At 40.7% G+C, this 71,934-nt stretch overlaps 3 protein-coding genes across 3 annotated transcripts; 2 read left to right on the forward strand and 1 right to left on the reverse strand.

The window, feature by feature from the left end:
• Nucleotides 1–365: 365 nt before the first annotated feature.
• On the forward strand, nt 366–21,122 carry TMC3 (transmembrane channel like 3; the record flags this gene model as incomplete). The annotated part of the gene is made up of 22 exons (XM_082291112.1): nt 366–475; nt 1,777–1,920; nt 3,196–3,271; nt 5,884–5,965; nt 6,378–6,484; nt 7,376–7,474; nt 7,567–7,709; nt 9,176–9,323; nt 10,600–10,643; nt 10,787–10,934; nt 11,702–11,811; nt 11,934–12,012; nt 12,518–12,745; nt 14,307–14,435; nt 15,114–15,181; nt 15,415–15,543; nt 16,367–16,477; nt 16,860–16,985; nt 18,344–18,422; nt 18,616–18,658; nt 19,255–19,552; nt 20,282–21,122. The coding sequence occupies 22 exons, from the start codon at nt 366–368 to the stop codon at nt 21,120–21,122; spliced, it is 3,342 nt and encodes a 1,113-aa protein (XP_082147238.1).
• A 1,423-nt stretch (nt 21,123–22,545) lies between these two features.
• Nucleotides 22,546–26,753, forward strand: STARD5 (StAR related lipid transfer domain containing 5; the record flags this gene model as incomplete). The annotated part of the gene is made up of 6 exons (XM_082290383.1): nt 22,546–22,635; nt 22,714–22,763; nt 22,864–22,996; nt 24,361–24,478; nt 25,496–25,589; nt 26,105–26,753. 6 exons carry the CDS (start codon nt 22,546–22,548, stop codon nt 26,250–26,252), a joined length of 633 nt encoding a protein of 210 aa, XP_082146509.1. The 3' UTR covers nt 26,253–26,753.
• A 2,768-nt stretch (nt 26,754–29,521) lies between these two features.
• On the reverse strand, nt 29,522–58,258 carry IL16 (interleukin 16; the record flags this gene model as incomplete). The annotated part of the gene is made up of 21 exons (XM_082290881.1): nt 29,522–29,844; nt 30,093–30,218; nt 31,082–31,334; nt 32,018–32,119; nt 32,325–32,508; nt 33,012–34,098; nt 35,348–35,486; nt 36,884–37,359; nt 38,064–38,151; nt 38,887–39,019; nt 40,181–40,298; nt 41,341–41,554; nt 41,648–41,721; nt 41,918–42,032; nt 42,430–42,540; nt 43,744–43,886; nt 44,356–44,449; nt 45,810–45,918; nt 46,585–46,721; nt 54,418–54,820; nt 58,209–58,258. 21 exons carry the CDS (start codon nt 58,256–58,258, stop codon nt 29,651–29,653), a joined length of 4,350 nt encoding a protein of 1,449 aa, XP_082147007.1. The 3' UTR covers nt 29,522–29,650.
• Nucleotides 58,259–71,934: the final 13,676 nt, after the last annotated feature.

Consider the following 71,934-nt stretch of genomic DNA (forward strand, 5'->3'; position numbering starts at 1 on the left):
GTTGGAAACACCACCCAGAGCGGGCCAGCGTGGTGCACTGGGATGGTGCTCGGAGGGGTGTCCCTCATGCACAACTAGGGGAATTTGGCTGTGAATTAAGGGTTGCAGCTGGGCCACCTCTGAGCTCTGCTTTCCCCCTTGATCTGGGCTTCGAGGGGCCGTGGTGGGGCTGCCGTGTGCTGCGGCTTTAAGGCACTGCCAGGCAGCAGCAGTTTCTCCAGGCTGGAGCACCAGGCAATGATCCTCTGCTCCACGGGGCTCGCAGCACTCGCTGCTCTCTGCTTAATAACATTTGGCTGCTGCTGAGACGGCTGACCAGAGAGCTCCAAGCTGCCTCCCAGCACGGCAGAGTCCCACCTGCCACCATGGCAGCAGCGCCCGGCTCCCCGGCGCTCAGAGCTGCCAAGGCGTGCAAGAAGCAGCGCACGGTGAAGCGTCAAACTGGCATCTACACCTACCAGGAGCCACCCCACAGGTAAGGGAGCTCCTTTCTCCTCAAGGGCGAGTCTGCTTTGTCTAGCACAGCAGTGGGATCTTGTCTTTTCACTTTCCTTCAGACAGAGTGCGTGTCAGAGACTGGAAAAGGTAGTGTGTTTCGAGTAACGGTGTGGTAGCATGGAAATGAGCGTGAGAAAAATCCTTCTCTGTATTTTAAGATACATTTCAAACCTCTTTAGGTTTTTTTGTTCTGCCAAAGTCACGTTTCATACGGAAACATAACATTGTACGTAAAGCAAAGTAACTCCAATGAGCTCAGTGTACAGCATGGTAAGAATTCTCTTATTCTTTTCCTGTGTAATTATAAATTTCCCTTGAATGTCCCCTGTGACTGAAGGGACAGGACTGCAGACCAGTGGATTAGTGGTCTGATGAAGTATGTCTCTCAAATACTATTCCACGGCATGGTTTAGGTTATGGTTTATTTCTAAGTGATTTAAAGGCTGCTTTTTCAGCTAAATAGCAGGGAACTTTCCCAACAAGCACATAGCAATACAACTGAGAAACTTCCTGGCTGGTGGCTGCTGCAGTACTTTAGATCCCTTGATGTCATTCAGGAAGAAACAGTCACCACAGGTTTTTAGACCTAAGCCTCTGCAAAAATGACTATTGCTGCTGTTTCATAGACCAACAGGGAATTGAAAGAGCTGTAGCTTAGCAAATGTGGTGACAGCATCAGAAAAGATGATTTAATAATCATCCACAGAAATCTGCATAAAGGCACATGAATCTTTTAACAGGGACAGGTAATTCTTGGTATGTGAGGTCCCACACCCCTGTCCCTGTCAGCAGGGAATAGGTTTAAATGGTGACCACGACTGAATCCCCTGCTCCCCCTGTTGTCACAAGGAAATATTTTATCGTTATTAAAATCAAAATAATAGATATGATTAATAAATGAATGTTACGTGCTCTTGCTGGAAATGTTTAGACAGCATTTTGTTCCAGAAAAATACACAGAGTCTTGCTAGCATGATGTACAAGCTGAATGGCTGGAAATGCTTGGAGAGGAAAGACTGAGATTCGTGGTCGGGAGTGGGGATAATTTATGACTGACCAGCAAGTGGTGGGGAGGGAAAGAGGCATGTCCTGGAGATGGGGAAATCACCCAAATTATTAATCAACTTTAAAACAATAAGGTCATGTGAGTTCCCTAGATCCCTGTCGTTACAATGCTCTAATAGGTTGGATCCTGTGCAAATCAACACTTTGCTGGGAATCCTCACGGGAATAACCTGTCCTCTTTTTCCTCTCGTGGGGCATGTGCTGGGCTGCCAGCAACTCAGATGATGATGTTGGTGAAGAGAAGGCTGAGAGCCATGACCCAGAGCAGATCTTTCAGAACATCCAGTACCAGAAGGAGATTATGTCCAATATCCGCTGCCGGCCGTGGCCGATGAGGCAGAAGCTGAGGGCGCTCAGGTAAAGGTGCCTGCACAGAGGTTTTCAGGCTCACTGACTGTGACAGTGCTTCCAGCCTCGGCAGTTTTTCAGTGCAAGCTGGAAGGGTTTGTGCACAGGAATGGTTAAGAGCTGCTAGGAAATCTGCCATGAGGATGCTCTGGGAAGATCTGAGAGCTGGCTGAAGGCAGCAGCCTCTGGGTGGACAGTCTGTAAGTGAAGTTGTTTCTGGTGCATGCCTGTGGCTCCCTTTAGAGAGTCCCAGCACAAAAGAGAGCAAGAAATCATGCTTTGGCTATTAACTATTAAAAGAGTGTTTCAGCTATTCAGTGGTCTAAGGAAAGGCTGTTGGTAATGCTCCATAATTTCTTTTTAAGTTAAACTGTTTCACTGTGTCCCAAAAAGGAGAACCAGTCTGCCTTTTTAAGGTAATTGCATGGTATACAAACAGAAGCTGGTCATATCTTAAGGCAACATATTGTAAATGCAGTAAATACTGGACAATTGTAGCTTTAAAAGTAGGGTCAGTGTAGTAATAAAATGTTCCACAGCTTAGGATTTCAATTATTATAATTCCAAATTGACAACGAAAGAGCAGGTGATTAATCTTTGGGCCACCTGTCTAAACTGTGTCAGGTTTTCACCTCATGACCTGTTTGAGACTTGGGGTTTTTTTCCCTTTTCATCTGGCATTTTCTCTCAAAACCCTGGATGGTTCTCAGATGTCAATAAAGCCATGAGAAATCCCTACCAGCAGCAGAGCCCTCGTGTAATGTGGGAAGCAAAGAGAGATTTTTCTCTCTTAGGCAGAGTCTGTGACTTGCTGCTTTCCTGTTGATCAGATCTTGGTGGTCCCCATCACCTTCTGCTGAGGTCAAAGACTGTGTATGACCAGATGAACATACACCTCTTTCCATCTCCCAAGAGAGCTACCCCAGGAAAGGTGTCAGTATCCACAGCAGATTACCAGGCTGTAAAGGGGATCTTGTCATTTTGCTCATTTGGGTTCTACTATTTTAAAAGAAAGACTTTGAAACAAAAGGACAGAGAAATAAATTAGAGGAACAGAAAGCTACCCCTGCAGTCAAACTCTTGAATGCTGAGTTGTCTCCGACAAAATTCTGAGTAAAGTACCAGCAAAAAGATCAATAGTCAGAGAAAAAAGCATTGCCTGAATTAAGGGCTGATGGTGAGACAGCCCATGGCTGTATTTCAGAGAATTTGGTAGTTGCTGCTTGTGCAGAATAAGAGGCCACAGGATCAATGTAGAGACTGAACCTCCACCCCCTTGTGCAGGCAGGCGAAGGAGATCGTGCTGAAGTACGAAGGGAGGCTCACGAGAACAAGAGGTTACCAGGCTGCTGGGGCAGAGGTACGGCTGCTTTGTCTTAAATATCTTAAATTTCTTGTTCCTACAAATAGCCACTTGCAGTTCTGATTCAGAGAAGTGTGTGTTTGCTATGCAGTCCTGATCCTCCAGCTCAGGAACTCCGTAGAGAGAGGAAAAAGCAGCTCAAAGCTTCTTTTATTTTTCCTTCTTCTTTTTTTATCATTGTAATTTTATTAATTACATTTTTGCAGATGCATTTCATGTGCTGAGGGATGAATATCCTTCTGTTAATGCAGTATAAGCTTTCTTTTCAGACAGCCTACAAATATTGATGCCTGCTAGAGGGGGTGATGTAAATGGGATAACAACAACACGATGCAATATTCTCTGAAGAGCTTTTTCAACAAACTGGGGCCACAGTTCAATAGCTTAGTATGAAAAATCTGTCTGGTTTTTAGTTTGGAAGACAATCCCACAATAGCTTATGGGAAATACATTATTAAAGAAGGGGTTTCGATTGCATAATACCAGAGAATTTGAATCAAATCTTAGCAAATCTATTTACACCACTGAAAATAGACTCTGGGCTGAGTTTCTGGAAATTTATAATATGCAGGAAATTGTACTTAATAAGCAACCAAGAGAAGAGTTCTTTAGTCATCTAAGCAGTCGAGATTTTTTTGTCATCATAACAAGCAGCCTTTTAATTACTAATTTATCTGAATTAAAATGACAGGGCTGTACCAATAGATAGAACACCATGCATTTTATTCACATGAACAAGAGAATAGGTATCTGCTGCTCTGTGATGTTGGCCCCCAGAAGCAACGTACACTTTCCAATGCAGAAAGAGTAAGTTTTCCTTGTTCTGCTTTTGCATGGGTGGCAAATGAAGTGGAAGTAAAAAATGCTGTTAAAATAAACTACTTTATTTTAAAATAAAATTTTAAAATAATTAAAATAAACAACTTTTTTTTTTAATATGAGTGGAACTAGGACTTTAGCTAGAAAGAGAAGTGCTAAATCAGAATGTCAGTAAATCAGAGATTGGGCTCGGTACTTGTTCATACCATTCTTCTTATACAAAACCAGAAGCTTTCATCTTAGAGTTCACAGTAAATAAAAGTTTGTGTCTAATCTAATTGCCTCTATTGTATTTGCTTGAAGACATTCAGCACAGGGATGTAATTCAGCAGTTAATTAGTACTGCTCATTACATGTAGGGGATTTGTATTCTTTTATCCTAGCACAGATTAGTGAGTATAGCCTTTACATTAGGGCTAAATTCAGCAACAGAATGAGCTGCCTTTTTTTGGTGTGGGGCTTTTTTTGTCTGTGTTTTTTTTAACTAGAAGATTTTTTTTTCCACATATTTTCTTAGAAAATAGCATGGTGACCAAGGAGACAAAAATTGTAGCACAGCAAAACAAGCACTCCATCATCAAAATTAAGAACTCAGGAGCTGAACATGTGCTAAGAACAAAATGCAGCTGCTGAGTGTACATGTATTTACATAAGTTTTTTTAATTTGCAAAATATATACTGTTCATGATTGGACAATCCACTCATGCTATTATTTATGAAAATTGAAGTTAAAAGACACTTTCACTATCTTGACCCTGAAAGCAATTTTCTTTTTTCAATTCAGTTATTTTACACTTGCTTTGTAGTTGTTTGTTGGGTTTTTTTCCCTTTTAAAGCCAGATGCCCATATTGTGGATTCAAAGAGTATAAATTATCTATTCAGCTACGCAGTAAGGAGGAAAAGAGATGATAGCTATCAAATTATAATTTTAGCAAATATTACTTCACTGTGGATGCATTGGTATTTTTTATAAATCTGTAGTGCAGCTGGCACAAGCTGCTTGAGTCGTTTCTCATCTCTGTGAACTCTGTTTTCAACTGAAAGTTGAAGTCCCAGCAATTCCCATGCAGTTCCCAGCATCTACAATTTCTTTGTTTAATTAAAATCCTTCCCATTCATGCAATTAAATACCCATATCACGATAAATATTAATTAACTTTGGCCAAAGAGATTGATTATATTTTCAGTAATTAAAATGTTTTTTACTCCTCTTTAATTTTAGGAGGTCAGATTACATGATATAATATTGACACTGCTATTAAAAATGCCTAAAATATAGGAGGGATTTTAATATCTAGCTATACTAAAAATACTTTATAATGCCCGGAATACAACTTTTTTTTTCCTGTTGATACTTCAAAGTTGTGGCTCTAACTCAACAACTCAAAAACTGCACTCACTTTTGCACAGGTGGATTTTATTTCTTCTCCCACATGTTCATGCACACCTCAGTGTGTGCAGGAAGATCCTCTGACCATGCCAAAAACGGAGGCTGAATAAAGACTCTACAAAATACAACCACAGGATTTCTGCAGGTGTCGGCTGCAATACACAGAGTTGAGAATATAGCAGTTGAATTTGCTGCTGTTGAATACAAAAGATTCTTTTTCCTCTAAGAGAATTTCCCCTGAGGCATTATGTTCCTAATAAGACCTTAGTCACCAATGTTTGTAACAATTTTTGTGATAAAAGATAAGACATGAGCAAATTACTCAGCACTTCATTTTTAATTTTTTTTTTTTTCATGTGCAGAAGTGTCATGTTTCTCATTTCTCTGCTTTTTTCTCAGCTTTGGAGGAAGTTTATTCGACTTGCATATAATTTTGTGGTAATCTTTATTCCTTGGGAAATGAGAATAAAGAAAATCGAGAGTAAGTATAAAGATTTAATGGTATTGGATAGTAGAACACTCGCTAAAATGCCGAGTCTTATGCTGTATTTTTTTAATGTACTGCATTAAATAATATTTGGGAGGGAGTTAAATGCAAATTTTCAGCAGGGAATTCTTTATTTAAAACTTAGCTTTTTCTTCCTTTCCAGGTACCTTAGAAATGCAACAGTTCTCATTGATGCTCTTAGTTGGGGGTGGGGAGGGGGGAAATTTTGAAAAAGTAAAATTTGTCCCACTGGAATTCTGAAAATAAAACAATTCCTTCGTTTGCTGAATGCCCGGCCTAAGAGAGGTTTCTCTTTTGGCCTGTTATTCAAATAACACTTCACAGATAAATGACACGAGCTTTTATACACTGTGCAGGTCAGGTAACTGGTTCTTTGTGGTTTAAGGTCATTTTGGGTCTGGAGTTGCCTCTTACTTCATCTTCCTGAGATGGCTGTTTGGAATCAATATTGTCCTTACCATAATGACGGGAGCATTTGTGGTCCTACCAGAGGTAAGAACTCATTGTTAATACTCGCAGAGAAACGCTTACTGTTGCACTTTCCTTTCTGAATGGAACCAACACCACACTTAAGATCATGCATCAGTTTGAAATGTACAACGTAAAATGAATTATTTAAAACAAATTCCCCTATTAAGAGGTTTTTCTCTGCCGAAGGGTAGCAGATTTTTGCTATTAGTTTTAGAGATGGTATTTTGTCAACATGGTACTAATGCTTTTAGAGAATATGTTTTTATCTGATTACTAGAATAGAGAACCCATTCTTAAAAGATGTAGTGGGCGTTGAGTACATTCAAGTCCTGTTAGTGTCATTTACAGGGAGAAAAAAAGAACATCCCTCTCCAGACTCTGGATTATTGCCCATTAGAAAGCATTTCCTAGAAGTTCTGAATAGCCACAATTTTGTTTAGTTCTTGCATGCAAGTAAGGCAATTTTTAAACTTTGTTAAATTATTCATAAACATTATTTTGCCTCACCTACCCTGTGCTTTAATAATGTTATCAGAAAACATGGGAATACCTGATTTTATTCTCACTGCGCGAAGTAAAAAAGTAAATACCGCTCGAACAAATAAAAGGTAAACTGGAAAAAAAAAAAGGTATTCACTTTCATTTTTTAATTTCTAATGAAAAGCAAATTTAATCCTGAAATATCATTTTGAGATCAAACACTGCCCCATTTAATTTAAAAATGCTCACATTAAAAGCATGGCTTTTTAAGCTGGCGCACTGCTGACACAGTACTTGCTACCCTGAGAGTACCACCCCTGTGGGCTGCTCTTGATGGGTTCCACTCTGCAGCCCTGGCTCAGATGGGCTCATGCAGCTCCTGAAACCTTCTCTCTCTTGCCCATCTTCTGAGACCTCCTCTCTCTCCTGCAGCTCCTGGCCGGAGCACCGTTCGGCAGCACAGTCAGCAAGACCATTCCCAAGGAGCACATCGCATCCGCTCAAGACCTGGACACCATCTGGTCACTAGGGGCAAGACTCAAACCACTCCTTATTATTTTGTTGTCACTGTTCCCTTGTAATTGTTGGTTACTGCTCTTACTGTCAGGTTCTGGTCTTTGCAGGGCTACCTCCAGTACTCTGTTCTGTTTTATGGCTATTATGGTCGTGACAGGAAGATTGGGAAAGCTGGATACCGGCTGCCTCTTGCCTACTTCCTTGTTGGAATGGCTGTGTTTGCTTACAGCTTCATCATTCTTCTAAAAAAGTAAGACCTCCCATTTACTGCTGTTCATAAACTTGTGTGTTCAGGCAGTCAGCAACGGTATTTACTCCACCTCCTCCTCTCTGTCCATTCTGTTTCGTTCTATTAACATGCTCAACTCTACTAGTATCAGAAAGGTAGACTGAGTTCAACTCTAGATTGCCCTTTATCTTGTTATCATTGTCACTCTCTGTTCCATTTCCCAGCCTATAAAAGGAGGCCAGCACAGATGATGATCTGTGTGCTTTGTGTTCGTGCAGTTTAAGGCCTAACACCCGTGGAAGTCCTTTCTCTTCTCCTCTTTTGTGTTATAAATATTGCTATGACAGAAATTTATATTTGAAGTGTAGTGCTTTCAGCATTATTATTATTCCCCTCTATTGAAATACAAATATAAAAATTCCATCCTAGGTGTGATATCATTTGCATTGCTTTAGGGGGTATGTGGCATCCCATTGGAATGTAAGCTTAACTTCTTCGCTGTGAAAGGGCCAGGAGTAGGAGTTACTTAGAGAGAGCAAGACTGCCAGTGCTGACCATAAATCCAGGGATGTACAATGCTTGGAGAAGGGGCAAGGTCACTCTATCCTCTCCTGATTTGCTTTCTCTTCCCTTCTGGATACCTATTTATCTGGCACAGTCCAGGGACATTTTCAGTGCTGTCTGTAATAGCTCTCAGTTTTGAGGTCAAACCTTTCCTTTTCATTTATTTTTATTCTACCTGCTAGTTTGTGCCAAGGGTCTCTGGTATATGTGACACTGATCTATGCATCTGCAGTTTCTGGATATGATTAGCTCTTCTCCTGACTTAGCTCAGTGACTCTTTGCTCAGCTGTGTACAGCTCCCCTTTAGCATTGTCCTTTTAGGGGCCCTTTCTTTCATAAGCTATTAATCTTCATTTCATTTCCTATGCTTTGCAATATTCTGCCACCTTGCCTACCTGACATGAGTAGGAGGGGTTTTCTTTCTTTTTCCCAAGGTCTGTAAAATGGCACTAGGTTTCTATTTGGCTATAACATATATTTTGAGGGTGAAAACAATACAGCAAACAAACAGATTTTGTGCACAATCAGTAGTTATGTGCCAAACTAGATTTAATTCCTGTAACAGTGATCTCAGTGACGGAATCTTCCAGCTGGATCCTACCTAGAAGTTGTAAAACTGAAATAGGTGTAAGTCCACAGTTCTAGTGAGATTTATTTGCTTTATTTGTCAGTTATAAAGACTGTAAATATTGAAATGCTCTTCCACAGTGAGTCATTTCTCACTAGATGTAAAGTGAAGTTCATGAGCTGCACGTCACCCTGTTTTATGCTCTTCAGAAGGCTGCCAAGAGTGATACTAACTTCTGCAAACCTTTGGTAGCTCCAAATGTGTAAACATCTGAAAACCATAAACCAAACCAGTGACTTCTCTCATTACCATCTTCACACACTAGAGCAGTTAAATATCTGTTACTTTTCCACAGAATGGCAAAGAACTCAAGAATGAGTTTAGCAAGTGCCTCTGATGAAAATTACACTTTCTGCTGGAGACTGTTCTGTGCTTGGGACTATTTGATAGGGAACCCTGAGGCTGCAGAGAGCAAAGCTGCTGCCATAGTCAACAGCATCAGGGTGAGCAACTGACCTTCAAATTATTTCAAGTTGATTTACTTGTTAATCTGTAAGCCATGTAAGTCTTTCCTCTCATCCTCTTGGGTTTTGGTATTTATTTACAGATCTATTTGCCTAGGGCAGGGCTGGTATCACATCTGTGTGGTATTGCAGGCACATCATATTTGCTGACGTTCTGTCCTGGCAAGGCCATTGTGTCCTTCCTTGGGAGAGTTTTATTTAATGCCCCTGTATGTGTGACAAGAAGTTAGATAACTAGAAACAAATTTGCTTGTGATGAAATTTCACTGAGTGTTGGAATCAAATGTGTGTTAACAATTGATTTGGCAGGAAAATAAACAAATTCATAGAATGTATAATTGTTTTTATGCAAAGGAAGTATTTTATGCCTCAGGGAATCCATGTGGAGAAGCAGAACAGCTCATATTTGACAAGATGCTTTTTTACATGACAATAAGTTTTATATCTCTCTCTCTGGTTTCTAACTTCCTGCACACAATTTATCGTTCTTTCTTCTTTATTTTATCAGCTATTAATCAGGCTCCCCAGGGAAGTGGTCATGGCACCAAGCCTGTCAGAGTTCAAGGAGCATCTGGATGATGCTTTTAGTCAAATTGTTTAGTTCTAAGTATTCCTCTGAGCAGCAGGGATTTGGACTCAATGGTCTTTATGGGTCCTTTCCAACTTGAGAGATTCTGTAATTCTTTGGTTTATTTAATCTCTCTGTAACAAATGAGGGGCATCGTACAGGTCTCTCAATGTAAGAGAAACTGCTAAAAATACAGAAGTTGTGCATTTAGAATTTAAGAGCATATGTGGTTTCATCAAAAGTAATTTATTTCTCAAATTTGGTGTATTGTCATTGAACAAAAATTACTTCAAATTGTGCCAAGGGTAAATTAATAAGCTATGATATTTAGTTATTTCAATGACTGACGATAACTTCTGACAGCACTGTATTATATAAATGGCACCCAGATTTTAAAGGAGCATCCTGCCAAAACATCTGGAAGTGTAACCCTCTGGTTATACCTCCTGGAACATGCATGACTGAAAGTGCATGAGTATCTGCTTACTGTGTATTTGTTCCTCAGAAATCTCCATCACTTTTTAATATCACATATCAGTGTTACAAATCAATGAGGGCAGTGGTATTTATCTGCTTGCACCTCCAGGATGCGATGGTTTTTTGTTAGTGTATTTTAATTTCTGTGAAAGATACGAGCATTATTTTTGCTGAACATTATTAAAATGGTAATGCTGTGTTTCTTTCAAGGAAGCTATATTGGAAGAGCAGGAAAAGAAGAAAAGCAAGAACTTGTATGTATATAAGATACGAGATACTTTTCAAAGCACTGCTTTGATGCAGATATCAGTGCTAATCTGCTTGTCCTGTACTTCTAAACCATGTTAGAAATGACCCCCAACCTGCTGTATTGGTTGCATCTTTCTTTTTTTCCTAGGGCAGTGACCATAAGCTTAAGAATTATTGCAAACATCCTCGTGCTTCTCTCCCTTGCTGGAAGTATTTACATCATCTACTTTGTCGTGGATCGATCCCAAAGGTTAGAGCGCACCAAAAAGGAATTGACTCTTTGGGAAAAAAATGAGGTACACTGTCTTTATGCCACCTCTGTTTTAGAAGGAGGATTGCTGTCTGGGGGCTTTCTGTAGCAATATTGTGCACAGAGGTGTAAATAGCAAGAGATGAGCCAGGAGAAATGAGGAGTGAGTGGGCAGACCTGGATCTGCCTTGGCACGCTTGCTCCCTCAGCTCTGCAGCCAGGTGTTAGTGCAGCTGAGCTGGGCAGAGGGGGTTGCAGATGCTCATTTCACACAGAGTGCAGTTCTAGCAGGTCCCTATTTTGTGAGGACAAAGCTTAATCTCTCCCATCACTTACAAATCTACTTTTACACCCAGGAGTGAGCTGAGCAAACACTGGCCAACAGACTAGAAAGGAACTGACCTTGATAACAGTGATTGATTCAGTATCAGGGGATACGGAATGTTCTGCGAATATTTTCATTCAGAGGAATGAGTGAGAGTAGGAAGTGGATAGGTATGGAGAAGCCACTCACCCATTTCAGAGGAACATGCTAGCTTAGTATTTTCTCCATGTGAAGTTTTCATTTCAATTAATAAAGTAGAACTTTGAAGCTACAATATCTGGAGTAAAGACTCACGAGTGATATTCCAGATCTATAATTCTGGATCATAACTACTGTTATTACTAATGTCAATAATAACTTTTTAAAGCATCTCCTCCAAGGAAAACAATCACCAAAGCACGTGCCTCAGCAGTATTTCAATCAGCACCCAAGATTCCACAGATGATCTTCATCAAATGGTACAAAAATGCCACGTTTCTGTTCCATAGGTAAGCGTAGTTGTGTCACTGATCACAATGATTGCACCCTCTGCTTTTGAACTTGTGGCAGCTCTGGAGATGTATCATCCAAGGACCACTCTTCGCTTCCAGCTTGCCAGGTATGGGCATTGTGCAGTGTAGGAAATACGTGGGGAGAGAGGGAGGAATAGGAGGGGTGTGTTCTGGTTGAGTGTTTTAATGCAGCCAAATGCTGGTAACCTGTATTTTATTCTCTTTTCAGGGTTCTTGTCCTATACCTGGGAAACCTCTACAGTTTAATCATTGCTCTCCTGGATAAAGTGGACAGTATGAGTGTCACTGTAAGTTTAACTTGATGTTTTCTGATGTGTAAAGCTACTAGACTTCATAGACAGAATTATGTTTATTGTAAAATATATGAAGTCAGATGAAAATTTATTTGAAATTGATTAAAATATTATAGTTTGATAGGATTGTAGAGTTAAGTTTGGATAACAATGTTCATTTACAACTACTTATAGGGGTTTTAAAATTAGTCTTTTAGGACAACTGGATTCATTTGATTGCTGATGTAACAAGATAAATAGATTTCTGTGCATTGCTAAACTATTAAAAAAAAAGTCATCACTCTAGGTCAAATATTTCCACCTGCCTAAATCAGCTTTAAGTCCTGCCCTTTGGTGTTCCATCTGACTCTGTCCCTTGACAGCTGTTTAACAGTTGCCTAACTGCTGCTTGAAAACATATGAAGAAATGTCTGTGTGTGTGTGTGTGTGCTGTAGAACGTACAGACATCAGCACCTATGTGCAGTTAAAAAGTAGCTTTTGGGACATTTATTATTTCAGGACTCTGATGTGAACAACAATGCAAGTAATTCTACCACCTCCTTAGCAACTCTTTCCAAGGATGACAATTTAACCATTCCTAATGTACAAATGAAGAGAAACGGCTTTGTCACATCGGAAGAGCATCGCACCCAAGGCCTGACGGTCTCTGACTCGCTGGTTAACCAAACAATTTCCTTTAACACCCAGAACCCACAGGATCAGTGCTGGGAGACGTATGTTGGTCAAGTATGTAATTGTTTCATTATGTCATCAACTTAGTCCACTTAATCCACATTTGACAAAAAATTAAAATTATGTTGTACTGTGTTTAATTTTAGAATTTTTTTTCCTATAAATTCCAGAATTTAGCTAAGGATGGTGTAGGACGAGTAAAGACTGTGCAAAGTGGTACGGTCACAGATACAAGCTTTGGGTTTTGTTCAGTATCTACGGCATATTCAGTGTTGTTCAAATGTTCTTTTGCCAGGCTTTGGTGTCTGTCTTCAGCTCTGCACAGGCAGATCTGTACAGATCTGTGATACAGATCCTATTTTAACAGGGTACATCCTTCTAACCACTACAGAGAAACAAGACCGTACAGACATATAAGCAGCACCATGCACTCTGTGCAGATTCAGACTGCTGCCTGAAGAGATGGAGATGCAGACCTGAAACAAGCATGAGATTGTGCTCTTGGTCTTTTGTACAATATCGGAAGTCTCTGTACATTCTGCCACAATAAATCTCTAGAGAATCAAGTGCTCTTCACTTTTTCAGAGGGAGAGAGAACAACAACACAAGGTTTCGAAATACCATCAGTTTGCAGGAATGAGGACAGTTGGATGGCAGTGCCATGTTCCCACAGCTGGGGTGCAGAAAATCTGCAGATTTAATATGAGACCTTTTGCTTCCCTACATGTGAAGGGTACATGACTTGTGACTTCCAGGAGCACTAATACATTGAGAGAGAAATTTTAACCACAAAAATGCAAAAGATGTCAGTGATCCATTTGAGACTTTGGTCTCTGTCAGTGTCATACTCATGTCTAAGCCACTGGACTAAAGATGTTACTGTGCTTCTGACTTGCTGAGCTTCTTGTTCCAGAGTGAGGAATATTAAAGGTCTTGTTTGATCGTTGGGAGCAAAAGACCCCTCCTAGCCTGACTTCTATTCTTGTATATCCCTCTCCCTTTTGCACAGCCTCATAGAAAATAAGGGGGGTTGAATGTTTGCTTTTTTCCCCAGAATTGCCAAGACATGTATGGAACTGATTTTTTCCTATTTAATTGTATATTTTTAAAGCTCAATTAAATATAGGATAACCCCATTCTTTCGTAAGCACTAAACAACTGTCTTTTATGGTTTGATAATCCTATGCCATTGGGTTGTGGGGCGTTTGAATAATAAGATTTTTTTCATTGTGAAGCACTTTGCAAATATGTATCACAAGAGTCAGCTTAATAAAAGATTGGATGCAATAGAAAAAGCCAACCTATTTCAGTTTAGCTAAATACATTTTTAGAACATTAAAAAGAAAGTTTGATACCATAATGGCCAGAATTTTATTGCTGCAAGCAATAAAAGGCACTCTGGAAGCTTGATTATATTTATTCTCTTTAACAGAACAAAGACAAGTAAGGGAAAAGTCAAACAGGAAAAGCGCAAAAGGAAGTTATTTATACATTCAATTCATATTTTATCAGAATACAAACTTGAACCAAAAATACAAGTAAAAATGCAAAAGAGCCATATGCAGTCCATTTACTTTCAGAATGACTCAGTATGTGTGAACAATGTGTATTTCAGGAGATGCTAAAGCTTTCAATTATCGACATGATTTTCACAGTCGCAAGCATCCTGCTGATTGATTTTTTCCGTGGACTGTGTGTCCGGTACTTGAGTGATTGCTGGTGCTGGGATCTAGAAAGCAAGTTTGTAAGTACAGTCCTTATTTTATCAAGCTAAGATGTTGAAGATGGGTAGGCTCCTTCCCTCAGTACTAAATGTCCTTGAAGACTTTCCACAGATGAGTAATTTCTTGGCAGCACACATCCATAAAGGCCCAGCTCACACTGAGTTTAAATTGGAGGGCACAAGATAAATGTTGAGATTTACTGTTTTTCTCAAGCCTATTTGCGTGGCTCTGGTGCAAAAATTTTTGGTTTTCACAAAATGAGATCATAGAGCAGTTCCCACAGTCTAAGGTGACACAGAGGGCACGTAGTTGTTCCCTACATCCTCTTTTCTGCAGCTGTAACATCTTTACCTAACATAGATAGTGGTCCAAGAAACAGTAACCAACAGCAAATAGCCCTTTAAGAAAACTGCAGTGGTTAATACCTGGTTAGCAAGAAGCTGTTGGCATGAAAGGCTGAGGGCTGGCTGTTCTTTGTCCTTAAAGATGTGAAGTAAACTAGAGAGGAATTAGTTCATTTAATCCCTGGCTGCAGAGTAGGTTTTGCTGTGTTCCCACTGCCTGCCAGAAGTTGGGGTTTGATCTGGGCGCTTCAGGCTATGTGCTGTCTGCAAACTGATTCAGTCAAATGCTTCTAATAAATGATCTGAAAACAAGATTAAGACAAAGGTATTCATCTTACACTGTGTTTCTTGTAGCCAGAATATGGAGAATTCAAAATTGCAGAGAATGTATTGCATCTGGTCTACAACCAAGGAATGATCTGGTATGTAGTCCTTATGTGATTTTTATTGTCCTTTGTGGGGTGATTGCTAGGTCAATCTGATGATTTAAAAAAAACCTATTGAAGTAGGATATTGGCAGTGTAGTTCTTTATATTAAGAGATCATCTGTTAATAGTGAGTGGTTGTTTACCTGGCATGGGGTTTGGGGGCTTTTTTAGTGTATTCTATTGCTATCAAAATGGCTTCTGGCACTGACATGACACGATTTTCCCAGGATGGGAGCTTTCTTTTCACCGTGCTTACCAGCATTCAATGTACTGAAGTTGATTGGACTCATGTACCTGAGGAGCTGGGCTGTGCTGACGTGCAATGTACCACATCAGCAGGTTTTCAGAGCATCTCGGTGAGTCAAAATGAGAATGACAGACAAGGAATAAATCAAATGCAGGAAATGTCTTTTGTGCACATGAAGAAAATGACAGGAGATTTTTAGCTCTAAAAGCTGACAATCAAATGACACACTAACACTGATAAGCAAAGGTCTGTGGAAAAAAAACGTAATTACTGAGAAAATGGAAGGTTTGTGAAGCAGGATAGTTGAAGATGTGCAAGAACTAAAAAATATGTCAGGGAATATTCCCAGAGAGCTATTATGGCCTAACATAAATGCTTTATTTCCATACAAATCTGACAGAGCACAATAACTACATGTGTTAACTATTACAAGTCCTATTTCTTGACGTTTCTCTCTTTAAAAGCCATGCAGTATCTGCTTTTGTTTGTTGCATTGCACAAAGATTTCCTCATTTTTCTTTCATCATGATGAATATCTTAATTGTTTATTCAAAATGCAGATAATGTAGAGCATCGTTAATTCTTAATAGTTATTTCTAACATTTTTTTTTTTAAGATTAATTTACTTTTGCCACTGTTCTTTTTCCCCCCCAACACAACTGGGCAGTAAGGGCAGCTTTTGTCAAAGGGTGCAGTAACCAGTTCTCTGGCTGCAGCAGTAGTATCTGGAAAGCCGTGAAAATAGAATTTTGCTCATTAAGAGTCTGTTCAAACCAGCTCAGTTCAGACTTTCTAATTATAGCAGAATGATTTTAATCTTTCAGACATGTTGATGTTGAACTGGATAGGTAGATTCAGACTTGCACCTTTTATGTTGCCTCTGGTTTTCTCTCTGATTAGTGTAATCTGAAACATGTTACACCTTCTTGCAGATCCAATAATTTCTACTTGGCCATGTTGCTGTTTATGTTGTTCCTGTGCATGTTACCAACAATTTTTGCTATTGCCCGATACAAGCCATCCTCAAGCTGTGGCCCCTTCAGGTAGGGTACACTGGACTAATGAAAATTGCAAAGATTTTATTCCCCCCCTTACAATAAACTTACCATGTTCCATAATACACAAATTACAGATGTAAATTTTAAAAAAGTTGATAGGACAATGCTTTTCTGCTACCAGTATTTTACAGTTTATGGTTTAATAAGGTGGATATGTCAACATTCTGAGTTGATTTGCTTTATATACATAACTTCGTTAGTTTATATTTACATAATGCAATGTGCCACTGAGCAATCTCCCAAACATCACTGCCTTGTGTCTCAATTCAAGCACTCTCCAAGCTTGCTTTTTATTCAGTGCAACAAAATGTAGTCAGGATTCCTTACAGCTTAATTTTACCTTTTTTCCCTCCCATACCTCCTATAGTGGTCAAGAAAAAATATATGATATTGTTTCTGAAACAATTCAGAATGATTTTCCCACGTGGTTCAACACAGTGCTTACTTACATCAGCAGTCCTGTGGTTGTCCTCCCTGCACTACTACTGTTATTGTAAGTACTTTGGTTTTTGTAGGCAGGTTAAATTGAGTGTATTAAGCTGGCCTTATCTCTGGAGAGTCAAATGTAGATACTGAGGAACAAACACTGCATTGTTGCAGTTTCATTAAGCATAACTAAAAAACCAATTCCAACTCCCCACTGAATATGTGGTATATGGATCAGACAGGAACGAAAGTATGTTAAAATGACTGTCAAAAAGGAATTTCTCATTCTGGGATGCTTTGTTAGAGCAAGTTCACTGTACTGTGTCAAGGCTTGCAGTGCTGATGGCTCCAGGAAGTTTAAGAACCATTTTTCCTCTAAAGAGTTCCTCAGAAATAAATTTTCCATTTCTTCATGGACATTAGTTCAGTTTGTGACAGTGAACAGGGCTTGGTTTTTCATTTAAAGAAGCTACTCAGTCATCCTGATTTCTGACAAGATAAATCAATTATGACAGTCTGCTCTTAAGTGTTAATGTAATATAACTTGCTGCAGACTCTCCAGTGGAAATCTTTTCTTACTTGGGTTATAAATAATTGTTCACAGTTGGGAAATAACATTAACTTTGAGCTGTCTGAAATTCACTTTGCTTCTATGAAATGTTCTATTTTGTTTTGCATGTACCTTTGTACCATTTTTTTCCTCTGTAAACTGCAGACAAAGGCAGAGTTTGTCCCACCGGTGGCTTTTCAGTCAAATCAGAAAGACCAAAGCAACACTTTTATCTGTAACTTTTTCCTCTAAGGTCCCAGCCATGTAATATTTGCAAATTTAAGTATTCCTATTGACTGCTTCAAACTGATGGCTAAGCACATATGTAATTGTTTGCGGTATGAAGTCTAGCTATAAGACTTTGTCTGAAAGCCAGTGCAATCCATTAGGTCAGGCCATAATCCGCCAGGATCTGATCTCAGCTGTGCCAGGGTAAACAAGGTGTTATTTCAGCCAGCCAACAAAATTGCGTTGGTACGGTTGTGCAAACTCAGCTGCAACTCTGGTGTCTCTGTTCTGTAACCTTGGACTGGGAAAAAAAAACAAGAAACAAGACAATATCTGTCAAAATGAAGTGCCCAGAATTAAAAAAAACCAAACAAACCAACCAACTAGAAATGCATCCCAGGTTACATGCACAATGAAAAGACCTGCAAAAAACACAGGTAAAATTAGAACTGCTGCTAAATCTGTTTTCAGTGTCATTTCTTTCTTTCATGTATGTTTGCTTGAAAGAAGGCTGTAATCCATGATTACAGTACAAGGAAATGCTACAAAGCAGCAGCTGAACTTGCACATCATTTTGACCTATAAACCCTCAAAAAGAAACTGTCAAGAATGTCTGAAGTGACTCATATCACCCCTTGCTCTTCTAGCATGCTAATCTACTACCTGCAAAGTATTGCAAGATCATTAAAATTCACCAACAATCAACTGAGAATGAAGATACAAACAGTAAGTATGGTGCAAAGCACTTTTACATGTAATTTGGTGTCTCTTCAGTAAAGAGGCTAATTAAATCTCTGAAGTCACTTCTAGTGTTTCACAATGTAAAACAAATCCTGTATTTTTCATCCTTACACAGCAGGGGATGTACTCTCTAATCCATAATAATTTACGGATTCTCACCCTTCTGCATGTATTTTAGGAAAGAACTGAAGATAAGAAAAAGGTGGTTCAGATGGCAGTAGGTAAGTTGGTGACCTTTAGAAATGCCACTATTAATAAAGCATTTGGATATGAACACATTTGGATTTCTCGTAAATATAGGGAAGTACAAGTACAATTTTAAAACTGTATTTCCTGTAGAATCCTCTTTTGAGATGGTTTCTGAGCTCAGTTTGCCTTAATCTTGGCAACACTGAAAGACATGGGGCGCGGTTTAAACCTGAATTCACCTGGAATCTTTGCATGGGGTATTTTCCTGCTTTCATCACCAATAGGGCAGAACCTGAGAACCTTTGGGGATTCAAATCATCTCAGAACTTGCATGCAATTCAGAGTCTTGTAGGCAGAAGAAAAAATGTCTTTTTGCCCATTTTGGAATCCTACAGCGCAAAATCCAGTGTTTTTTCTGTGTCCCCAGTACTCCATCTGCCACATACTGCAGTACGAAGATCCACCCCTTTGTCACCAAGTCTCCCAGTGTGACACCAGTTTCTCTTTTCTGAACACAGAGGGTTCTGTTGGCCTTGGATCCCTGACTGAAGGGGGAATTTGAGGCACTACATTTATACAGAAGTTTCTAAATTTAGAGACCTTGATAGTTCCTGTAATTTTTTTCTAGCCAGAATCCAAAATCTGGATGCTAATGACAAGAGACCAGAGCAAGAAACTGATATTATCAGCCAGGAGTCTTCTGTTCGGTCCTCAACACCCCGAAAGAATGGCAGCGTCTTGAACTTTGAATCTCCCGTGAGCAAAGGCACCAGAATTCAAACCATTTCCCAGTCTGTGCCCCAATCTGTGCCATCAACTGATGTTGCAAGACCTGCCAACGCAACTCCCACAACTTCGACCTCTTTAACATCAGCTCCCTCCATGTCAAGTGTACAGAAACCAAGAAATGATCATATCACAAACAGGTAAGACTGCTTTGGTTATAAAATGACGCTTATTCCAGCAGCTCCATGCCAAACCTGCTCCTTTACAAAACAGCAGTGTATTCAGACTGTCCGGAGCTGTAAGACAGCAGAAGAATTTTTTAAAAGCAGATTAATTCATGGGGTACCATTGATACTGCTGGTGACACCACCTCCTTAACTCTCCCTTAACCGAGATGGGATTATAAACCTTTTGAAATGAGGTAGCTGATGAAGTTTACACACAGCTCAAGCAAAGGTAAATACTACACTTGCCCTCAGGCACATAACTAAAATAGTTTGTGCAGGATACCATCTCCATGAACAAAACAAACACGGAGTGAAGGAACTCTCTGCAGAATGTCTGTGCAGGTTTAGTTGCAGGACAACAAATTTTGGATATCAGTAGATGGGTGCTTTAAGCTATCTGTTGGGCTTATTTTCCAAGTGGATAAAGAACAATTCCCAGAACAATAAGAAAACAGAAAGGGAATGAAACTTGAGAGGACAATTGCGTTACCTTTTCCTAGAGAAGAACAAATATATCTCCTAATTTCTATGGTATGTTTCTCAAAATGGTTCTAAAAATGTGGAACAGTGGAGATATGATGATCTCCACTCTTTAAACCTAGTGTTTGACTTCCAGAGCTGTGAATTTTTTTATATCTTTCAATTCCATTAACTGATAAGTGTGTGTATCAATATTTCCTCTCTTTTTCTTTCTTCCTAAAGATACCCAAGTGTTGTTCACAGGAGTGCAAGTGAGCTGTGCAAAACAAAGCCCTACACACCAGTGACTTTCAAAAAGCACACTGAAGATGTTCATTCTGACCCTCTCTTCAGAAAAGCCATTCGGCAGGTAAATTCAGATGCCCTTGGGGCAGGACCTCCTGTTTTTTTGGGATGTAGACCATATGCTACCAGGTATTTTCTGGTCAATGAAAACGAGTGCCGCAAAAAATCACTCCGTTCCACCTCCCGACTCCAAAGGCATCTCAGAAAAGAGGAATCGGGAGACATTATTGAGTTGTACCCACACCACATCAGAAGATATGTGGTTCGAACACCACACCAGATGTATTCCCCCCATCCCAGTGAAGATGAGGAGGACGAAGAAGAACTTGAGAGAGAATTCATGAGCAGATCCCATCGCCCTCGCTCACTGTCTGACCTTCGCCCAGCACCCCAGTTTTACATTGGGGAACATGCTGATGGCCACATTCTAATGAGCAAAGATCTAGCCAGAGTGCATTACAAATCCTGGGATGATGGTTTTGAGATGGATCTGGACAGGCCTCCATATGCTTACAAGAAAGTGCACCTGAACTATCCTGAGCCACGTGTGAAACCAAAATCAAAGCAAAAGCTGGAGCAATCTCTAACAGAGTCTGATTCCATTTCCATTGAATCCAGCAGTGATCCGCAGAACAGCAGCAATGATCAGTACATCCAGGTCATTCATAGCAAGGACAAGTATCCAAAAGCTGGGACAAAACTCGCCAAAAAGAAAACAAAAAACAGTGTTGATCTAAGTGTGTCTGAGCCTAGTGAACTGGTGTGCTCAAATGTCTGAGAAAGTGCCCCAGCCTCGTTGTGTTTTGAGCAGGTGTAGATGCAGTTGTACTTTACTTGCTGTTTGAGGTCTGTCAGAGTAACTGCAACGTAGTTTTTGTAGCAACAGTGTATGCAGCCATTCTAGGTGGGAAAAGCCTAGTGTTTTACTGTTTGTTGTACCTTGCTTTAAAATCACAACTGTTATGCCGCAAATTTGAGAAAAGCAGGTTATTCCAATTTATTCCTTACTGTTATGCTGTCAAAACCTAAAATCTCTGCCTACTGGAAAATCAAAAGCCACGTACCCGGGGCACTTCAATTAAACCCGTACACAAATACATCAGATGAGACTCTTTTTATTTGACACAGCCAGAGCTGAAGATGCTTCCTAAATAAGTTCAGCAGAGAATCAGCTTCCTGCAAATGCATGTGCTACTTAGAGTACATCTTGATGTGCCTTGTTTGACTATGCTGTGGCCCAAACGAATCAGGAAAAAAGATTAATTAGAGAGAATAGCGAGTTTCTTTAGAGTGTATCACACGGCCAGTGGAGTTATTTGATTGTAGCAACGTGAGTCAGACTTCTCGATTAAATCCTAGATCCTCTATTAATTTTCTGGTGAGCCTTAGACCAGCCTGGTAAATTTCTCAGTGGCAAACTTTCTATCCATGGCCTCTAAGAGACTCACTTCATTACTCGTAATTTCTAAATCCTATCCCGTTTTTCACACACCACTGCAATTTTGCACTTCCTTCAGATACTCAAGTCTGGTTGGTTGCTTTCTCGCTTCTTTCTCTCCGCGCCATTGGGATTGCGATTACGCCAACGACGAGCGCGGGGCGGCCCCGACCCTAAGGAAGCAGTGCTCCGCCTCCCATCCCACACACGGCCCCGACCCTAAGGAAGCAGTGCTCCGCCTCCCATCCCACAAACGGCCCCGACCCTAAGGAAGCAGTGCTCCGCCTCCCATCCCACACACGGCCCCGACCCTAAGGAAGCAGTGCTCCGCCTCCCATCCCACAAACGGCCCCGACCCTAAGGAAGCAGTGCTCCGCCTCCCATCCCACAAACGGCCCCAGCCCTAAGGAAGCAGTGCTCCGCCTCCCATCCCACACATGTTCCCACACACGGCCCCAGCCCTAAGGAAGCAGTGCTCCGCCTCCCATCCCACACACGTTCCCACACACAGCCCCAGCCCTAAGGAAGCAGTGCTCCGCCTCCCATCCCACACACGTTCCCACACACGGCCCCAGCCCTAAGGAAGCAGTGCTCCGATCCCACGCACGTTCCCGCTGTCCCGTCCCCATCCCCGCTGTCCCGTGAGGCGCGGCCGGGCCGGGCCGGCGTCACCCTCAGGTGAGGGGGCGGCGCCGCCATCGGCCCAGGGGCGGCGCGGCGCGGGCGCTCAAAGGCGGCGCAGCAGCGGCCCCGCCCGCCCGCCATGGAGTGCGCGGGGCGCGCTGAGGAGGCGGCCGAGCAGCTGCGGCTCTACCGGAGGGACCCCAGCGGCTGGCGGGGCTGCCGCAGCACGGTGGGTGAGCGGGCTGCCGGGGCAGCCAAAGGGAGGGGTGGGAGCCGGCCCGGGGGCTGAACGCTTCCCGTCCCGCAGGGGGAAGTCGCGGTGTCCTGGAGACCCTCGACGGAGTTCGCTGGCAACTTGTGAGTACGGCTGGTTGCGGGGCGCGGGGTCCTGCCCGCGGTGCTGCCGGGGCCGGGCAGGGCAGAGCAGCGCGGTGCGGTTTCGTTTCGTTCCCCGCAGGTACAAGGGAGAGGGGATCCTGCCCGCCAGCCCGCGGGATGTCTGGGAGTGCATAAAGCCGGTGGCCGGCGGGCTCAGGACCAAGTGGGACCAAAACGTGAAGGACTTCGAGGTCGTTGAAGCCATCAGCGATGTAAGTTCCTTACAAACTGTTCCGGTGAGATTAATGCGGTGTGTGTTCAGCAGCGTTGGGCCTTATGAGACAGCCGATGTTAGGTGCAGGGAGGTAGAGAGTCTTAAACTGTATTGTGTTTCTGGCCGGATCAGCTGGATGATCCTGGGATAAGAAACCTTTTTTGCTTTGGTTTTGGTTTTTTTTCTTGTTCCTTTTCCATAAATGTTATACATTTTGTTAACATATATATGTATGTAAATAATGGCTTATCTTTCTGAAAGGCAAATCATTCTTGTCTAAATACTGTGTATTTAAAAGATACAAATGTGTGACATATGTGTATGTATATCATTAAATATATAACATTAAAGATTCTTGCAGTGTTGTTAATACTGCAAATCAAGCGAAGCGTGATTGTTTTTAGCAAGCTCAGTGTGAGGGAAGAGGAAGTTTAGACACTGCAGACTTAGCTAAGCAGTGACGTGTTCACATCATCAGCCATCAATTTAAGCCCAATCTTTCACCATGGCAGTGATGCTCTGCCCTGCACATCAATCACACCCTGCCTTAACTGGGCTCGGCACCTAGTGCTTTCCCTCTGTCATTAAAGTGGAGATGCTACACTTTGAGCACACAGATGAGTAGGGCTCTGTATGAGCAGCAGCTTCTGCTGCCACACTTGTACAGTCTTATTTCCCTTTTTTTATAGCATGTCGGAAAATTAAAAGGGCATTGGATTTAGATCCCCAAATCTGAAGCGGGTATATGTGCTTGGAGGCAGCCAGGTGCAAACATAGCCAGTCCCAGAAATGTTTCTGGAAGTTCCAGGAAGTTTATTTTTCTTGGGGGAATCCTGTAGGCATTTAGTATTCATTATAGCCAACTTCAGGAATGCTGCAACCTGCCAGTTGAAATTCACAGATTTGCCAGCACATACCAGTGTGGTAGAAACTTCTGTTTTTGGGAGCCAATCACAGAAGCAGATGGTAGTGTTAATGTTGGTGCAGTGTAACAAACTGGGTTATCAAGTTGTATCCTGTGTGTACTACACAAAGAAGTTATCTTTGCTAGTGTCCTGGGGAGGACAAGGGTTTTAACTGTCTTACGAGCACAGATGTGCCAGGTTTGCATTTCAGCATCCCTTCTGGTATCTGTCCTCTCTGAACATGGAAGCAACACCTTGTCACTCTGTTTTTTTTCTTGTCCTTGATTGTTCATGGTGCCTTTTGATTGTGCTGATTTACATTTCATTCAACAAAGGATGTAGTAGAACTCCTTGAGAGGGTTTAGAAAGTGTAACTAAAAGAGAACTGGGAAGTACAGGGATTTTTCTGCTGTACTTCTGAAAACATCAACTGACATGACTGTCTTGTGATATTCAGACTGTCTCTGTATGCAGAACCACAACCCCTTCAGCTTGCATGAGGATTATTTCACCAAGGGAATTTGTGGATGTAGTAGTTATGAAGCAATATGAAGATGGGACTATGCTGTCTGCTGGTAAGGCACTTGTGTTCTCAACAGGTTCATGTTATGTTTGGAAATAACCAGCATCTATTGGAAGCTATAAAATCAAAGGTACCAGAAATAAACATAAAATTAAAACTAACATGTTGTTCAGTAGTTGTTGACCTGATCTTGATCAGAAGACAAAGTAATAGTCACCTCTCTGCATTGTTGTTCCCAGAGTATATAAATCACTTCAACAGTCAGATGATGATGATACTGTTGGCCTATGGTTTGTTCCCTTGCTATGCTTTTGAGATTGAATAATTGTTTAATTTACTGTTAAGTTCTGGCTTATTTTGAGTGTGTGTTTTTGTTGTTTCAAGAATTTACAGAACTTTCTAAAAGGAGTCCCATTTAGGCTAAATCCCATTTTAGCATTTTCTGCACAGGTTTCAGTGAAGCCATTGAATAAATGTACTGCTCCTGTACGTGAAAATAGTTTTGTTTATGAAAAGAAATAGTGCTGATTTTTACAGGACTGCCACTGTATAGAATGTTATATTTTTTTTCTCTTTCGTTCTGTTAACTGTTACAAGTCAGAGCTTTTATTGCCCCACTGTTCAGGTGTCCCATTTTCCCATCCTGTTCAGAAAAGCCTTGCCAGGAATTTATACACTTGCTAGAGTGCAGCTTTTCAGCAGGCAAGTGATCTGTGTGACATGGATTGTTGGAAATAACCCAAGTGACCTCTCAAGAAAAGCAGTGCTGTCACACAGCATGGGCTCAATGAAACTGTGTCAAAGTGTCGATGCTTCCTCCTTCAGAGCTCAGTAACAATTGCTTCTAAATTCAACACTTCTTTGATTTCCCCATGCTAAGGACAGAGTGGTTCCTTTTAATGGTCTTTTCTGAGCACTTGTCAGCTCCACACTGGAAAGGTTGTACTGCAGTTCTTCTTTAAATACATTTTGAATAGTGAGTTTGCTTCCCATCTGGAGCTTTGAGTACCAAGGATTCTTTCCCATCTTCTGGAAGAATGACACTTTCCTTCAATGCTTTTTCTTTCAGCCACCAATGTGGAACACCCGCTGTGTCCTCCTCAACCAAATTTTGTGAGAGGTTTTAATTATCCCTGTGGCTGTTTCTGCATACCTGTTCCAGGGTAAGAGACAACCTGTTTGAATGTTATAAATTCTAAAGACCTCCTTATCCATTGTGTGGTGTATGTGGCCACATGTGACCTGAAGCCTCTTGGCAATGGCATGTTTCTGTCTTCCCAGTAATCATTATGACTGAGTGCCCTTCTTGTTCTCATTTTTGTGCAATGAATTAGTTTTCCCTCATTTTCTAGAGGGAGGTCTTTAATGTTACAGAAACTGTTATCATGGTAAAATTCTCCCTGACCTCTTGAGCAGAGATTCAGCAAAACATACAAGTATGGTCTTAATTTTTGGTAAATGAGTATCTGGTTGATTTGCCATAATTTATAGACAGAGTCATGTAGCTAATTAGGGCCTAGATAAACTAATTTCATAGCTACATTGACTGAAATTTGTGTATTTGTTTAAAAAAAGGAAAGCTCTTGGAAATAGCTATTCTAATACAAGTAAGAGTCATTGAAAAGTTCTTAATGCTCTTAAACCACTGGCTATAAAATCACTTTTATTGTCTTTGCAGGGAGCCAGACAGGACTGAGCTCCTCACTTTCTTTCAGACGGATCTTGGTGGCTATCTTCCCCAGACAGTGGTGGATTCCTTTTTTCCATCTAGCATATCTGGATTTTACAGCAACCTCACCAAAGCTGTTAAGGCATTAAAAGCATGACAAGACGAGTTGCTGGGATCACCAGCTGAGGGTAGGAAACAACCTGTCAGCTTGTGGGCAAAAATACAAAGTTGGCCTCAGGACTTTTCTATCAGCTAAGATACTTAAGAAAGGTGACATGAAACAATGAACTGAGGACAATAGATTTTTAAAACGGCGTTTGCTACCTGACTCCATGCAGAACAATGCATTCTTACGTAATACGAAATTCTTCACTTTAATGATTAGAAAAATACCACACCAGGTGGCAGCAGTGGTGACTGCAGGGAGAAGATGCACATACTGGATCTGTTCTTGGTCACTCTTTGTCAGTGTCTGTGGAGGTTAAGCATTGCTAAAATCCACTTAGCACCACAGCCAGGTGCAGGTCAGCCCTCTTTGGTCTCTGAAGCTCCCTGTAGATTCCTGTGGATCAGTGGTTCTCCCCCAGAAGAAGATGTATCTCTCCTGCTGCCAGCACTCCTCGAGCTGCCAAGATGCTTCAGTGGGTGCAAGCCAGCAAATGGTGAAAGCCAGAACAAAGGGGATTATGTAGAGGATGTCACTGGTTTGTTCCAGCAGACATCAATATTGATGGTAAATATGCCTTAAGTGCTTTTTTGTAAGTCAAGGTCCAGCAGTGCTAATCAATGCATAGGTGTGTGGGCTGGCAAACAGACACTCTCCCCTCTCTGTACCAAAACCAGTGATTTCACAGTGTCGTGAAACAAACTGAACCGACACAGAGGCAATAAATAAAGAGGATTAAGCACTTTACTTGCCATTTTTTAAATGGGACGTGAAATGACCATTTTGAACTGTATTTGAATGTGTTTTGGTTTCCTGTGGTGAGAGGTTTTAACGGGTAAATAATCTTTTCAGTAGCTTTGCCTTGACAGGCCATAAGGACATTGCTTTTTTCTAAGACTGGTTTGCCTCCCAACATTACATTGGGAAATCAGCACCTGATTTTGTGTGCCAAGATGTGTCCATCTTTGGGAGATACCTATGGTGCTGGTTGCTGCAGGAACATCAGACATTACTATGAGTTACATATAATTACAAAGGTAAAAATAATTGCTGAATTAGGAAGTTAAATGCAGGTTGTGATTTTAGTGTGGTAACTCGATTATTTAACAGGGTTAACGTGCTCTGCTTTCTGTCCCTGTATTTTTTTCTATTTTTATATGTATAGGGCATGGACTTGCCCATTAAGTTTCCCACTGTAAACCTCACCCTATGGAGTTAAAGGAAACAGTTTTTAGTCCAGTCTCCTTTGTATACAAAGATGTAAAAACTTGTGTGAGTGTGGTGAAATAAATATTTTTTCTGCTACATCTTACTGTTTTTCCTGAATCATCCTTTGAAATGGTTCCTCATACACCTGTTCTGCTGTCAAGGAAGCCTAGGAGCTGCTTAGACCTCCAGCATCTCTGAATTTAAGGCAAAAAGAGGGGAAAGGCCTTCCCTGATGATGCTATGTGTAGAAGGGAAGAGGTGTTTTGGTGAGAACACTCACCCTTGCAGGTACTTGCCCTTGGTTGGTCCTTATTTCCAATTGCTGCTTCCTATACTTAGGAAGAGTAACAAGTTCACTGAGAAGAGATGTGGGCCTTGATATTACAGAGGCTTAAATATATTTTTGTAAGTGTACTGAAGTCATTAGGCATGAATTATAATATCTTGGCAAGTCTTTCCAGGATTATCATGAATTTAATTAGCAGAAAGCCCAAGAAGCACAGCTGAGGTCACCGCTCATTATTTCTTCAAGTAATGCTAATTATTTTTGCAGACAATGTGGCTTCTTATTAGCTATTTGTATTTTTTTTTATTGCTCTGAGAAATAAAGGTGGTGAGACTCTTCATTGGAATAACTTAAGAATCCCTTTTCTGAGTGCTCAACACCTTCTATCCAGGAATTAAGAACCCTTCATGTTCAACCTTCTGCCCTGCCAAACTGGAGTTAGAAATGTCTTGGCAAAGACTTTTTTAATACTTTTTTGAACTGGTACCTACGTAATATTCACTCTCCCATTTTTCTCTTTTTTTTGGTTGCTACCCAACCAAATTTTTGTTTTGAGGTAGAGATTAGGTTTTGGGAGACAGCTCCAGCTGAGTGTGTGTTGGAAGTGTGGGGGTAGATGGCTTGTCAAAAATGTTCTTTCAAGGATTAATTTACAGTTTTGTGAGAAAAGACTGCAGCAAGTTCAATCCCTGGATTTAATTAAAACCTTCTCCTGCCTATCTTTCCCTTTCCCTTAATTGCTGTTTTTGAGGTGTTGTGTTAAGTGTATGGAAAACAGCTCCTGAGCTCCTTAATCTCTTCCTGATGAAATTGATAACTGAAGAAGGGTACAGTAAATTCCCATCGCTGGGAAGGTGAACAGCCAAGGACAATAACCTGGCTGTCAGCTGGGGAGTTACTACTTCCATCCTGCCCTTGCATCTCTCTCTCCCTTTGGTGAAGGAGGTTGGAGAAGATTGAGTGGGTGCACAAGATCATCTTGCCATAGGTACGTGTCTGCTGCTGGTAGAATTCCATACAGGGCATATAGGATAGATTTGTCTCCAAGTTATTTAGCCTTTTCCAGAATAAACATTTCAGTTCAGAAGTACTTGGATTCCCAAGTACTCTCACTGGTACTTTCCCTTGCAAAATTAACAGAGACGTTTAAAAGAGAAAAGTGTGGTTAGAAGGTAAGATTTTCTTCTGAATAGCCTCGTTGTTATTCTGCTGTAGTCCTCTTAAGACCTCTGGCCAGATGAAGGTTAGGAAAGCTTCCACTACATTACCCACACCTCCCCCTTGGAATACCATGAGAACTCCTTTCCACACTGTGTTTGCCTGCTGCAGTTGAGATGGCTCTGTCAACTGCTAGTAGAAAGTTACCTCTACAGGTTTGGCTCTCCTGAATGTTCTGTGTTTTTAATAGAAAAGTTGGATTTTTCTAGGGAACATTGTTTTGCACTGCAACCCCCTTCCTCTGCCCTACACATTCCCTGAGGCAGTGTTTAGTTGTAGGCTCGTAGACACATTTCTTGTTCCTGGAAAGCTAAGGTAGGGAACAGGACTTGGAGAGTACCACTGAAAACACAGGATGTGCTTCTGATACTTGTTAAGTTAATGGCTTCAAAAAGGAGAGAACTACAGCTGTCATGTATTTTATTACAACCAGTATGTTATTAACAAAGTCATTATTTTATAATTACAACACTTTATAACATCTGTTTCTGAATGTTGAAATAAAAATCATGCCCGTTTCCTGCACATCTAAGTTCATCCCAGAGAGCTTTCTCTGTAACTGGCAGTAAGATCCAGTGTACTCTTCATGGGTGCTGAGTATCCTACTGTGCCAGCCAAGTGCCTGCAAGTAACAAAATCCCTTGTTTGAATATTAGCAGTAGTCTAATCCTTCCTCCTACAAAGTTTTGGGTGACTTGGTGGTGACAGAGCTGCGATTCTTCCTCTTGATGATCGCTGTGATGGGCCCGTCAGGTAATGCCTTGATGACGTTCCATGCCTCAAAACGAGTGAGTCCTTGCATGGCTGTTGTGTGCACTTGTAAGAGCTCATCACCAGGCTGAACAGGGCTGCTCTGTTCCAGTGCAGTCCCTGGGGAGAGAAAAGGAATTTTCTTTAATTCTTTCTGTGGGGGAAGCTTTGGTGGATCTTTCACTTACTAGCGAATGGATCACCAGCACGTTTGGTGTAAACCACCTGGTCCCAGCAGGCAACAAATTACTGGCACCAAACAAGATAATGCTGTATTTGAAAAAATGGCATTTCCATAGTTATAAATCAGCAGTCAGTTATGAACCCCACAAGTCTGCCTGAGTTGGGAAGATGCAAAGTGTGTTTACCTTTAAATATCCTGTTGATGATGATGGGTTTATCTCCCTGAATAGAGCCCTTCCCTCCTTCCAGACTGAATCCTAAACCAGCAGGTGTTTTTTCTAGAGTTACAGTGCAGATTGTATCTCCAGTGGCTGGAAACAAATGGAAAGTTACCAGATGGACAGCATACAGTCTGAAAAGCTAAAACATCTGTTACAAAAAATTAACTTTTGGATTGTTTGCAAAGGTCCTATAAACTGCCAAGTGAAAGAGAAAGCTAAAACTTTTAATTTCTCATTTTGTCATTTTAAGGCCCTCTGGGATGCTGGGGAAAGAAAATTGTGTTTGAATTAATGGGATAATAAGATATTTAGTAAATTGTAAAAATCTGTGAAATGAACAAAATCTGAGGTAAATATTTGGCTTCATGTTAGTTATGAAGTTGTTATTGTCTACAAGGCTGCTAATTTGCAGTATGGAAATAAAGCTACAGATCTCCAGATCATGCTTTAGAAAAAAGACCAAAACCAAAACACAAAACTATTCTGAAAGTAAAATATTCTGCAAAACTCTGACCTTGCTGTGTTTCAGATGTAGCCACCTGCTATATCAAACAATAGCACATTGTTTGTTCAAACTGAAATTCTCTTTCATGGAGACAAGTCTTGTAATAATATTAGAATAAAGAATTATTGTTCACTGAGTTGTCATTATACCTTAAATTAGATGTGTTGCTACAACAACCATCTTTGTACTTCTACAGAAATTCACATAGAGAATCACACTTGCTTTGGTTTTTTTAGGGAGTTCTTTTATTTCAGAGCTCGATTAATTCTTTCCCTTTTCAATAAAGTTATTTCAAATGTATATTTCAGGGATGTTTTATTAACTGTGTTGGTTTTAGTCGTGGTTCACAGATTTATGCAGCCAATGCTGCTTTTATGAACACCTGGATTTCAGGTGATGAGTAAACACTTATCAGGTGGGGGCTGCAAGATAATGCCACTAAACTTACCAGACTCTTGTGAGGCATCACTTGCTACTGAGGATGTACTAGAGCTGATTGAAACGTTGAGATTTTTTTCTCCATCTTTAGGTTTTCTGGTGACAACAACAGCTTGTCTGGGTTGTCGGGCCTGTCGCATGATTGCTGAGGCATCACTGTGAGTCGCACCTTTAAGAGACTTTCCATTAATGGAGAGCACTTCATCTCCTTTCTGAATAGTTCCTTCCTGGTAGGCCAGTCCACTGGGAAAGACTTTGTGAACCTATTGAAGAGCCCAGTCACCACACACACACACAAAGGAAGAAAAAGAAAGGCCACGTCACTAAATCACTCACTTAATACTTTACACCATGTGCATTTTTCATTCTTTGCCAGGAACCAGTTGCTTCTATCATGTTTCAGGACTGAGGACTGAATAAATTTGCACGGAGAAGTTTTCCTGAGAACATCCCTCCTCAAGCAGCCAGGGAAGCAGTCTGGCCCTGGTACCAGATGGCTAAAGCCATGCTGCCTGTGGTACGTACCTTGCACGTGCTACTTCCTGACCCTCTCGCTGCTCTGCTTGTGGGAAGAAGGAGGTGTGAGACTTATCTCTAACTTGCAGACATGGATTCACCCACCCCATTCCTCCAGACCACCCTGCATGGCCTTCACGTGAGTAAGATGTTTATTTCCTGGACAGGACTGTGTGTTCTGCCTTGGCTTTCAGAGCTGTTGGGGAGGAGGGGCCCAAGGAAGCAGGACACTGCTGCCAGACACCTGGGGAGGCAGCTCTGTGCAGAAGGAACCTGTTTTCACCTACTGAGACTATGGTCCTTCCAAACCTATCAATACAGCTGCCTGCTTTGGTAATGTGAAAGCCAAACACTGTAGTAGAAAACCAGTAAGGTATGTATTTTGCAGAAAGAGTGTTGATTTGGGAGTATATTTTAAGATGCTACTTACTGTTACCACTTTGTTTTCTAGATCAATGCCCCCTGCTAGGCTGAATCCAAGCCCGGTATCTTCTTCTTTATGCAAAACTGTAACATGAATATCATCAAATTCCTAGACAGAGAACAGAATAAAGTCAAGAACTTCCCAAAAGGTATGTCACAATGATTGGAAATTCAGCATATTTTCTTTTTCTCTATTGTGCATTTTATAATGAGACTTAGTGCCATAAGCATAATATTAAGTTGCAAAGATTAACCAGACACATTCACTCTACAGTTTTCTGAAAACCATGCACGAAAAGAAAAATCAGGTTTACCTTTAAGGTTTCTTCATCTAGGGCTTTGACTTCCTCTATAAGCTTTGCCAGCTCCTCAGGGGAAAGCAGAGAGATGACTGACTGCCCTGACACACCGGATGCTTGAGGTGAGCCGTGTTCCTGTTTGTCTTCCTCCTTCCCTTTGTCTGCCAGGCTCACCGTGTATTCTCTCAGCTCGGAGAGGCTGTCCCATTGTGACAAGAACAAAAAAGAAACATTGAGCTATGCAAGAACATACCCACTAAAGCAAAAGGCAGTTTTGGAGCAGTCATCTTTTCATCTTATTAGCATGTAATGGGGGTGGCAACTCCTACAACTGCTATAAATATGGGCAAATGGAAATTAATCATGTTAACTTAAAAGAAGTAGAATCCATTGCGTTAAAGAATAGGAATAATCTCATAGCCTCAGGCAAAGACACTTAAATCTGCTTTATCACAGAGATATTAAAAATACTGCTCCTTAAACAGGAGGATGTTTGAAATACACGTGCCTATATATAATACAGATTAAAACCAGAATTAACAGTCATGTGAGTCATTTAACCTTTATCTCTAAAAAGTTCTTTATTTAGTCTGTGCTTTACTTCTGTGTGATGCTACCTTTGAACTTTAATCTGTCAGCAGATCAGCACAGCTGCTCAGCAATGCTGGTCTGTAAATCTGAGTTTTAAATATGGTGTCTTACTTTAGGGAAAACCCAGTGTCCAGCTGGTGATTCTCACTTGCAGGTGAGATGGAATTCTCATCTTCCTCCATGGAGGACTGGGACACTGTGTCCAGAGTTTCCCATGTACTGCTTCCAGAAGAGGCTGGGGACTGAGGAAGGCAAAGCAGGGATTTCATTAAAGCAGATGACACCTGGCTGCTGATGGAATAGATTTTGCTGCACTTCTCATCACATGGCTTCATTATCTCACAAGCCTGGGCAGCAGTAAGTGGGAAACTTCGTGACCTCAGGCTGTGTGCTTTTGCTACGGACACAAGATGGGAGTTTGCAACAGCTCCTGGAGTTAAGAGACTTGATGAATTTTCAGTGCTGGCATTGCTGCTTTTCTCTGAGCTGGTTGCAATACCCTCCCTGTGAGAGGAAGACCTGTCCAGGCTCTTTGTAGCCATGGCCACAGGCGGCTGTTGTTGGCTGTTCTCACAACGCTGGAGGAAGGGTTGGTTTGAGCAGACTGGAGCTGCCTCTGCCCCTGCTGCAGTGGGAGAAGGTTCTTTCTGGACCGATGGTTTTAGGCTCAACCTTCGGTGGGGGTTTTCAGGAGACTGTGGAGCACTCAAGGATTCAAATGAGCTTATTCTTTGCTTTATTGATGATCCTCCAGGAGACACACGTGATAAGCTGGATTGCAGGTTTTTGTTGGAAATACTGTCATGGTTGGGAGGACTTTGATCTGCCTGTGGTTTTAGGTCTGAATTTGCTTTCCGCAATCCTTTCAGACTTTGGCGGAACCAGGTGGGCTTAGGTGCAACAGGAGGACCCTTTTTCACACTGTCATTTTCATCTGATTTTAGCACTTTGGAACCGACTAATTCTGATTCTGATTTCTTCAGAACTGTCTCTGAGCTGCTTCGATTTTGATTCTCTTTGTTTTTGTCGATGCCAGGTTGCAAATCTAAGTGGACGTTGTTTTCACTCATGGTAGGATTAAATAAGCTTTTTATGCAGTCAGAAATTTTAACCCAGGGGTCTTCTGTTGTATCAAGACTATAATCTACCCGTGCTTGTCTTTTAAGTACAGGCCTTTGTATTGATGAAAGTGGAGTCCCTGGAATAAAGAGACATCCATTATAAACAAACATCCTTCTACCTCTCCACCCTTTATCTCTGCATCATTATTAATTCATTAAATTTGAATTTCATTCAAGCCTCTGATAGAGTTTTTTTTAAAGTTTCTAAGAAGTTTAAACTTTTAAAAAATTCATAGCTCTTGATCTACAGGTTCTGAATCCAGACACTGTAATTACCTGAAAAACAAGGCTCTTGCATGCTTAAATATGAGTTCCCTTTTAAAGGGTCTACAAATACTGAAAATCTGGGATGCTGAAATCTTGATACAGGCTACAACAGCTAAAAGAGAAGGTTAAAATTGTAATGTTGTTTGCAGCCTAGAGAAAAAGCTGATGTTACAATAAATTCCTTTTAGAAGCATTTTTTCTTTTCTACATTTGTAAGTGTATCTTACTCTAAAAAGACTCTCATAGGAAGATCTTCAATATTTATGCTTCCTTAAATTTCTGCAGGCATTTCCAGTTGATTTTTCTGATAAGTAAAAACTTGATTCTAATATGGGAATACTTTTTACATCACAGAGCAATTAAGCATTTTAGTGTTAGGCATGGTGGAGTCGAATGGCAGCAAATTTCTGTTTGTGCACAGGTACTGTTATCTGCTTCAGTGTCAACTTTTTTTTAAGGCAACATTTTCACTTTTTTTAATGATCTGAGCCATAACTCACAGAATTACATAAGCATTGATGTTGTAAGACACCTCTTGAGATTGTCTTGTTCCCTTAGCACTAAGTTTCCTGGATTCTAACTAGCACAGCAGAAAACTAACTTATCAGTGGTTTGTACCATTGCAACACCAGAGCCTTGAAACTGTGCTTAGAAATGTCCTTTAGAAATGCTAAAACTAACCTTTAGTATCAGATATTCAGTATAACTAAGCAGTTTCATCTGAAGCAATACAGCAAAATTGTACCTGTCCATTAACAATTTTTTCGATAAATCATCTCTTACGCTGCTTTTGATCTAGTTTCTCTCTTTTACAAAGATTTATCAGTAATTTTTAAAACGTAAAATAAATCATCTCTTATGCTGATTTTGATCTACTTTCCCTTTCTTTACAGAGATTAATCAATAATTTGAAATTTCATCTGTTCACCCCAAGATTTACAGATATAGTTTGAAGACTACATTTAAAGAGAAGGTGAAATCAGCTCAATACCCATTTTGGAATCCAAATCAAATAGTACGTATTTAGCTGGAAAGAAAGGTTCATGGAATTAAACATACCTAATTTTTCTTTTCTTTCTTGATCTCTGCCCACTGGAGCAGCAGTTGTGTGTTCCTTATCATATGCTGTAGGAGAAGTGGTGAAGGCACCGTGGGTTACATCAGTTTGATGTCCCTCTAACATTGGTTCTCCAACTTCCTGCTGAACAAACAGGAAAGAGAAGTGTGTCAGAATGTAATTATGCAAACCACACTACATATGAAGCTGAAGAAAGGTCTGAAAAAATATATGAATCTGGAAAAAACCAGAAACCCAATATAAAAATGTGGTGTGCAGGCCTCAGACTGACTAATACAACATTTGGAGGGAATAAAGGTTAAAAATTTTAAAGCAGTAATAAAACCTTCTCCTAATGATCTGAAATACATTATGACAAGAAACCCTCTCTCTTGGGTATATACAGATATATAGAGACTGTGTTAATAGAGGAAGTTGTCTTCCTGAACAGACCTGGATTTTTCATGGATTTTATTGATCTTAAGATTTAGTTTTCTCTCACTGTCATTTAGCATGACTAAGTGCTGAAGGATAAGAAGTTGCAGGGAGTGGTAAGTTCAACAAGTACTTATTTCCCTCAATTTTACTCTGGAAGTTGATTTTCTAGCAGCAGTTTCTACTTAGGGGATGGTAAAAGTGACCTTACATAAGGTGCTTAACTGAAATTTTCTTGGATAGTAACATTATATGTGGACTTCAGTCTGCTTTATATAATTTTATACTGATCTTTGCAACTTGGGAACTGTGTGGGAGGCTTTTGCGGGTTTTTTTCTTTGGTTTTTTTTTTCCTTTGTACTGCATTGAGAACAATTCATTTCTGCTGGCATATTATTAAAACTAGGGAAAAGAGGTTTCAGTTTTAAGCAAACCACAATTTTGTTTCAACACACAGATCTCACAGTCCTTCACACTCATGCAAAAGTGAAACACTCTCTGTTGTCTTAGATAAGAGAGGGAACTGAAATTTAGCAATGTACAAATGTACACTGTTTTCAAATACTGTAGCTCATCGACAAATATGTATGTGCACCACAATTTAAATGGGTTTATTTAATAACTCCTGGTCTCAAGAAATGTATCTGAGGCCAAGATTGCCTGCTCTACATAATGTTAGTGCTTTCTTCCAATAAAAATCCACTACTGAAACCAAGAAATTGTTTTGTGACTACTTCATAAATGATTTGATGCTGTGGCTGGTGCTCCTGAGGAATGGCAGGGACTCAGATTCATTCTTGCTGCTGCTCTCACTGGCATTTTAACTCAGAAACCTTGGTATGGAAGAAGATTTTCTTCAGACACTTCTCTGCCTTCTGACCTTACTTTGAACATAACATTTAGTACTAAACTGGCTTCACTAAGATACCCACCTTGCTTTCAAAACAGAAGAGCTTCATCTTCTTCCCCAATTCCCATGTGTATGCATTTTGTCTTTCTCTCCTGCCCTTCTTCCTGCTATCATGCAAAGTCACTTTGCCTTCCTCTTTCCCCTGCCTCACACATATGCAGACACAAAAACAATGTTGTAAATTTTACTTTACCTGAACACTTGCAGAAGGGGATTCAGCCACTTGTGATGCAAGCTTTTCTTTTCTGTCTGCATTACCCTGCTCATCCCACGTGCAGTCCTGCTTGAAGTATTTCCTTGGTGGAGGTTTGGGCTTTGATGATTTGGGTTTTCTAACGAGGATCTCTGATGACTTCTTAGTGTTTTGCAAGGCTTGACCGCCTTCACTACAGGTCGGAGGGGAATTTCTCTCTGAATTACTGGCAGAGAACGAGTACAGCAGGCCAGGTTGCCTGGTGATTGGTACATCTACACTGTGTACTCTTGCCTTCAAGTCAGAGAGCTGGTGCACAGCAGCAGTGGCACAGGAGGCCCGCAGGTTGTAGCTGCTGTCGCTGCTGGAGCGGGTCATGAGCCGCTGTGCCCTGCGGCTGCAGTAACCCACGATCCTGTCCACGTGTCTCTCACAGGGGTGCCTTCCATGCCAGCTCATTTCCAGCCTCCTAACACCTGTGTCAGGAACATGTTCGAAAAGTCTGTTCAGTACGGGCAAAGTGCTCGCTCCTAAGAGTCAGCTGATGAAATCTGCACTAAATATCATTCTTGGTGGATGCATTGCCTTGTAGGGTGAAGAGTCAACAGCCAAGTTCCTGGACACCAAAATAACATTTTCTCTCTCTCTCTATATAGGTATGTCAGCAGTATAGTTTTACTGATGATGACTCTGTTGCCTATTGTTCCTTTAGAAGACTCTCAAAGGAGTATCATGCCAATACATTACTGTGAGAGGATGCCATACCTGAGCTGGGCAAATAGCTCCAGCTGTGACTGCATGTGCCTTTCCTCACAAATAAGGGATTAACAAGGTTTGCCCTGAGGACATCACCTTCATTGTGCAGTTCCTTGTTGTCATAGTCCTGTCACCTACATTTTGAAAGGCTCTAAGCAGAGGTTGTGAACTGGAAAGGATGAGCAGCTGTGGGAGGAAGTTTGCACAAAATTTTTTGTTGTAATCAGACAGACTTTGGCTGTTCTCATCACTCTGGTAACATATCATAGGAGACATGTTAGGAGGGTTGTCCTGTGAGATTTCCTCCTCTTTTCTGCTCTGGGTTACTTGATTGTTCCCAATGATCCTAATATAGGATGTACTCATCCTTGACATATTTTAAGTCAAAATTACCATGTCTCAGTGAATGCATTTATTCCCTTACCTTCAGTACTCCATTGGTGTCTCTCCTTTCCGAATCTGTTGCTTTCCACAGCTTGTGCAACAGCTTCTTTTAGCTGTTGCTCAGACACCTAGGAAATATCATGCCATTTTACTCTCATGAGGTGAGTTATTTGCACACCATTCTATTTGTATATATCTCAGTATATATGAAGTATATCTATGGGTGTGCTGTTTTTAGTGGCTGTTTAAGTAAAATGGGATGTTTCAAAGGTAAACGTTCTTTTGCAGATTTCACTAGAAGTGGAGTCCTGGATTTACCAGTATAAGGTAACTTAATACAGCATAGTTTATGCAACAATTTGAACTTGGTAATCATTTATACAGTGTTTGGTGTTAGGAAGCATTTTGCAGAAAAACCTTGCAAGAATAAAATATTGTACTTCAATATTAATTTAACTATAAATATTGGTGGGGCAAGACCTAAATTTTAATTACTGAAAACCAAGTGTATAAACATTTAATTCCTTTTGGGGAGCTATGTACCCTCTTTCAAGTTATTTATTATTGTCAATTCTTTCTCACATAAGAACTATCTTTTGGGTTACTCCTTAAACATTATTTCTGTATTTTCCTTATTCACTGCACAGAACCTCATGTAAGATTGTCACCAGTGACCTTCAAGTCTTAAATGATCCTATTTAAGGGAGTGCATATCTCAGGTTTTTTTGTGTGCAGCAATAATCATAAGGAGATCAGCATTTTTGTAGTCAACATTTTTCCACCTGTTTTAGATCAGCACTTGCTCCCTCTTAGTTTTCAGTATGTGCTATATTGAAAGGCAGAAAGAATACAGAGTGTGCTACCTGCGGTTCAGGGTGTCTGCTAATAATGATTTGTACTGCACCAGGGTCACAGTGGCTTAGCACAGCATAAACTTCATTAAGAGTTGTATTTTGTACTGAAGTTTCGTTAATTTCAAGAATTTCATCTCCACACCTAGAGAGATATTAAGAAAAAAGAGAGAGGATGTGAACAAAAGAGATTTTCTCCTGACCTTGTCTCACCCATGTGGCAACATATAAAAAGCAAATTCATAAGGTCGACCTCTAATTTGATTACAGATTAAATCTGTCATTCTGTCCTGTTACAGAAAATGGAATAGGAGTGAGTTGCATGTCAAGGGGTTTTGATCTGCCATGTTGCACACAACCTCTGAGCTTCCTGCACGTTCAGCTGTGCACACTTTGTGATCTTTCTGCTGTCTGCAGCTCAGCTGCTGCTTCCACCTACACCTTCCTTCCTTCCTTTCGAGTTAACTCTTCACTTTTCATGTCTTTACATTATGTTAGTGCTATTTAAGGTCAGAAAGGATGTTATGTTTCTGCTACATATGTGAGTAACTTGTTAAAAGAAAAATTCTGATGACAAACAATCAAAATCTGCTAAAGTGGCTCTTTCTAGATGAAATCCAAATTTGGCTCATATGGAAACTGAGACTGCCTTGCACTGCTCTAGTGCCCACACACATTAAGAGAGGCTGACTGAAGGCACTGATTTGTATCACACAAATATTCAAATAATTTAAGACTGAATTTCTTTCAGCTAGAGTATTAGAGAGGAGGGTTACAGAACACCTAAATTTAAATCAAAAAAACTTCACCAAAACTGCTGTGTTCTGCTCAGTTCTCAATATGTTTAACACTAATAGTTGGTAAAAAAAATCTCTGAAAATTCTACACATTTCTACACTCCCACTAAAGCTCAGCAAATCTGTTTTTCTATTGGGCAAGAATTTGAGGAGCTTGTATCAGAAAAAAATCTAGTGCTCAAACAAGCCAAGTTATGCCATATGTTTAGGTTTTTCCAAATACTTTCTATTTGGAAATCTCCTCCAGTAGCAATGCTACAAGCTTTTCTGAGACCTTCAAAGTTAGCCCAGCTTGGGCAAGAGGCAGTGATTTCACTGGGTTGCTGTATTTCTGGAAATCCTACATATCCTGAAGACACATGCTCCAACCCTGAGAATAGCACACGTGCTTTAATCCTGAAATTCCCAGAAATAAATATTCCTTCCTGCCCAAACAGGTCAAAAATAAACCGATAAAACAGAGCAATGAGAAACTTGTGGCATAAGACAGACAGCCTTTCTCATCCTACCTGAGTCTCCCGTCCATATGTGCCACTGAGCCTGGCGAGAGGGTGTGAATAAAGATGCCTGAAATACACTGGAAGTAAGGGATGCTACATAACCCAATTCCAAGGCCAACACCCGGCTCTGAAAGAATCAACAATAATTTTAAAAAGGCATAAGGAACAGCCAAAGCAAACCATTGAAGAGCCTCTTTAAAAATTAACTAAATTTAATTCTTTCTTCTGTACAAACCAGAACCAAAGTCTTGTGTTCATGAATGTTGCACATTCAGTATTTGTTGCTGCTTCCACTGCTTTCTTCTATTCCTTTCTATTGTTTTATTGTGGGGTTGTTATGGGGGGTTTTGTCCCCCTCATGAGTAAAGTGTCACAGACACAATGCAATGCAGGTTTATTTTGCAAAATATCTGTCATTACAGAAGGATTCAAATGGCTTTTCATGGAGACAGAACACACAAAAAAAAAAAAATTAAGGAGCTAAAAAGGGGAAAAACAATCTAGACCTAAGGATATATGGCTATTGTTAGCTATATAATTTCAGTCCTCTTTCAGTTTTATATGATACAGCTTAACACTTCTGTGAGTTTACACCCTTTTCTCTGTGCAGTCACTGATGCCAGATCCCATACTGTTTGTTTGGTAAGTCACTGGTACCTCACAGAGACTTTGCTTTGCTTGTCACTCTGATGTTCCCATATTTAAAAGTTTATTTCACTCTGCTGGTAGTTGTTTATAAGTAGAAGGTGATGACAGTTGGAGGGGAGGTGAAAGAACTACAAGATAAAGATACTTATTTTTTTGGTTCTAAGCCTTTTCAAGAGTGAAATTAACTGCTTGCATAATTATGGGTAAGAGTTGCACAGTCTGCTTAATAAGTGGCAGTTGTTGACAAGAACTTTACTTTTTCATGTGAAGGATATGAATGTGACTCTGATGTTGAGTGAAAAAAACTCAGTGATTGGCTCTTGAGGACAGATGGTGTTCAAAATCCTGCTGTTGATAGATACTTGTTAGCACCCACAGGCACCAAGACCTAATTTGTTGTATTAAAAACCTTAGATCAGGATAAGAATCAGGTTAGTGAGGAAAGACATTCAGAGTGCAAATGAACAGTGGTTTGTCAGTCAATGCTTTGTTGGCAGTGCTCAGTTGATGTCAACACTTACCTTTGTTCAGGGTAACTTCCATTATGACCCTGTCATTGGGCTTTGTAGGATTTAACGAGAATGCTGCATTCTCCGAACTGAAAGAGCTGTTTTCTTTGGTTAGGCAAGTACTGGAGCTCAGTGACTGACACAAGAGGGGTGACTGACAGCTGGAAGCAGAATGAGGTGTGCTGAAGCTTGTCCTGACTGTAAGTGTCAGAAGACCCTTTTTGGCCTGCTAGAAAGAACAGACAATGAGTGAACTTGTTGAGCTCACACACACATTGTGTCTGAAAACAGAGCTTGTTCTGGAAGGAGAGTACATAACCTTGAATTTCTGTAAAGCATCATAATGTGTTAATCCATGCATGGATTCTCCATTCAGCTCCAGGATTTCATCACCTGTTTCGAAAGAGAAAAAATATTAGTGTTACTGTATTGTACAATAAGTTACATGATGCACGTACTCTAAAAGAGTCTTGCAAATGCAAAAATGGATGCAGGTGTAAAAGTCACTTATGGCTCGTTTCAGCTGCAATCTGTCATTCAGTGTCACTTTTTGGGAAGTGGGAAAAGGGAGAGAAGAGGGCTTTCCCACCTTCTTGTAGCCTTCCATCAGCAGCAGCAGCTCCACCAGGAAAGATGGTTTTGACATAGATGCCTATTGGTCCATAAATGCTGTCTTTACCACCAACGATACTGAAGCCCAAACCCTAATTTATGGAAGACAAAGTGTGTGAGAACTCATGTTCAATTCTCATAACAGCTCATTTGTAGTTTCTTCTGCATTACCTACATGGGCAGTATTGTCAGGGGAGTAGTATAATACATGAAAAAATAGTCAATCACATTCCTGGAGTAAGAGTAAATGGGAATTTCAGCAGAATCCCCTTCTGATTTGCTTTTTGTTTGTTGCAATCAGTTAATTCTATATAAATCCTATATGCACATAGGAAAGCGTCTAAATTATTTTTGGTTTATTTTTGTCGGGATATGAATTGGCTGCCCAAAAGTGGCAACGTTAATACCTGCAGCCACTTCTCTGCACTTGGCAGATTACATTTGTGAAGTGCAGTAAAACCCATGGTAAATCAACAGAGCCAGTCTTACCTTCCCTTGTCCTTTCATCAGTACAATGTTTGAAATTACTGAAGCCTGTGAGCCACACGATGTGTGCACTAGTTGTGCTGTACTTAGGGACCTAGATGGCCTCGAAACTGCCTGTGAACATTAAAATAAAAAACAACCTCACAATTCTCTTTTATGCATAAGTAGAAGTTCTTGAACATTCATTGCAGCAAGTTGTTTATTTTAAATTTTCTTCCTTATAACTGATGGCACTAATTTTTTTTTTTTAAAGTCTTTCTAATGCATAAGCCATTTGTTATTCAGAAAATCACTGCTCACTGAATTTGTCCTGTAGGGACTAAACTGGAGAAAAATTAGGATGTTGGTCCTTGAAGTGGTGTGATGGTGTAGAAAGATATATTTGTGCTCTCACTCGATTCCCCATGCCAAAATCCCATTTGTGGTCATTAGGGGACATAAACAAGTATTATAATTTTTGCTTTTAAGAACTGAACTAGAATCAAGACATTCAAAATCTTTCCTTCATCTTGTGACTAAAAAGCTTTATCTTGGGACATACCAAACCTGTCGTCAGCATTTGCCCCAAAATACGAATTTGTGCTAGATTTCCTAAATTCAGCCTCTGAGATTTATCCCATTTTAATGAACTTTTAGTGAAATATTTAGTGAAATGGTTAATGAAAACCTCCTATTTCAACATGGAATTGGGCATTACAAGATAATTTAAGCACTGACAGAAGTCATTACCCAAAGTTAACTATGCATGAAACTCAGCAGGGTCAGAGTTAATTGCACTCATTACACATCCAAGAGGGTTCAACACTTTTATTTTATGCAGCAAAGTGAAACTAACAGTTGTTGAAGAGTGTGGAAAATCAGCCAAAATTTTGGTTTCTGCACATGCGAGAAAGTAAGTCTCAATTTTGACATGAAAACCAGATTATCTATTCAACAGGGGACTGGGAACAGGATTAAGAGGTAAATATGGAACACCAAAAACACACCTCCAGCCCAGTGCAGGTGACTGGGGAGGCTGGTGGCACCGGGGCTCAGAGTGGGGTGGTGTGAACCACCCTTGGGGGTTTAGACACACCATAAAACCTGCTGGGCAATGGGAGCGAGAACCTGCAGAAACAGGGGTTTGCTGGCACAGAGCCTTTCCCTCTCTTCTGCCCCTCACAGAGGAGGTATTGGGGGTGGAAAGCAGAGGAGGCAGAGTGACCATCGTCCCTGGCAGGGCAGATGGGTTCTGGCAGGAGAGTGGCTGCCATGGTCATCCAGAGAGCCCTGCAGGGTGGTGCTGTGTGTTGTTCAGGTGGCTCCTGCAGCTCTTACCGGGGCCCTCCCTGCAGGGCAGTCCAGCTGCTGGGAGAGCGATTTTCGGCTGGCGTGGAGGGCGTGGGGCTGTCGGTCCCTGAGGGGCACAGCTCTCCGGGGCGCTGGGCCCTCCACCTCCCCAGCCCAGAACGGGCTCACACCTGCCAGGCGTGGGGAGAGAGGTGTGTTACTTCACAGGGCTTGGACACATTAGCACAGTCACTTTATCAGGTAAATGTTACTTAGGAATGCTTTTCCCTTTGTCAATCTCCCTGTGAACTGGTAGATGCTTTCAGCTGTTACTTTGGGGATAGCCATTAATGTTAAATATAGCAGAAAGCAAGTGTTCCCTACCAAAGAACTGTCGGACTATTTAGAATACACCATAAAAAAAGAGCCCCAAACCATAAAGTGCAAACCTTATGCACAAAACCTGGCTGCGGGATGTTGTGAACACACAAGCCGATGATTTTAGATGGTTTAGAATTGCATCAGCAATTCTTAGCTAAGGATCCCAGACTAAATTTGTACAACAGCTCTTTTAGCACCATAGTGCCATCCCACGATGGGGGGCTGTGCTCTGCACTCCCTGAGTATTACAAGAAAGCAGATTTTTTCTCTGCAACTTACTGGTGGAGTTACTGCGAGTCCGCTGACATGCAGCCTTACCATGCCGAAAACCATTCTGTATTTCCAAAGGCCTTTCCTTACATGTTGGTGTTTCCTAAAGCAAAACAAACAAACAAAAACCCAACAAGCAAAACCTATTGCTATGCGAGACATTTCCAAAGTGATCTAATCTTAAAAGTAAAATTTCCTCTAATTTGGCATCCGCACATTTCAGCCTGAGTCAAAAAACACGGAGCAAAATTCATTATTTAAAATAAATAGGAGGATAAATGGGAATGAAGCTCAAAATTTTGCTATAAAGTGATTATAACAAAGTTGTAAGATAAAAATACTCAAAATACAATTCAAGTGTTTAAAAACCCCTGAGGACTAAGTTTTACTCTTTTCAAAAAAATCAGTACCTTCCACTTGGAATCTCCTGTTGCTTTTGAAAATATGGCCACTAATCCTAGCATTTAAAAATTTGAAGATGAAATATTCCGCTTTCTGAATGCAGGTTTTTTAGAGCTATTTGGAAATAAATGCTCACATCTGAATAACAGTTGATGTTAAGAATAATTTCTGGATCTGTATGGCTCCTGCAAGTCCTGATTCTGATCCTGTTTCTGTGACACAATTATTTTCATCCTGAGACAATCCCAGTTAAAGGGAGGACATTACTAAATACAGACAACATGTGGAAACTGATATACATAAAACAAAATGCCAAATTTTTGCTCAGTGATATTGTGCAGGGGCTGAGAAAGCCACAAGAGCAGAGTGAGAGCACGATCTGTATGTTCTAATCTAACTGGAGCCAAGCAAGACAAACACTTTGTTCCAGAATCCTGATTTCAGGAGTTCTGTCTTGGGACACTTGAAGACCTAATGAACGCTAATTTTCCTCTTGGACAGCAGGTGGGGGTATTGCCAAACAGCAAAATCCTGCTAGGGCTTTCCAGTCCCCTTCCCTTAGGGAACTCGTCAGAATAATAAATACAGAGAAGATCCTTAAAGACGAATTTTGAAAATGATTTTTCAGTATTTCTCCTACCAAGCTAGTTAGCTTGAAAAGTCTTTGCTATTAACCACAGATCCTAGATCCACAAAACTACTTCATTACAGGGCTTCCTCTCTGGCTTCTCTGGGATTCTTCCCTTAAACCCACTTCTGCCTTTCTTCAACTTCTAAATGGAAAATTAACATTGACAAGCTGTGTGTTTCTAAAAGGAGGGGTTGAACATCCCTTGCTAGAATTTCCCAAGGCCTTGGCCTCCCCACAGCCTCTGTTTATCTGGGAAAAAGCTATGCTGAAAGTCACCAGAGTCTGACCACAAGAGGTTTTGGGTTTTGTCAGCAAAGGCAAAATCATATTCTTCAAACATCTGATGAACAAACTCTTCTTCTCTCTGAAGTAAATGTCCAATCACCCCACAGTTGCTCATGCTTACTTTGTTAGCCATCATGATGTTCACCAGCCTTGTCACTGGGGGAATGAGAGATTCAGCCTCCTTTCTGGACAGGTCTTTCAGTGATTGTGCATTGAGCGTTAGCAGTTCATCCCTTGGGCTCAGACAACCATCCCTTACAGACAAAAAAGAAACGTTTGCCTATTACTTCACAAGGAATAATACAGCCGTATCCATGTGCTGCCTGTCTCACCAGCTGAGGAGTCAGCTGCAGTTCTTCCTTTGCCTTGACCTGGGCTGCCATCAGATGCCTTGATGTGTGATACACCACATCCCCTGCTAGGAGTTTTTCCTGTTGCTGCTCTCTTCTGCTCAGTCCTGGTGTTCACTGGCTGCCTTTCCACACACAGCTAGCATCCTGACAAGATATTCCTCCTCTCTCACCATCCTGCATTTGCAAATTGATCAAAGACTACATTTAGTCCCTGTCAGGAACCTTGGCTCACATTGCTTTCCAGCGGCCTTGTGGGCCGGTGCGATCCTACACTGCCCTTTAACAGGGCATCACTGTTTGAAAACCTGATGTTATGTACACTCTCTCCTTCTTCCAGGGTTTATTTCTTAGTGTAATTGAACAGCATTCGATCCCTGAGGGGCACAGCTTTACTTTTCTAGAATCTTGACCTGTGTCTGGAACTGGAAGCAATGTAAGAAATGATTCCCAGACATCACTTTTTTCTCTGGAGCTGAGCTTCAAGGCTTTGGCACAGAAAGCTGGTCGTGCAAAATATGAGCGAGCAAATGTCTCTGTAAGAACTTGCTAACTCCACATGTACTGTACCTGTTTGCTGAGCCTTCAGCAGGCACGTGGCTGCCTGTGAACCCTTTCCAGAAAGATGCACATCTTGGACTCCTAGAGAGCTTGATTCCCGAGCTGCTGTTCCCTGATGTTGTACACAGCCTGCAGATGCAGCTGTCCTGATCCAAAACATGAAAGGTTGCATGAGAGAAAATGTACTAAAGCTGTTGAAAGTTACTTACATTTATTCCGAGCCTTTTTAAGAAATACAGAAAGTGTTCTTGTTCTTACAACCAGGTTGCCTCCAAGGAGAACAGGAGCCTTTAACACTGTCCATTTGAGAAAGAACAACGATATTATAGAGTTAGTGTTTTACAGAAGTTATTTTTCTTAGGACTTCAGTGGCTTCTGGCTACAAGAGGGAAGAATTAAAATATAGTGTCCCTTTGCATGAGGGGAAGAGAACAGATAATAGACTTTTCATAGTAACTGGGCAAACTTTGCCTATGCTAGCTATTGTAAGAAAAGACAGGGAGGAAAATAAACACGTGCCAGAAAATTAAACGCTCTGGAAGACAGAAGTGGTCTGAATGGAAAATAAGTGTGTACAAAACACTAGAAGCTCCACCCCTGCTGCTGACTTGTTAAGTGGGGGCAGGGCACCAGAGAGTTCTGCAGCAGTGGAAAATTCTTTGTCCACTCCAGACTGGTTGCAGTTGCTGTAGTCTGCGTTGCATCTGGAGGACTAATTGTAAGCATATCTTTAATGCAGTTAGGAATCATTAACACAGGGCCATACAGAAGGAGAAGTAGTGTTTCGAGACATATAAAGAAAGCAAAGAATGTAGCAACAAAGCATATGAAGCACAACATCTTTGACTAGGAAATACACTCCTGTGGCACAAATGCATGAACACCTGAAAATTCTAAAGAGGTGATGAAAGCTGGAAAGTTAGCACACAATTTCTTTTCCATTTGCTTATTATTTCTCCTGATTCAAGTATTCACTCATTCTGCTCCCATCTGAACCCACCTCCTCTGCCCTCGCCAGCCTCTCCATACTCCACAAAGTGAAGAGGGCTCTCAGTGTATCCTGGATCCAGGCTTGTTCCCAAGAGATTTGTATGACTGAGGTATAGATTTCTGAAGGGGAGGCAAATTTCATATGTTAGGACAGGCCACAAAATATAACAGTGGTCAACTGTCTGTACTGCTCCCAGGGCCCCTGGTCAAAGTGGCATAAACTATTTCCAGTAATCTGTAGTCCTCTGAGAGCACAAGGAAAGCTGTGTAGCCACTTTCACCATCAGTAGGGCTTCATTTCTGCCCTAGGCAGAGTTCATCCAGCCCTGAGGATGAGAATCATTATGCTCCTTCACCCCAAATCAATAGGGATCACATCACACCTGACTGACAGCAAACACAAGCTGCAAATTTACAGCAATGCCAATAAAGGTCATTATCTTTTAGGCTGACTGCCGAAGCCTGGCTCCCATTCTGAAACCTGCCAGAGTAAATCTGAGGCTGTGAATGAATGAAATATTTAACTTGGAGCCCTGGGCTCACTGCAGGCTGAATTCAGTAGGTAATGGATAAGGGCTATGCTTGTATTGACTGACTCATTAACTCTGTGGGTTTGCTTACATTCCAGATTGTCTGCCTTTAATGGGGAGTGTCTGAATTTTACGAAGCCTTTTTTGTTTGTGAAGAGTGCTTCTAGTGAGTAATATGTTGGTAAGGATATAAGCATGGACTGAATTCTATCTTAAACCAGTTTGCTTGAACTCTAATATTAGTTTTGGAGCTTTAATATTTACTTTTCACCCGAGATAAATATCTTGGGAAATACTTACTTGAAATCAGGATTACATTATGTTCTTTTTTTTTTTTTAATCTTATGGCAGTGCTTTGAAGTCTTCACCATGGTGACAAAGATTAATATTCTGATGCCTTAAAATTTGGAATCTTGAGTAGCAAAAAATGAGAATTCCCTTTTCTGTTTGCACTGTCCTTTATTTCAGGTATGATTATGAAATTACAGATCACATTCTGCATATGTGAAACATCCATTAAAACTCACAGGGTTTTCAATAAGCTGGTGTGCTTGTTTTAAAACATGAGAAATGTAAGACAGCTATTAAAGGTAGGAAATTATTCTGCCATTTGTCTGAGTACTTCTGAGATGTCAGCTGCTTGTGGATCGGGGCTGTTGCGAAAGAATAATGGTATTAAAAACTTAGTGTTTAAAGGAGTCATTTCCTTTCTTTCTCCTCTAGTCAAAATCCAAGTTTGGGCTTGCCAGCTTCCCTTCTTAGGGAATACTCTTGTATAATGCTCCCTTGGAAGATACACGTATCCTCTCACAGATACCTGTCAGACACACGCACGTAACTTTGCACAGCTGCTCCCCACACTTCATTCTCTTGATTTTCATGGGCCTTTTCAGACTGTCCCCAACTCACCTCTGTTAAAAGCAGTCACACTTATGCCTTTCCTACAGCTTGTTCACAGTACCTAGCTACAGTGTTTGTGTTTATCAATATTTTCATAATGAATTGTCCAAAAGTGAAGTGTCTCTGCCCAGTTTCTCAGGACGTCACCGAGCGCAGGGGGGTTGGCACTGAGGTTTTGCATCTCAGCACCACATAAGTCCTTTGGGGAAGGTGCTGTATTTTCTACAATGGGACACGTGCCAGGCTGGAAATTCTGGCTTGTATTGGGACATACATGTGAAATGTCACCAAATCAAAACTGATACGAAGATTTTTCCAAGAACAGTAAGTTGCATGCACTTAGTCATTAGGAAAGTAGAGGTTAAATCCCTTGCACACTGCAGAAAAATCTTGGGAACAATTTTTGTTTATGTATGTAGTCATCTTACCCAGTTGGGCTACATTTCAAATTAGCTCTGTGTCTCAATCATTGCTGCAATTCATTTAGGTGAATTACTAAAAAAAAAAAAAAAAAAAAAGTTTTTATTGGGCTACAGACATGTGGCAAATATCTGTATGTTGTCAACATCTGTATTTTTTGGGTCCTGGATATAGATCATTATAGTCATATCCAAGTTATTTCAACATGACAGAAAATTAATAAAAGCTGTTCTTCAGAAAAATAAATGTTTGACCAATTCATGTGCCAGCAGTCAATTTGCTTTGGGTTTAGTTCTTTAATATCTTTTTTCCTGTCTCTCTGATTATTTTATGCATAGAAATACTGCTGATGGTTCCAAGAGTAAAGACAGTATTTATTTTTGTATCCTCCTTTTTAAAGTGTACTGCTTGTTTTGAAAGGTGATTCATAGGTCTGAACATAGTGAGAGCTGAAAATCTGCTAAAGGAAGGCTGGCAGGTTTGGTGTGGGGGCAGGTGGATTCTAGGTCAGCCTCATCTCTTCATTATTAGAACAAATATTTAAACATGTATTAGCTGCCAGTAAATTAACTCTCTGCTTTGTCTCCCAGCATTCAACACTCTGGGGAAACTTTTTTCTGCATTGTAAGTTCCACTCAAAGCAAAATTTGTATTTAAACTGAGTCTGCTTGGCTGAAAGATAAAAATTAAAGGAGTTTAAGAGCCTTCTTGAATTTTCCACAGGTGAGAATAGATTAACTTTTCTGTGTTTAATTCTGGAAAAGTAATTTGCACATCCAGGCCAACTCTCTCTTCCTGTTCCCCCTTTTTTTCATTCAAAATGCAAAGCTTCTGAGGATGTTTTTTATCTGCCATTTAAAAGATTTCTTTTTCCTTCATGCTTTCATTAGACATTTCTAGCCCAGAGTCCTGTCTCAAAACATCTAATTCCAGATGTTGTTTAGAATTAAGGGTAACCATGGCATCTGTGGAAAACTGAAAAACTTTTGTGCACTCTTGAAGTAAGACACAGTAGTTAGATTGTCTGAACTGAAATGTTATACAAGGCTAGTTCAAGTAAGGTCTTGGACTCAGTTAACCAAGTGCATGACAATGAGCTAATTGACTGCTGGTTTAAAAAAAAAGGAAAAAATAATAAAACAACAAAAAATATATCTAACAGCAGTACAATAATGTATTTAAATATTTAGCTTTTCTAGTTTTATGACCTTGAAATGGCTGGGATTTCCAAGAGAGTACAGTCTTTGGGGATTTTCTTCAAGAAGGAATTTTTTTCTGCATCAGTTCTAACAGAGAAAGAGCCAGAGTGTCTCTGGCATTAAACTCCCTCCACTGGTTCTGACGTACCCAAGCCCAATGCCTTGGTCTTTTAAAAAATATTTATAGTAGATGTAGTTCATTTTCCCAGCAGCATATTCCCTTTGAAACCAGTAAAATGGCAGAAGCTGGAAAGCAAGGATGATGCAAGGAGCAGGACATGGGACCAAGTTTTGCCCTAGACAGACAATTCAGCACATGAGATGTCACAGAAGGACCTTTCCACCCATCATCTGCCCTTTGCTGTGTTTCCCTGGGAGCCTCTGCCTGGCCTGCATTTTGCAGCACACGCTGTGTTCATGGAACAGCCCCTTCCCCAGCTTGGTCTGAGCATGACCTGACTGTTGTGCAGCAAAAGCAAGAAGGCTGGGAAGACAGAAAGAGAGAAGTGTGAAAACTGAGGAGAACACATAAATATCTAAATAAATGCAGTCTCCTCTCTTGGCTTTGTTTTTCCATCCTGCCCGTGGGCTTGTGTTTGAGACATTACAGTCTGTTGCCATAGCACTTGTCCTGGTATCACAGGGCCAGCTAACTGGCGTTTGCATGGAGGCAAGTTAAGAAAATTACATTCTGCTGACGACCAAAGGAGAAAAATTACCTTTTGCCTTTTCCCTCCTTCAAGCAGAGGGTCAGGGACCAAAGGAAGCAAGGGTGCAGAAGTTTCTAGAACCAAGCAGAGCCATGCAGTCAGGTCAGCTCGGCTCCCATATTTATTTCATCGAAAGTCAGCCCTTTTGTATTCTGGTTTATTCTAGATGCTATCCCAACCCTGCTGCCAGCCCCACTGGTAGCTCTCAGTGCTTCCCAGCGTGCTGGGGGTGCAGGGAAGAGGGAATGCTTCTTGAAGGAGTAGAAGTGCTTCTAGAAGCAGCTCTCACACTCAGCAGAGCCTGCTGCTCTCTGAAGGAGTTGATATCGTCTATTCCTGCCCAGTTCCCCAACAACTGGAGTGATTTCAGTCTGAGCAGGCAAAGGCATCTTCCACAGGGTTTGCTGTGCCTGTGCTCATGGTATCAGATACTGCTTACCATTTCTTTGGTTTCTTTTCCTTTCAGGCCATGTGAAAATTGCTGATTTTGTGAGAAGCAGACTATAAAGGAGACCTGCTTGTTTATACATGGACCAGCTGGCAGTCCAGCATACCAGACCAAGCACACCTCATCTCAGAAAGTGTCTGAACAAATGACACCAAGGTAACCCCGGGCCTCTAGACACAGCAAGCAATAGTCAGTATAAGTGAATAGTGAATCACAGAAACCAAATGAATTAAAAAACTCTTCATCTGCTCTCATTGCTGACAGAATATTGGAGAAGGAAAAAAAAAAAAATCTCTGTTATCTTGTCCTGAAACACTGTTTGATTTGCTAATGGTTTACTGCTTATGGTGAATCCCATGCAGTCAGTAGAGTATGGCTCAGAGAAGTAGTTTAAGGTTTTGAACAGAAAAAAGGATCTTGCATTTTGAATACTGATGTTACAGGTTCCCCCTTACTCTGGAGAAGAAATGCACAGGGAGCATTAAATCATGCAGCACTTTTAGGCATTCTTCTCTCCTTCCTTGTGACATCAAATATTAAGTTGTTCAGTTCTGTGGAAATTATTAACACCTTCAGAGTCACACTTAGGGCTGGAGGTGCTGGAACGCAGAAGAAAAGTGGAATATCCTCAAGAACACCACAGAAAGAATGGAATCAATTTCCTTGAACAAAGATGAGGATTCTTCAGCTCTGAGTCACACATCATGAATTTCTGAAGTGTCACATTTAGACTGAGAGAGAATTACACTGGAACATGAAAAAATACTTGTTCGACTTCTCAGTGAGAGACGTCTTAAGCTTAAGCTTTGTAAGACATGTGGCACAGAAAGATTGTTCTGACAGGCTTGTGCTGTATGGAAGGTAGAGATCACTGCTTTCATACTACAGGGGGAAAGCCTCAGCAGCAGCAGCACAGGGTTGGTGTGGCTGCTACCAATGTTCATCCTACTTAGCATGCCAAGATAAGGCTGTTTAGAATCACTCATTGATCCATGACTCTGAAAGGTATGGAAGATTAGCAAGTAGCATTTGAAGAGGTTTAGATTGCTATGAGAGCTCTGGAGTGGGAATTTAATGGTACCCACAGTCTACAGCAGCACTAAGCAACCCAAATGCTGCTGTGAGGGACTGAGCTGCTGACTAATTTATGTCAGCATCCATCTGACACATGTTCTTCAGTGACACTGATGCTTCAGCCTGAAAGTGGATTTATACCCTTAGCAGGTCTATTTTATATGTACACAGGCATTGAGGGACTGACTCTGTTCCCCAGATCCCTATTTTAGCTGCTTGCCAGCTATAAAAGCAAATGATCTAAACTTACAATCTGCAGCAAGATCCTGAGCAGTTGCACGTGGATATGGATCACAACAGTTTTTGGAGCTCTGCACACTTAGGAGATGTGCAAGCAAATAGACTGTGGCAGCTGACACACACCTAAGTGCTTCAACATTTTAAAAGAGGAGATGGGGGAGTGCACAGAGGCCAGCTCCTTCTTCACTCACAGAGAGACATCAGCAGGGTGCATTTGGACTGCTTCCAAAAAGGAGTTGTATGGTTTTGCAGGAGACTGAGTGTGTTTTGGGACTTGGGTCTTGTTTTCTGTCAGAATGCAATAGCAAGCTAGTTTGGTTTTGTCTTCCTGCTGGGACTTTGCCAAGGGTTCACACACCTTGCATCCATCCTGCTGCAGTCTTTGCAGTGCTGGGCATGCCGTGGTCATTATCAAGAGTAAGGGGAGATTCTGATTTTCAGTAGCACTTGTGCCACTGTGTGTTTAGACATAGAGGTCTAATTTTAGCCAATATATATTTTATTTTATATAAAATAAAATAGAATATACAAGAAATACAATTTAGGTGAAAGAATCAGTTCTTTCACATAAGCACCTATTTGCACAGATAAAAGGCATGTAATAAAGGAGGTGCCAGGAGGACACTTGCAGTGAGGTCCCTTTTACACACCACAGCAGAGAGAGAGCAGGTAGAGAGAAAGTGGAAAAATTACTATATCCTACAGAAGGTGCTTTCTAAAGGCATCCAGAACATATTGCTCGGACTGAAAAGTTGTTCAGATTGTTAGGGTTCACATAGCTGATTAAAGAATATATTAAATTAAAGATTAAAGAATATATTAAAGAATAATATCATAATATGAGGCTCTTGGACTTCTTGCATGTCTAGGAAACGTGACATCTCTGGTGGTTTTAGAGCCATCACTGCCTTCTTCCTGGATCAGAGGGAAAGAGCATCTGCCTACTGAATCTCCTGTGCCTTACACAGTATTGATACAATTCATGCTTGCGTGGTGTGTGAGATATCATGGTACCACACTACCAGTGCACTTTGCTACAGTGACAGGTTTGTATTTTGAGCTAAGAGTCTACTGCAGATAGAACAAGCTGTGCTTGTCTGAGCACTGAGTGGCCTAGAGGCACTGATTCCAGCAGATTGTCCATCAGCAGGGTGCAACAGCACGGCAGGGAAGCCAATATATTTTCATGCTTTTTATGCAGAGCGGGAACACTGCGGGCTCATAGGCTCTGAAAAAGCCAAGTAGAGCCCTCAGTTCCTGAGAAATATTAATTAATCCATTTGAAATTACTGCAGTGGGGAAGATTACAATACACAGCACAGGTTGCCTACCTTGGTGAGGAACTTTCTTCTGGTGTTGTTGCAGTTCTCATTTGCTGCAGATTTGGACTGGAGAATGCTGGTGACCACACGTGGAGGATCAGGTGGGCTGTCTTCTGTCTCTGACCATGGCAGCTGTGTTCTGGGACAGCAGTCAAAATCCTCTTGGCCCCAGCTGGTAGAGATCTCAAAGGAATCGGGGCATTTCTCGTCGGGACTTGAGCCGTCATCGCTGGTTTTGGCGTTGCAGAGTATAAGTGACCTTGAAATGGAGCGAAACTTTCTTGACTTCCTGTTCCCAGCATGGTTCTTTTGATCCATCTTCAGAGAGCCACTGCTCTTTTTCCTGTCATTCTCCCATTTATGTGGCATGATACTTTCAATAATTTTCTCTGCTTCTCTTGTGCTAAATATCCTCCAGGAAAGGAAATATAAAAGTAAGTTGTAATATACCCCACTTTCTCCCACTTAATAACCTACGCTACTGGAAAGCCCTAATGAATAAATCGAATCAACAGAGCCTTTCAGTCTGAGAACAGCCACGTGATATCTCATGACTTGCTAATTCTGCTTCTGTGCAGAGCTCTACTAGATTCTCCTTCACCTTTTCATTCTCTTGCCATGTTACCCAAGCAGAGTGGAGTGCTTTTAATAAATGTTTGTGATGCTTCCATTGTCTGCTTGCTTTGGGCATCTGCTGAATTTGCATGTTGAAATCCCAAACTGAAAAGGAAGATACTTTAAAAGCATTATTCTATCTGCCTAATACTATTTGGAAAGAAGAAGCTCCTTCTGAAGTTTGATTCATGAAACCACTATAATTCAAAGCAGATTAATCAAATTGTCGACACTAAGTTCTCTGCCTGGCACATCCAAGTTGTAAGTGGTTTAGCAAAAGTAGATCTTAGCCTTGAGAGAGTAAGGAATGTCAGGCTGCCATAAAATTTCAACCTTTGCAAACCAGAACTCACTTAAGGCTGTGCATTTAAGAGTAACAGAGAGATCCAGTGAAGCACTTAAGATGTGAATATCTGATTAGGGATTGAACTCTGCAAAGGAATACAGCTCCAGTACATCAATCAAAAAGTGTCCTATTACAGAAATGGTTTGTTTCAGCACATGATTCAGCATATAAAATTAAGATAAATTGGAAAAAAAGATAAACAATCAAAATGTAGCAAAGGTTGGAGGTTTTATAAAATGAGTAACGTAATGAGCATTTTAAGATAACAAATGGGAGCTCTGTAAAATTCTTTTTCTCTCAGAAAAAGCTTTCTAGAAATGCTGTGGTAAGTAGGTGTCAGTGCTGAAAATTCAACACCAGGACATCTTAATTAATTGCTTAATTAATTAAAATTAATTACTTTGACTCTCTCATCTTTGTTTTATCATCATATTTACTACACAAACTTTCCTATTCTCCTCACAGAACCTAACTGATACTGTATGTTGCCATTCTGGAGAAAATAGGAATTTAACCTTAAGTATTGCATAAATCAAAGATTCTGTGGGTGTATAGGAGTATATGTCAAGTTCTTCAAAGCTGGTGTGCTTTCTGCCCCTCTCTGTGTGTCTTTGGGATCCTCTCTGCTCCTGTGGGAGAGTCTGACCCCCCTGGACTGGAACAGGGCAGTGGAAGTCACTGGGCTCCCAGCCTCCCTGACACTGGCATGAGGGAAGCTTTCAGAGTCAACCTGAGCTTGCATATTCTCCAGTCCCTTCAATTCACAGAACATTCTACTGTTTTCTTCTTTTAGAGTAGCCTCTCTGATGAATGACGAGGTTGGTGTGATGGAGAACTGCCCAGCAGCACAGCCACTCTCCCTCCCTGTGACACAGAGCACACCAGTGTAAGGTCTGGAGATCTTGTTTGTGTCTTTTAAAAGATGCCCTTTTTAGTGTTTTGGTAAGCCTAAAGTTTTAGGCTACCATCATATCCGTGAACTAAATTGCAGGTTTTGAATTTGGAAATCCCTGTTAGCATCTCTGCTGTATTAGGAAATTCATCTTGCTAAAGCCTATGATGTTGTTTCCTGTATGTCTAAATGAAGGTAAAAATGCAATCTGGCCCATCAGACCAGAATGGGGTGTTGAAAAAGAAAGGATGTCTGAGGTGAGGGGAATTTCTGCAAGTCTCTACTCTCAGCACCTGGGTAGGAAGCAACAGGGCTGGAAGTGAGTGGAGTGTGCATCACTTGAAACTCTGCAATAGGGATCAGTGCTCCTGGCAATTGCTATTAGACACTGGTAACAACAATGTCACAAATGAACCCCAGTTACACATCCAGACCCAAACAATCCTGCCTGTGTGGGGAAACTAAAAGAAAGGACACTTTTCATTCAAGGATTTCAGTGTTGTACAAACATTAACCACACTCTTACTTTTCTCGAAGAGGAAGAATTTAAAAAGAGCTATTTAGCATTTGGATAAGCAGAGGATTTGATAGCTTAATGGTCAAATGTAGCTCTCTGGAGACTGGCATGTTAGAATGAAGTCCTTTCTTGCTCTGCCTGAAGCTGTTGAGCTTAAGAAGGGAGAACTGCCACCAGTATTAAATCTCCAAGAGGTGCCTCTCTGGCTCTGCTAAACATCTGGGACGCAGGGACACATAGGAGCACCTGTTGAAACAGTGAAGGAAACACTGGTCTAAGTGCATTCTTCTTTCCCATCCCCCTGTAATGCTCCTGAGGAGTTTCACCTTATGCAGAGAGAACTCTTTGCCCTGCTGCAAAGAGTTTCCTCAGCTGTTACCTCCTCCTCCACCCCCATGAGAGTTCCATCCACTCAAAGACCAAGTTTAACCCTGAATGACTTACCTAATCCCACAGTGAGCCAGTGGCTGATGTGAAAATAAACCCAGTAGACCTGAGGACTTCCAGTTAAATACTTGCTCTTGCTATAAGTATTAGATCACAAGTCCTAACTAAGGCAACGTTCTTTCCAGAGCTGCCGATTCAGGGTTGCATAAGTGACAGAAATATAGGAGGTACCAAAAGCATAGTCTATAAATTTTCCAATAAAAATATCCAGAAATGTTATTTTATGCAGCATACAATATCACCAGGGCCAGAGAAGCTCTATGATTCATTGCCATCTTCCACCAAATTTAATTAGAGATATTGATGGCATGGACAATTACTTCTAAGTCAATTCTCCAAACCATTCATCTTTTTCTCCAGTGCACTCACTGCTTGTCATTTTTTTTTGCCATTCTTATACCTCCAGATCGCCTGATGGAAGCTGTCTGTGGTTTGTAATGCAAACCAAATGTTCCTTCTCTGTTTCATTTTTTTTTTTCCCCAAGCTTTATTTTTCCAGCTTTAAATCTAAAAAGCCCAAACTCACTCTGTCTTCTGCAAACAAAATACATGATCTGAGCTGTGGCCATTTGGTTCAAATTTTTGGTTGGATATTAAACCAAGCATTTACAAGATACAAATAATTTGGTGTAGTTCCCAGATTGAATGCAAATGCTCTGCTGTTAACCAGACAGTAGGAAAGACAGAACTTTACTAGCAAGAACAAGGTGAGTTTTACATTACCGAGTGCTAGCAGCATCCTCTTTTAATCTAGATCTTGCATCCTAATTTAATCTAGATCTTGTGATCTTACTCAGATTCATTACTGAGCAGTACTATTAGCACTGAACTACTGCAGATGTCTAGGGTTTCCACACAGTAGGAAAAGCTAAAGATTTGGAAGCTTTCTAATAAAGAGTAAGAAACTCTCAGAGAGTTGAATTAAAAAATAATAATAAAAAAACCCCTAATTGTAAAATAAAAATTCAAAAGGAGGAACTTACAACAGCGAGGCAGACAAACCTGACTCCTGCAGAAGGCTGTTCCTCTTCATAGGCCTGGCAAAAAAGACAGTGAATAATTGAAAACACACTCTCCTGGTGCCACGTGACTCAGTTTCAGTAATTCTGCTCAGTACATTGGAACGGAGCTATTGTCTCCTAATTGAGGAAAATGTCAGCAAGGCTAGATAAACAAAAGCAATGGGATGCAGTATTGGGGAAACTGTTTCCAGCAGGCTCCCAGCTACCCAGAGATGGCAGGACCATTTAAGGAGTTTGTGTCATTTGTTTTTACCCATCACCCTCTGGTCCTAGGATTGATGGGGTTTGGGCATGTTAGACCTACCTGAGGGGACTTGGGGCAACAGCAGAGTCTGTGTAATCCAGTGAAGGTTTTCTGTTGGAAGCTGAGATGGCAGGCATGTTCCTTGTATTTTTCAGCAGATATTTTAATACTAAGCTAGGAGGAGTTTCACAAATTCCACTCTGGGAGCAAAACATATTAGGTGCCATTCTTGAATGCCAGACCCCTGTATTGTTCACCATGAACACAATCTCTTTAACCTACAAGTTCTTAAATACTTTCCCTTTTATGGGCTAGACTGCAACTTTGTGATCCCACCCGATCAAGGAGTCAGAAAATTGTTGTTTATCACACAGATCATGTCAGTCCCCACCTGTCGACCCTCAGTTGTGCTCAGACAGGCAAAAAACAATCTTGCTGCAGAAAACTGCTTGCTCTCAATAAATTTATGTGACAAGATTCGTAGGGAGTTTGTAAATTTAAAAAAAAAAACCTCCATAAAAGAAAAAATTGTATCTGAAACAGTTAATATTAATTTATTGAAATAATCAGGCCTCTTTAGAGTGTTCTCATAAACCATAAATCTTGTGCTTTTCAGGAAAATGTAAGCATAAACCTGGCCCTGTCTGGTCATGGAAATGGTCAACATGAGAGTGCTTAAACAGCTGCTGCCCTCTGTGTTCTGTGTCTTAAAGGTCCTGGTTTTATTGCTCTGTCACTAACCTTGCAAAAGAGGGAGAGGAATTATAAAATAGGTTTAAAATATTGCACAGATAGGGTCTCATGCTTAGTGGTCCTATGACTTCTAGGTAAAACACAGACTGTAAGGACAAACATCTGTTCCATGAGAATGATTCCCATCCTGGGACAAAAAGGGAAGATGAACTCTCTGCCCTGTACCGTGTCTACAGGAGCCCTGGAAAACTCTGTCCTTGACAACACAGTTGTGGGCATTCTGTATTTTAAATGTTCATCAAGAGAATTTGATGTTATTTTCCTAACATCTAAGTTTTTGGGATATTAGTTCCCCAAAGGAAATCTCTAAAGGACACAGTTTTTACGTGACTCACTGGTTAACAAATGATGTGGAACATTACCCAACTCTTTCAGAAGAACCAAGACTTGGTGCTGAGTAGTGATCAACAGTTATGAGGTAGCTTTCCTGGAAAGGAGGAGAAATAGGGAGCTGACTTTGTATTTTGAGGAAGAGTTTGTCCCTGTATTTGAAGAGAAAAGGCAGTGGCCTTGTACATAAAATGGGGTTTTATATGTGGTGCTAGCACTGTAAAAACGAAATATCAACAAGGAAGCAAAGCCACATACTGTTTACCACTTCACTGTCTTTCACTACAACACACACATGTTTTTGTTTAGCAATAGAGAACTCATTCACACAAAATCTCAGCAGTCCCTGAGTTCTGATCCAAGCTGATTGAGCTGGAAGCTCCAAAGCATTGGAAAGCTTGCTTTATTTCTTCCCATTGTCACATGCTTTTGCATTTCCTGACTATGGACTGAATAATGTCATCCCTAAGCCACTGGGAGTTTTGTTCATTCCAAGTCTGGACTTGTGCCAGGGCCAGCAGCAGAAACATAAATATCACAAGGAGGGGCTGTTTTTTCATGTTGCTTTACTCTAACCTTTTGCAGTTTTTTCCATCTTCTCTGTACAGTAATTGTTCAGTGCCCAGTGGTGAACAGAAAAGCAGGTTTTTAGAAGCCATAAGGAAAAGGAGAGAGAGAGAGAACTTCTACTGTGCCTGCCTTGTTGCACTAATGGTATGCTTTGATATTGGATCCTGTGGTCAATCTTCATTACTTAGCTCAAAGGTAGTGTAGGAGGGAAAAGGCATTGAACACTGATCAGAGGCTGGAATTTTGTATTAAAAGATGGAAATTATGTGGACTCTCCTCTGCAGAAAGGAACTGCATTGATAAAAGTTTATGAGATAATAGGAAATATGAGGTAAATCAGTGTGGTTTCTTTACTTCCTTCTCATATGAGGGACAGGAAAAGAATGTGGTAAAAATAAAGAGTGTTCAAACAAATAAAAGGAAATACTTAAAATCTAAAGCATAATGAATCTGTGGAACAAGAAGGCAGCAGATATCATGGGCACTTTGAAGTTAGCTATTTTGTCTTTGATTTCAGTCAGAGATTGCACCCCAAGAGGGTGCAGCAGCTCCTGCTCCAGAATGAAAGTCAAACAATGCAGTTCACAGACAGAGTGATGCTCCTGCCTTGGGATAGTTACCATAAAATGGAGTAAGTTGCTGATGTCTGGAGTTAGTGTCTATTGGCAGTGGGTAAAGGAAAGAGAGGAGCCACTGGATTTAATACTTATGGCAGTTCTTCTCTCTTGCATGACTATAATCAGGATGTGTCTGGAACCATAGCAGATACAGGAGTCGATCCCTCTTTTCTCCAAATTATTTTCCATATACACAGGTTTGGATTCTAGAGGACAAATATGCAGACTATTCAGTACCAAATATTTTGCCTGTTGCTACTGGCGATAACCTTTTCCAAAAAGGAACATATAAATTGAAACAGGACATTAGTACTGGGCAAAGCAGATCTAAGTAATGATGGAACAGCCTCAGTCCTGATCTGATATGTTAACACAAGCAAATACTGCTTGTGTTAACATGAAAGAAAGCCGATAGTTTGGAGTGTTCAAGATTTGTCCTGTCTTTACATTATTCAGCAAACTGATCAATGACTTTTGCCTTAAACACAGTCACAGTTTTCACATTTGCCATATTCCAGACTAGAGTTATGTAGCACAGGACAATCCATCCCCTCATTGCTGCTAAGGCAGGCTGGAGTAGTCATCTCTGTCTTGGGTTTCATGACGTTCACACTGCCCTTCCATCCATGAGAACACAGCAACACAGCATGCTGAGTCACTCTGAAAGCCCAGCTAATCCAGTATCCTTCTCCAGAAATAACTGATGGCAATTGTTTCAAAGGGATTAACTTGTTAAAAAAAAAAAAAAAAAGATAGAGTTTGCTTTCAGGAAGAGTTCCTGAGTACCTTGTTGGTAGAGTGGACTGGCACTCGGAGGTTTTTGTATATTATTCCAAAATTCTTGGATATATCATGTTATGATACGACAGTCTTGTTTTACCAGAAGTTACAGCCCCATCATAGATAAGTAGTGCATTGTGTCAAATTAGGTGAAATCTCTTTCTAATTCCTTTTGTTACTTGGTACCTAACTTTTGCCAGGCAGCACAAAGATTTATTTTTTTTTTTTTTTTTTTTGCTTGTACAGATGAAATGAATCCTGTGTAATAGAACTGTAATTTATCCATTTCTGGCTCCCATTAAGCTTTTGATTTCAAGAGTATCCACAGGCAATGAGTTTCATGTGTTACATATAAATGTACTTCCTTGTAATTGTTTTAAATTTGTTGCCTCTAAGATTTGTTCAGTTCTTGTACTAGGAAAAATATTCTGATCTTCACATCTCAATGGAATCCTTTTCTCATTGATCTTTGTACTGATGTCATATTCTATCTTCTACAGACTTTTATCTTTTTTACTTCTGCCCCTCCTTCCAGCTTCACACTGCTTACATATGGTTGGAACTCCTCCTTTTGCTTCAGATCCTTTTTGAAAAAATTCACTTCCTTTTGTGAACTTTATTACCTGACTATTTCATGATGGTATCCTCCAGCTCTGCAACCTCCTAGACTATTTTCATGTGAATTGCTTTCCTGTGAATTAATAAAAGTTCCTAGACCTTGTCTTGCCAGAAACATTTGTGTTTCATGACTTGCACTCCCACTCTGTGATTATGAACCTTTCTTGTTGCAGTGCCCCAGAGACGAGCAGTAAAATACCGCTTACATAGTTCCATGCAAGAGGGTCTAACACTAAGTGTACACCCATAAAAAGTATTTTTACCTGATCTTGGGAGCATACCCTGGAACTCCATGAAGAATATGTTACTTTATGCATACAATGCTTTGTTTACAGAAAAAGCAGCCCATGTGATTTTCGTAAGTGATTGTGCTGAGAGTGTGTGATTGAAAAAGTGCAGCACTGTGAGTGTAGAGGGTGTTGGCTGTAGCCATGCTGGGGTGCATGAGGCAAGGCAAGACTGGTACCCTTTCAACTAAGTGCTGTGGGCTGTATTGTTATTTTAATATTTTTATGGTGTGTATATAGACTACGTGTATGACATTATGTTGGCCTTCGAGAAACACTAAATATTTATGTCAGCTATGAAGTTGCTAAATATCTGGTACTGAAGGAAAGGCCCATTTTTTTTTAAAACCGCTGACTAATGCACAGTTTATAACTTAATGCAGCACCAGAGTAGTGAAAGCATTATGTGAGCTCTCCTGTATGGTGTCAGTCAAATTTAAACAAATATTTTTAAAAGTTATGACTTTACCTCTTATTTCCACATTTCCAGTCACATAATGCTCCTTTTTCATCTGACTCAGTATTCCCTCTAATTTATAGTTCCCTAAACTGTAGGCAGACATAAAGGGCCCTTTAGGTTGAATGAAAGGAGAATTATCAATAGCAAAAACTATGATTTGTAAGGGAAAAAAACATAAAGGGCAAAAGAAAACTGAATTTATTCTACCTGCAAAAAGGATATGAAAATTTTGTCTATATTTTTCATGAGTTCAGTTAAAAGATGTATTTAGACCTGCCTTTTTTTTAACCTTTTATTGTGAATCCATGTTGGATTCTGTCATATTTGTTGCTACTACCTTTTTACTCCTTAAACAGCCAGATGTGAATGGATGGAAGTACTGAAAAGGTGAATGTACTCAGTCCACCTGAGAAACAGTGGCAGAATTTGCTCTGTATTTCACACTCTGGTCCGGGCATCACTTGCTACAGCAGCCTGATCTCAGGCTCAACAGAGTCAGGGGCTTGTTATACTTTAGCATTTCACAGATAACCTGTGTGGTCCTGTCTGAGTTGCTGGGTTTGTTGGTTTGGATTGAGTTGTTTGTGGGATTTTTTTTGAAGGGGAGAAGGTATTGCTGAGTGTTTTAGGGTGTTGTTATGGTTTAGTTTGGGCTTTTTCGTTTGTTCCTTTGTTTTTTTCAGCTAGCGTTGTCAGGGATTGGTGATGAATTAAGCAACCTCTTCTCTTGGATATCTGTGTCTGAATAAAATGACTTTACCACATTTGTACCGTTGTCATTTCAGGCACAAGGTTTAAGCAGTAGCTATTTCTTAGTATTTGTCATTCCTGGAGCTTGGCAGAGGCAAAGCTACTTAACACAGGCTGCTTCTTAAGGCTGCATTAGAAAAGTCTTGAGGGCTCTTCACGTTTCTTCTGCTGCACCTTATCTCTAAGGCTGTGACAATCAGAATGAAGCTGAGCAGACAGTTTTTGTTTGTGGTGTTGAAGATAACAGTATAAAGTTCCAATGGCAGCTCTCTTGTTCTTTGGCAATACTGTAGCTTTTAACTCTGACTTCAGTGGCAGTGCACACCACACATGTCACTCCACCAGCATTATTGTTGACAGAAAAATGAGGTTATTTTACAGGTTTCCCATGAGGGAAACAGTATGATCTGTCACATAAAAGGTCCCTGGTAAGGCACAAAACACAATGCTTCTGGCGCTTCATGAGATCTGATGATACCTTGGTCATAGGTGGGATAAATGGTGCTGGGGTCAGCTGTAGGATCCCAAACAGTCAGGATTTAGTGTCTGTGGGAGATTACTTCTCTTCCACATTTTGAAAGCAGCCTACACTTCCAGAGCAGCATCTAATGTTAAGTGGTTTAGAGCTAGTGGCTGAGAGATCTCAGCTGAGGATTCCTGATCTTGGGTTTTGATTTTTCTGCAGAATCAGTTTTCAAGACCAGAAGAAGTTGTTTTAATTAGCTAGTATAATTAACCTGTCGAACAGAAAATGTTAACCTGTAATTCCTGCACTGCTGAAAATAACTCCTACTCCAGCTAAAGCTTATCTTTTAAAATAAGCATCAAATCTGAATGTAAAGACATTATTACACTGATCTTGGAAACTTGCTATACACTCAGAGTGTTACACTGCTTAGTTACCATGTCTTTTAAACATCACTGTGTCCTCATTTGCCTTTCTCCCTGTGCTGGCCCAAAAGACCTTGACTATTGCTTTTATGGCCCAGTAAAAGCCTATGATCCCTTCCCCTGCACTTTTTATGAATATCAGTAGGAGGACCATGGAGTGAGAGGAGTCATGGAAGAGCAGCTATAAACTGGATTGTGGAACAGACTTTCTGCCTCCAGACATGGGGCTGACTTGTGAACAGACTCTGGAAAGGCTCTCTGGATCCACACAGAAAGCTGGTGTGAAACAGTGTGCTGACATTCACACAATGCCATCTTCTACACAGGCTTGGTGTGCTTGGCCACTGAATGACCCTGACCCCGCAGCAGAGATGTGCTCAGGGAAGCCAAATTTTCCAGTGTCCTTTTCTTATGTATGCTCATTTTTGATCCAGAGAATACCAAATAATGATTTCCACAAGAACTAATGCTATATCCTTTGTCTCAGTTTGGATTTCCTAAAAGAAGCAGCTCTTCTGGGATTTAACTCCCAAGTAATTATCCAAAATTGTGTTCCAAGACGAAAATATGACCAGCAATATTACCCAGGATTTTCTTTTTCTGGTTCTTTCTTTTTATTTCAACACCTTTTAAACTGATTATAAATTTTGTCTTTTTATTCAAGGACTGAATCTTTAAAGAGTCAAATCAAACATTTAGGAATACCCAGACCTTTGGGAGTTGCGTAAGTTGAGGGGTTTTTTTCTTATTTCTGGCTAAAAGAAAGGACCCTAGATGCATAAAATTGGTATCAGGAAAATGATAAGACTTTGACAATATCAGTTTAGGCTTTGTATTAATCTTGGGCAAAGAAGTAAACTACCCATAACTGAACCTTACCAACCACATCTAATGCACTATAAAGCAGTGAAAATCTGCCCCAGCTCATTTTTGACTGAACACTAATTGAGTCTGGAGATCTCCTTCCAGCTCTGATGGCAACTTGCTGGTTTGACCCAAGGTTTGCTTTCCCTCCCTCTGAATCCTTGTCCTCATCAAAGAAAGAGGTTTATGGCCTTGTGGTCACCTTCTTTCTTGGGTGTGTGGGGTGAGAATTTCTCTGATGAAAAGTGCTGGAAGATAATTAAATGTTTGTTGCTTGGTTTTTTTAATGGGACAATGGACAAAATAATTAACAACTGGTCTTAGAACACAACAAGAATTTGCTGGTGTCAAGTAATGCTACCCTACAGCAACCCATCTCCTCTTAAGCAGAATCTATTGCATACAAAGCTTACTCCGTATGATGGGGCACGGAAGCTATCTGACACGCTGGAACACAGAGAGCAGAAATGGTGTAACAGCAGGAGGCAAACAAAGCAGCAGATCACATCCCCGGTGTTCTCTGACAGCAAGGAACTGCAGAAGCGATGAGGAGCCTGTCAGGTCAGTCCTTCAGCACAAAGCGAGGCAATTTGACAGCCCCACAGCTTTATGTCATCCCTGGCACAGGCTGGTACAGCGGGGGAGCAGGGGAGGGTTTTGTCCCCACCTCCACCCTGGGAGCAATCCCCCTGCAGAGGAGCAGCAGGGGCTGCTCCAAAGCCCCTGCAGTGACTGCATGTCCCAAGGCTCTGCTCAGCAGGAGCTGTGTGCCCAGCTCAGGGCACACCAGCTCCACCAAAGAGCCTGCCCTGGCAGTATGGAGAGCCCAGCATCAATATCCGTGTGCTGCACCAGCCTGCACCTTTTTCTGTGGGCTCATCCTGTTTGAATCAGTTACTAATGATAAAGGGCACTATTAAGTGAACACTGCATTAATAATGCTGGCAAGGTTTCAAGTCTACAGATGTTATTTATAATGCATGACTAAACAAATACGTATCCCCTTTGAGACTGAGACTCAGGAGCAATTTACTGATTTCCTGTATAGGCTAGTTCATACAGAGATTTGAGTAAATACTGCTTTTGAGTGTCTTGCTTGGATCTATGCTCTGGAACTGTAGTAGGCAATTCTATTAATGTTTAATTTTAAAATAGTTTGAATATGTGTTTTCAGATTATTAGATACTGCCCCTTTCTAGTTCTCATTGAGGAATACATTTTTTCTGTATTGTTTCTTTAAAGAAAAATAAAATATTCAAAGAATGTAGCCTTCAGCTACACAACACGGTGGAAATGAGTAGAAAGGTTAGAGAAAATTCTGGGGAAAAAATGGGCTTAGCAAAAGCTAAAATAAATCTATTTAAACCCTATATCCTCTCCTTTCCATCGGTTTTTGAAATTAGTTAACCTTATTTATGAAATTTAGTTGAGATACTTTGTAGATTTAAAATGTTTCTGAGTAATGAATCATTTGATCTGTGATTTTGTTTCTTTTCTGCCTCTTATAATATTGCAGGTATCCAGAGGCCTTCAAAACTGAAGAAAGCTGTGAACTCACAAAAGTCTCTGGTCCACTCTGCAGGCTTTTATATACATCAAGAGAAATAGGAGAAATATTTTACAGCAAACTAGAAGGGTCCTAAATTAAGGTACTTCCATGTAGAGCATCTCTGTTTAATTAATAATGCTGATCATTGAACAATAATAATTTGCTTCAAATTTCTCAGATAATTTAAAACAAAGCAGTGATAACACTGTATAGACAGACAAAAACATAATTTCTGAAATACCTCTTATCTGCTTATTCTTCTCTTTCAAATTCTGAAATTAAAGCAGTTGAAAATAATACATACTGACATGTAATAAGAGCTGACTGCATGATGCCCAAATAATTTGCTATAAAAATATCACTTACCATTGCCAAGTATCTTCTTATTTAAATCTGCTATTATCATTTCTTCTTGGATTTGAAATACGCAGGAGAGTCCATTCCCAGTGTGCTAAATACTTGAGAAAATAATGAATGCGGTGTAACTCCACAGTGTTTGGATGTTTGACTGTAATTCCTAAGCTTTCAAAGTGACTACTCAATATAACAACTTTTCCTCTGCAGAAAATGCCTCGCTATTTGCCAGCAAATCTTTAGTGCTTTAGATTGGGTATTTCCAACTACCGCCCTACTTGCTAGGCAGATGTGTATAAAAGAGATGTTATTTCACTGAATCAACCACTGAGATCGTAACCCTTTTCCTGTACCACAAACAGAAATATAAAACCTCAGACTTTCCTTTTGGACTTTTACTGACTTGTGTCTGTTGTAAGAAAGCAAAACACAACTAGTCCAAGCACTAATATATGGAAAATGTGTTAAAACGTTTTAGATCATCTCATTGCTTCTCATTCCTGCAATTCATTGGTTAACTGGCTCCTTCTGTGTTTATGTAGTTGCATGGTACAAATACAACACCTAAACTTCTCGCCCAAAGTTGAAATGATTCATTTATTACTTTTTACACCACCCCCAGGAAAAAAAAAAAAAAAGGAAGAAAGAAAACACACAGTGCTCATTTAACCCAAGTGAGTGAAAACGTCTTTCATAAGGTCTGTAAGGGCTTTAGGAGGTTTTCCTTTGGTGAATAAAGTCTGTGTAGTGGAGGGAAGAGCTTTGTCTGAGGATGGCAGAATTCAGGCTACAGCAAACAGATGAACTAGGATCCTTTTGCTGGGTGAAAATAAGGTAATAGTAAAGGAGGTGCAAGTGTAATTTATTCATATGAGATCAATTGAGATGGAGTCATTGTTCTGAGTGGAGGCAGGACAAGAGAGGAGGTATTTTTGTGAGGGTAGTGTCTTGCTCTCTGGAATTAGATCAACATTATTTAGGTCCTTTTGTGAGGTGATTATCTATCTAGATAATACATAGGCTTTCCATCTTCTGGGTGCTTATAAATATTAGTTAACCACATTAATTATAACCACAGTGGGGAAAGCACGAGCAGAACAATAAATGAGGCCCACACTAAGAAGTGGAAAACAGGATTAAATGAAGACATTTCCTCTGCTTCTTTTTCTGTAGTGCAGGGAATGGGGCTGTGTGATAAGGCATCATTCCATGGGATGCACCACCCTGATCTCTGATACTGCCTGTGGGTCCAGTCACTGTTAGACAGAGGGGATTACAAGGGGTAACCCTTGTTCTCCCAACAGCTCTGATGGGACAGTTACTCTGCCTTCATTCATCCTCCTCTCCAGATGGACACTTCTAGTCCTAACAGCTTGTTTCAGGACCACAGCTGGAATCAGCATGTCTAGACTAGCACTGATTTATTCTTGGCTCTCAGACCTATGTGCATGCTACTATTCCATATGCTTCCTGTTAGAGAGGTAATAATGCCATTTCACAGCACAACTTCAGTTTTTCTTTCTTCCTCCCCCTTTTATTGTAATTAGACATTATTTTGCTTATGTAGGGAAATGTCCTGCCCCTGCTCTGAAACAGATCAAACTTCCAGAAAAACAAAATAAAATTCACAAAGGAAACAGTTAAATTTTCTAACTGCCTTCACTGTCAGAGAAAATGCTCAACATATTTGTAAGTTATATAAAACTGCATAAGTTCATATTTTCCTCTCCTGATTTCACGGCCCAGAACAGCAAAAGGACCTTGTGACATCTCTAGGCTCTCAAGAGTTTAGTAATAAAAATAAAAATAATCCTCGGCAGAAAACAACACTCCACACCCTGCTACTGCTGAGCAAATGAGTTTCCCATTTTCCTCACTTATCCTCAGACTAAACAATGTTAAATTTACAATTCTGACATCTATTTATAGCAGGCACTCTACCCTAAGAACCACAGAGGTTGGCGTGTATCATTGTCCTTAATCCCCAGGCCAGTTTCAACCTGGCATGTCAAGCAATTAGGAGAGAAACCTCCTGCCTTAATTAATATCTAAGCAGTTTAAGCACTGAGGCACGATAAAGCCCCAAGGTGGGTGGTGTGTGGGGGGTGGAAGGGGGTGTTCATCTGCTGTAAATTAACCTCTGATGTTAGTTTTCCATGTTTACTCTGAATAGTAATTGCTAACATTAACAGCATTGTGGGCTTCTGTCGGGGGCCTGCAAAGCCTGGGAAGAACCTGTAGGTACTGCAGGGCAGGGAATTCCTGGGGCTCCAACTGTGCTGATCATCCTGACAGCACACACTGAGGGAAGAAAGCTGGGAATGTGCCTGCAGGAGGGGAAAGTGGGCTAAAGAGCCAAGTGGGGAGCAGGGGGGTAACTGGTGTGAGACTGTGGAAGCAGCAGAGGGTTCTTTGGGAATGTAAATGCAGGGGTTGAGGAGAGAGAAGGGATTAAAGGAGGAAAGAATTCAAGTTGGGTGCTAGGCTGGATTGAGCAAGTGGGTAAAGGCTGAACACAAGGTGCTGGGTATAGGCATCAGCTGAGCCTAAGCTGGATAAGACCTAGCACTGGATTGGGCTCTGCAGACTGGGCTTGGGAGAGCAGGGAGGTTCTGTGAGGAACTGAGCCTTTCCATTTTTCTCTAGAGCAGCACAGAAATTACATTCAGGCCTCGTGCTCAAAAGGAGATCATCCACAGTCTGATTGTCACTTGTCTCAGTAGACATGACAAAGTGACAGATACCATCCTGCTAACCCTATCTGCAAACTCAACAGCTGAGGAACAGAGAAGCTGTTTAGAAAAAAACCCCTTAATTTGAAGGATATCATTCTGATACCCTTTAAATATCTTTCACTTTGTTTATCAATGCCCCTAAATACCATTTAATTTCTTTTTCCCTGTGATTCCCATTTCTTTTCACATAAAGAAAGCAAAATACCCTGATCTTAAGATGAAGAATACTTTGTCGACATATTTGGTGGTATTGTTGTTCTTTCCAGTATTATTCTTCCATCCATCTTTAATATAGCCTGACATTTTGTTTGCTTTTTTTGACCACTACTGTGCCCTGAGTAGAAGTTTCCATTAAGCTGTCTGCAGTAACGCCTAGATCTTTTTCTTGAGTGATTTTGCAAACCATCAAGTGTATGTGAGTTGTTCAAATTGTTCTTTTTAGTACACATTACCTCACGCTTGCCTACACTAAATTTCAGCTGCCATCTTTTTCCGTCCCTTCTTTTAGGCTTTTGTTTTGTTTTGTTTGCTGTTGGGTTTTTTTTTAAGTCATGGCTTTTCTAAATAATCACATAGTTCCCAGTTATGCTGTCTCTGCTACTGTATGCTTGCTTTCCAGATGAGTAACAAAGAGATTAAATTAACCCCAGTTTTGGTGTAGGTCGTAGGATCTCCACTTTTTAATATCCTTCCCAGCTCAAAATAACCATTGACTTGTGTTTTTTTATTCAGACTTCACAACTTTCTGAGTCATAATATATTTCTTAGTCCTCTGCTATTCTTTACCCTTAGAAACTTGATGACATTTAAAATAAACATCTAGGTTATATTCCCGAAATTATACTTTTATCCATTGTTCTAATGTCTTTATTAAATAATTTAATAACAGTTGACTGTTAGAACTTACTCTACAGGGACAAGTTCAGCCAGAGTAGCTATAGGCAAAGCTAGAGTTTACCTAGAGGAGCAGAATGGCAGGACAGAGAGAATCAAAGTCTCCATTCAGCAGAAGAGTTTCTTTCAACCTCTCCAGAGCTGCGTGGAATAATCCTCTCACAGCTGAATTCAGAAAAGCAGCTCTCAGGTGCTCTTAGTCTAACTACAGAGCCCAAGCACGTTCTTCTGTGCAACAAATGTCACTTCTCCATCTTCCCCTCCCTGCTTCCTCGGCCCCAGTGGAACAGCTTGTGCTGCTCTCAAAGTGCTCAAGCAACGAGAAATGAGAACAGGAGTGGGGTTTGAGGATGCAACTCTTTTCTCCAGCCAGGCCACCCACCCTCACTGAGATCTTGGATGCAGCCTTGAAAATGAGTGCATGTGCCAAAAAAGCATCAAGGAAGAACAGGATCCTTACTACTGAACAAAGCATTAAATGAGCACTCCATGTCCAATTCTGGCACCCGCTCATTTTAGCACAGCTGGTAACAAGGTGGGAAGAGTTCAGAAAACCACTATAAGAAGTCCAAGGAGTGTGTTTTGCAGTAAGAGACGAAAGAATTTGTTTCATTTTCTTCCAGCAGATTGCTGCAATGTGATGTCTTTGCTGTCTGTGTACATACCGTCATGAGACAGAATTCAGAGCACTGGAATGTGAAGGCAGATGCATTTGAATCAGAAATGTGGTCACATAAAGTTCATCATGAAGGTAATTAGAACTTCCTGGAATGTTTATTCTGCTCTATGCAATTTGCCACAGCAGGAATATACTGGTTTTGGCAAAGTGGCTGATCTCATCTCAACATTTAGTACTCTCATGATCAATTTTGGGAGCTACGTTTCTGTTTAGCACTTTTTCCAAAAGCCTGCTTGGTCATTCATATTTTGCATTAATGTTCTGGACTGGAAGAATGCAATGTAGTAATTGCCAAGATCAGGTGAAAGGAAT

The sequence above is a fragment of the Coloeus monedula genome, assembly GCF_965178545.1.
Source record: "Coloeus monedula genome assembly, chromosome: 14".
Lineage (NCBI taxonomy): Eukaryota > Metazoa > Chordata > Aves > Passeriformes > Corvidae > Coloeus > Coloeus monedula.